The 70,106-nt window shown below is 49.6% G+C and overlaps 2 protein-coding genes across 2 annotated transcripts in view; one reads left to right on the top strand and one right to left on the bottom strand.

The window, feature by feature from the left end:
* The window catches only part of VWF (von Willebrand factor), a 161,496-nt gene extending 141,966 nt beyond the window's left edge, over positions 1-19,530 (bottom strand). The window contains exons 1-6 of the mRNA XM_054177869.1: positions 19,483-19,530; positions 16,681-16,735; positions 15,850-16,008; positions 14,787-14,889; positions 12,956-13,164; positions 3,477-3,601 (exon numbers count right to left, since the gene is read on the bottom strand). Of these exons, the coding sequence (XP_054033844.1) occupies positions 3,477-3,601; positions 12,956-13,164; positions 14,787-14,889; positions 15,850-16,008; positions 16,681-16,735 (651 nt within the window). The 5' untranslated portion in view covers positions 19,483-19,530. The remainder of the gene's footprint in view (positions 1-3,476; positions 3,602-12,955; positions 13,165-14,786; positions 14,890-15,849; positions 16,009-16,680; positions 16,736-19,482) is intronic.
* Positions 19,531-40,465: 20,935 nt separating this feature from the next.
* On the top strand, positions 40,466-69,900 carry CD9 (CD9 molecule). The gene is made up of 8 exons (XM_009907259.2): positions 40,466-40,626; positions 59,695-59,797; positions 63,293-63,390; positions 64,564-64,638; positions 65,671-65,763; positions 66,316-66,405; positions 68,196-68,279; positions 69,498-69,900. Exons 1-8 carry the CDS (start codon positions 40,561-40,563, stop codon positions 69,561-69,563), a joined length of 675 nt encoding a protein of 224 aa, XP_009905561.2. The 5' UTR covers positions 40,466-40,560; the 3' UTR covers positions 69,564-69,900.
* The last annotated feature ends 206 nt before the right edge of the window (positions 69,901-70,106 follow it).

Here is a 70,106-nt window from a genome sequence, read left to right as displayed (position 1 = left end):
CTGGGGCTTTTTAGTCTGGAAAAGAGAAGACTTAGAGGGGATTTAATAAATGTTTCTAAATATCTGAGGGCTGGGGGTCAGGAGGGAGGGGACAGGCTCTGCTCACTTGCTCCCTGTGATAGGACAAGGAGCAATGGATGTAAGCTGCAGCACAGCAGGTTCCACCTCAACACAAGGGGGAACTTCTTTACTGTAAGGCTCACAGAGCACTGGAACAGGCTCTCCAGAGAGGTTGTGGAGTCTCCTTCTCTGGAGACTTACAAGGCCTGACTGGGTGCATGCCTCTGTGACCTGAGCTAGATTGTATGGCCCTGCTCTGGGACCCTTCCACCCACTTGACATCCTGTGATCCTGTGAACTAAAAGTGGTCTTTGTTCTTTAGTTCATGGGATAATGCACACCCAGAGTGAGCAACAGGTATTGGCAGGCTCACCCACTGCTGTAACATTCCTGCTTACAGAACAACAGTCCTGGAAGCAGCTCTACACAGAGACCAAAATATCACAGAATCACAGAAACATTCAGGTTGGAAACGACCCTCAGGATCACCAAGTCCAACCAAGAACCCTGCTCTACAAGGGTCACCCCTAAACCAGATCCCCAAGCACCACATCCAAACCACCTTTAAACACATCCTTGCTTGGGGAATCAACCACCTCCCTGGGCAGCACATTCCAATGCCTGACCACTCTTGCTAGGAAAAATCTTTCCTAGTGTCCAGTCTAAACCTCCCCAGTCACAGCTTGAGGCCATTCCCTCTTGTTCTGTCAAAACTCAACAGACCAGGAAGCAAAGCCTCAAGCTGAAACAGTACTTAAGGTACAAGTGGCTGTAAGATTGAAAGTAGCAGACCTGACTGCAGCATCCAAAATGCAACTTCTCCCTTGAATTCTGCATGAGTCCTGTGTTGGTTCTTTAAATGGGTTGGCAATGTCCTGGCACTCACAGCCTGTAGCAACCACAAACTTGATGACCTCCTTTCTGCCTCAGTCCCAACACAGAGCTGTAGGTGGAATTTTCTGCATTCTTCCCATTTCTGTGGCATTGCTTTCTGCTGCTGCATGAACTGCATTTGTCTGTTGCTTAACATTTGCCATTAGGGAGGTACAACCTAAAAACTAACAGCTTCACAGGTTGCACTGGGTTGGAAGGGACCCTCAAAGGTCGTCCTGTCCATCCCCTCTGCAGTCAGCAGGCTGGACTTGATGATCTCAAAGATCTTTTCCAACCTGGTTAATTCTATTCTATTCTATTCTATTCTGTTCTATTCCATTCCATTCCATTCATCTCCAACCAGAGCAGGCTGCCCAGGGCTGCATCCAGTCTGATCTTGAATGTCATCACAGACAAGGCCTCAGCCACAACCCTGGGCAACCTGTTCCTGTGTTTCACCACCGTCATTGTGCAGAACTTCCCCCTGATATCCAACCTAAATCTCCCCTGCTCCTGTTTCAACCCATTGTCCCTCATCCTATGGCTACAAGCCCTTCTAAACAGTCCCTCTCCAGTCTTCCTGTAGGTCCCCTTCAGATATTGAAATGGAGCTCTAAGGTCTCCCCAGGGCCACCTTCTCCCCACATTAAACAGCCCCAACTCTCTCAGCCTATTTTCATAGAGGAGGTTCTGCAGCCCTTAGATCATTTTTGTGGCCTTCCTCTGGACCCTCTCCAGCAGTCCTATGTCCTTCTTATTCTGGGGCACCAGAACTGGAGGCAGTGCTGCAGGTGGGATCTCAGCAGAGCAGAGGGGCAGAATCCTCTCCCTTTTCTGCTGCTCTCCCTGCTTTGGCTGCAGCCCAGCACACAGCTGCCTGCTGGGTTGCCAGCAACCATTGCTGGTTCATGGGGAGTTTGTCACCAGCTGACACTCCCAAGTCCTCCTCCTCCAGACTGCTCTGGAGCCACTCCTCACCCAGCCTGGATTTGTGCTGGGGCTTGCCCGACCCAGGTGTAGGACCTTGCACTTGGCCTTTTTGAACTTCATGAGGTTGCACCTTGCAAAGAAGTCAGAAATCTTCTGTCCAAGGATGCAATTGTGGGATACAGAGAGGGCAAAGAAAACCACAGATCTACCCTGAGTGGGGGGGGAGAAAAGGGATGCACTGAACCAAAGCTGTTGTTTTCCTCACCTAGCAGCTGACTGCCCGGCAGGGAAGGAGGCTGAGAGATGGAGGAGATTTACATTCCTGAAGCTGAGGCAAACAAACAAAGCAGACCATTAAGAAGCCCTGCATTCTTCAGAGGGACTGGTTTGGCTGGATTTCTATTAATAGCACTGTGCTTACTCTTGCACAGTGAATACATTAAGCCAGCTTCAAATGCGGTGAGATCAGGAGCTCACATGAGGCAGAAGATAATTGCACCTAGTTTGTGAGAGAGCAAATGTTATCCCACAAACCCACCAATTTTAAACACTATCTGTATAAAACTCACAACTGATGCAGCCTGCCCATCAGACAGGCAGGGCTTCACCCTGCATGCCACTCCATGACCTCAGCTGCAGTGCTGACATTTTTTTAAGCCTTAAACTTGGATGAACATGATAAAATTCAGAGAAGAGAAGAGAAGAGAAGAGAAGAGAAGAGAAGAGAAGAGAAGAGAAGAGAAGAGAAGAGAAGAGAAGAGAAGAGAAGAGAAGAGAAGAGAAGAGAAGAGAAGAGAAGAGAAGAGAAGAGAAGAGAAGAGAAGAGAAGAGAAGAGAATCAATAAGGTTGGAAGAGACCTCAAAGATCATCAAGTCCAACCTGTCACCCAACACCTCATGACTACTAAACCAGGAAACCAAGTGCCACGTCCAATCCCCTCTTGAACACCTCCAGGGGTGGTGACTCCACCACCTCCCTGGGCAGCACATTCCAATGGCTAGCAACTCTCTCTGTGAAGAACTTCCTCCTAACATCCAGCCCAAACCTCCCCTGGCGCAGCTTGAGACTGTGTCTTCTTGTTCTGGTGCTGCTTGCCTGGGAGAAGAGACCAACCCCCACCTGCCTACAACCTCCCTTCAGGTAGTTGTAGAGAGCAAGAAGGTTCCCCTGGGCCTCCTCCTCTCCAGGCTAAGCAACCCCAGCTCCCTCAGCCTCTCCTTACAGGGCTGTGTTCCAAACCCCTCCCCAGTTTTGTTGCCCTTCTCTGGACACCTTCCAGCAACTCAACATCTTTCCTAAACTGAGGGGCCCAGAACTGGGCACAGGACTCAAGGTGTGGCCTAACCAGTGCTGAGTACATGGCACAATGACCTCCCTGCTCCTGCTGGCCACACTACCAATGCCCCATGTAGCCACCTTCAGAGCCACTGCACCTTAGAAACCCAAAATGGGTCCCTCCCAGGCCTCACAGCCTAAGCACTTGCTGAGGGAAGACCACATTAGCTACAGGCATAGACTCAAGGAAGCGTTTGTGCTCCTCTGCCAAAGGACAGGCAAAGTGCCTTCAGGTAGGGGAGGACCAAAAGCAGAAGGGTTATCTCATGGCACCAACCTTCTCTGCAATGTCAGATGAAATGTTGCAGGTGTTGCTTGGAGTCTGCACTCTCTTGCACCGCTTGTTTTCACTGTGCAAAGCCCAGGAGTTTGCAAAATCATAGCTGTTTGCCACAAGGCTCCCTGAGAAGGAAGAAGAGAAGCACAGAGGGGAGGTTTAGGGGGTTGAACAACAAGTGGGTTTCATTGGCTACTCTCAGTGCCATATCACAGTATCACAGTATCACCAAGGTTGGAAGAGACCTCAAAGATCATTGAGTCCAACCTGTCACCACAGAACTCATGACTAGACCATGGCACCAAGTGCCACGTCCAATCTCCTCTTCAACACCTCCAGGGATGGTGACTCCACCACCTCCCTGGGCAGCACATTCCAATTATGAATGACTTTCTCAATGAAGAACTTTCTCCTCACCTCGAGCCTAAACTTCCCCTGGTGCAGCTTGAGACTGTGTCCTCTTGTTCTGGTGCTGGTTGCCTGGGAGAAGAGACCAACCCCTTCCTGGCTACAACCACCCTTCAGGTAGTTGTAGAGAGCAATGAGGTCTCCCCTGAGCCTCCTCCAGGCTAAGCAACCCCAGCTCCCTCAGCCTCTCCTCACAGGGCTGTGCTCCAGACCCCTCCCCAGCCTTGTTGCCCTTCTCTGGACACGTTCAAGTGTCTCGATGTCCTTCCTAAACTAGGGGCCCAGAACTGGACACAGTACTCAAGGTGTGGCCTAACCAATGCAGAGTCCAGGGGCACAATGACCTCCCTGCTCCTGCTGGCCACACTGTTCCTGATGCAGGCCAGGATGCCTTTGGCCTTCTTGGCCACCTGGGCACACTGCTGGCTCATGTTTAGGCGGCTGTCAATCATCACCCCCAGGTCCCTCTCTGTTTGGCAGCTCTCCAGCCACTCTGCCCCCAGCCTGTAGCTCTGCATGGGGTTGCCATGGCCAAAGTGCAGCACCTGGCACTTGGGTTTGTTGAATGCCATCCCGTTGGACTCTGCCCATCTGTCCAGTCGGTCGAGGTCCCTCTGCAGAGCCCTTCTAGACCACAGTCTACTGAAAGATCCTTCTAAAAATTAAGACTGCTGTATCCAATTAATTTCTATCCCAGGTAGACTCACTCTAGAAAAGGCACTTCCAATCATCTGGACTGACTCTTGCAGAGGACTTCTCTGAGCTGAAGGACAGACTAAAGCCTGTAGAAGGCAGCTCCCAGCACTTTCCATGCATGCATGAGCACAGAAGTTATTTGCTGGTCAGCTTTAATCTGCAGAAGTCTAAGCATGCCTACACATTTTCCTACTGTTTAAAAGCTGTCAATAAAACATATGGAATCATGGAATCACAGAAAGGTTTAGGCTGGGAGGGACCTTAAAAGTCATCTAGTTCCAATCCCCCTGCCATGGGCAGGGACACTTCACACTAGACAGGGTTGTTCAAGGCTCTCTCCAGCCTGGCCTTGAACACCTTCAGGGAGAGAGCATCCACAGCCTCCCTAGACAACCTGTTCCAGAGTCTCACCAAGACATCAGAGAGGGAGAGCAAACAATAAAAAGAATAAATACATAGATAAATAAATAAAGCTGTTCTCCCTAACCAAAGTATGATCATTCCTGATCCCAATCAGCCTTGATTTTTCTCTTATCTGAAACTACATCTTGTGGGCAAAGAAATTTAGATACCATAATTGCTTGAGCCCATGCGATTTTTGTGTAAGATCACGGAACGGTTTGGGTTGGAAGGGAACTCCAAAGCTCATCTAGTCCAATCCCCTTCCATTCAGCAGGGATGTCCTCCACTAGATCAGGTTGCCCAGACCCCTGTCCAGCCTCACCTTGAATATCTCCAGGGATGGGACCTCAACTACGTCTCTGTTGCTGTGTTCCACCACACTCATGCTAAAGAACTTGTTCCTCACATCCAATCTAAATCTGCTCTTTTATTTCAAACCATTGTCCCTCATCCTGTCACTGCAGGCCTTTGCAAACAGTCCCTCTGCAGCCTTCTTGGAGCCCCCTTCAGCTACTGGAAGGTTGCTTGTAAGTCTCCTTGGAGCCTTCTCTTCTCCAGGCTGAACAACCCCAGCTCCTTCACCTTGTCCTTGTAGGGTGCCCTGAAGCATGCTTCTCTGTCCCAACACAAGCAGCTCCTGGCCCTTGCATGGGATGCTTTGCACCCACTTTGCATGAGAGCAAACCCAATGATGTGTATGGCTGCTTCTTGCTGGGAGGTGCAAACCAGCTCTCTGCTTCTCTTGCTCCATCCTTCTGAGAAAGGGGATCCTCCCAGAAAGGGAATGTTCCCTCCTCCCTCTCTCATCTCCCATGGCCTGGCTGATTCAAGGATTAGCTCTGCTACAACATAATTAATTTCATGACACCCTCAGTTCTGTAACCCTGCCTCTTAAAACCCTGCTGCATGTGAGAGGATCATTTCCCACCATTAACACCTTCCTAGGACTTTGTGCAGACAGAGACTGTTGAAATACGACCCTGACTGTGTCTGCAAAATAGAAATGCTTCCCAAACACATCTACATATCCCCAAAACATGATAAATCACTATGCATCTGTATGTATACATAACAAAAATTAATGTAGCTACCTGCTGCACACTGAGTAGAAACACAAAGAACGTAACTGAACAACAAAACAGGTCTGAAATAGAATAGAATGGAATGGAATGGAATGGAATGGAACAGAATAGAATTAACCAGGTTGGAAACGACCTTTGAGATCATCAATTCCAGCCTATCACCCAACACCATCTAATCAACTAAACCATGGCACCAAGTGCCACTGTCCTTGGCCACAGTGGAACATTGCTGTCCCATGGACAACTTGTTGTCCACCAGGACTCCAAGGTCTTTCTCCATGGAGCTGCTTTCCAACAGTCCAACCCCTAATCTGTGGGGTGCATAGCCTTCTTCCTCCCCAGGTGCAAGATGCAAATCTTTTATCTTACCTCTGACTGTACAGGTTAGAATCACAGAATCATAGAATCAATAAAGTTGGAAAAGACCTCAAAGATCATCAAGTCCAACCTGTCACCACAGACCTCATGACTACTAAACCATGGCACCAAGTGCCATGTCCAATCCCCTCTTGAACACCTCCAGGGACGGTGACTGCACCACCTCCCTGGGCAGCCCCTTCCAATGGCTAACAACTCTCTCTGTGAAGAACTTTCTCCTCAAAACTAGAAAAACAAGTGAAATTTAGTCTAGTAAGAATCAAGGTGCCAAATTAAATACATCTCCTTTTATTTGCACTAACAGGAGATGGGCTTCACTCTGAAGCAGTGTTTCTCTGGATCTGAATGCATGTCCCTGATGACCTTCCCACTGGCAAGGACCAGCAGATCCTCACTTACCCACAAGTCTTGAAGGTTGGGACAAGTTCTGGCCCTGTAATGTTGGTCACCTCTTTTTTCATTTAGAATAGTATAGAATAGACCAGAGCAGACCAGACCAGGTTGGAAGAGACCTTTGAGATCATCGAGTCCAACCTATCACCCAACACCATCTCATCAACTAAACCATGGCACCAAGTGCCTTATCCAGTTTCCTCTTTCTCTGAAGAACTTCCCAACATCCAGCCTAAACTTCCTCTGGCACAGCTTGAGACTGTGTCCTCTTGTTCTGGTTGTCTGGGAGAAGAGACAATCCCTTCAGTTCGTTGTAGACAGCAAGAAGGTCTCCTCTGAGCCTTCTCTTCTCCAGACTAAGCAACCCCAGCTCCCTCAGCCTCTCCTCACAGGGCTGTGCTCCAGACCTCTCCCCAGCTCATTGCCCTTCTCTGGACACGTTCTTTGCTCTTCTCTCTGCCATTCATGGACTATGGTTCAAGAGACTGAATGTCCTTCTTAAATTGAGGGGCCCAGGACTGGACACAGTACTCAAAGTGTGGCCCAACCAGTGCTGAGTACAGGGGCACAATTACTTCCCTGCTCCTGCTGGCCACACTATTCCTGATCCAGGCCAGGATGCCCCTGGCCTTCAATGTGCACTGATAGCCCAGAAGGCCTATTATATCCTGGGTTGCTTCTGGCCAGCAGAAGGAGAAAGGGAATTCTACCACTTTGCTCTGATGAGATCTCAGCTGCAGTGCTGTATGCAGCTCTGGAGCCCTCAACACAGGAAGGACCTGATGGAGCAGGTCCAGAGGAGGGCCATGAAAATGATCACTACCCTTTGTATGCCATCATCCAATCAATTCCTCATCCACTGCACAGCCCACCCAGCTGGAGCAGGCTCAGGACACATCAAGCATCTACCCCAAATTAGTCATGGGTATTGTTTTATCATTAATGTCCATGTAATTTTAGAGACAGATTCCCAGAACCTGCTTTCTGCCAGCGCCAAGAAAAGCAAAACGGGATGTTGGATTCATTTGGGTTGACCTTTCTTTGAGAAGAGAAACAGAGGGGAAACAGAGGAGAGACAGAAGGGAAACAGAGGAGAGACAGAGGGGAGGCAGAGGAGAGACAGAGGGGAAACAAAGGAGAAACACAGGAGAAACACAGGAGAAACAGAGGACGGTCAGGGTTGGAAGGGACCTCCAAAGGTCATCCAGTCCAACCGTGAGCATGTCACACACACAAATGACAAAAGGACAAATTAACCTCCCTGTGTTGGACTTGAAGGAGCTCTTTGGCACAAATAATCTGTAATGATGACCTAGACATCCAACCCCAACTCCCCCCATCACAGCAATTCCCCCTGTGAGGAAGTTCTCTCATATGAGTACTAAGCAAAGACTGAAGCCACGGGCACACAGTATCACAGTATAACTAAGGTTGGAAGAGACCCCAAGGATCATTGAGTCCAACCTGTCTCCACAGACCTCATGACTAAACCATGGCACCAAGTGCCATGTCCAATCCCCTCTTGAACACCTCCAGGGATGGTGACTCCACCACCTCCCTGGGCAGCACATTCCAATGATGAATGACTCTCTCCATGAAGAACTTTCTCCTCACCTCAAGCCTACACCTCCCCTGGTGCAGCTTGAGACTGTGTCCTCTTGTTCTGGTGCTGGTTGCCTGGGAGAAGAGACCAACCCCTACCTTCCTACAACCACCCTTCAGGTAGTTGTAGAGAGCAAGAAGGTCTCCCCTGAGCCTCCTTTTCTCCAGGCTAAACAACCCCAGCTCCCTCAGCCTCTCCACACAAATAAGCTCCATGAGCTTCTGCTGCAGGCTCTCTGGCTAGGGAGAAATCACCTTACAATTTCTGCAGGCTCAGAGCATGCCCTTTGATCATGGGCTACACTTCTTGATAACTTGCTCAAATGTTCATGCTCTGAGATTTGAGGACCCAGCTGCCCATGTTGTGCCAGATATCCTCTGTGGGATTATGTAAGTCATGGCTGCTGGCCTGTGCTGTGGATCTCCAGCTGTAAAATACTCATGACACTCAAGTGCCACAGGCTGAAGGCTGTCAAACAGGTACCTGAGCATCTAAAGAGGAGTCAGTTTCATGTTTCTGGTATGAGTATAGACTATCAACCAGTTAGAAGTGGGTGATGAGGAGGAGAGGCAAAACCTGTTCTATTACCAAGTCTTGGATGTATTCACAGGTTCGCTGTGAAGGCAAGAAAAGCAGAGGAGAAATTAACTCCTTCCTTAGGATCTAGGGGAGAATCAGACCCACAAACAAAAACCCCTGGAAAGCTTCCAGTAACTTCATTTTTTTAATGTTTTAGTTATGCTCAAAGTGTGAGAACAAGCTCTCCAGGGGCAGCTGGCTTGTTTTCAGTGCCCAGTCCAATGAACAACCAGACATGTACAATGTAATCAATCCTGTTTATAGGTCTGGACAGGACACAAACACTTCTCTGCAGGATAAAGCCGTTTAGAAAACAACTATGTCAATGGGAGTGACTCAGCACAACATCCTCTGGCTGAAGGACAGGCTGTCTGCAACTCTGAGACCTGCTGGGGAGAATTAATTAAGCCTAAAGATGCTACCTACAAAGCTGACTCCTACCAGTGTTAATTTGCTAGAATATCTCACCTTCAGTCATAACTTAGACCTCCAGGACCTCAATAACTAAGCTTCAAAACACATACAGGGCCAGTTCTGTTTAATATCTTAATATCCCTGGGCTGCCCAGGGAGGTGGTGGAGTCCCCATCCCTGGAGGTGTTCAAGAGGGGATTGGACGTGGCACTTGGTGCCATGGTTTAGTCATGAGGTCTGTGGTGACAGGTTGGACTTGATGATCTTTGAGATCTCTTCCAACCTTGGTGATTCTGTGATTCTGTGTGATTAATTATTTGGATAAGGGGATTGAAGGTACCATCAGTGACACTAAACTGAGAGGGATTGTTGAGCTGCTCAAGAGTAGGAAGGGGCTGCAGAGGGATCAGGACAGATTAAATCCATAGGCTGAGGTTAACACAACGGGGCTTAACAAACTCTTGTATAAACATAGAATACATAGAATAGAATACATAGAATAAACCAGGTTGGAAGAGACCTTCAAGATCATCGTGTCCAACCCATCAACCAATCCAACACCACCCAAACAACTAACCCACGGCACCAAGCACCCTGTCAAGTCTTCTCCTGAAAACCTCCAGTGATGGCGACTCCACCACCTCCCCAGGCAGCCCATTCCAATGGGCAATCACTCTTTCTGTATAGAACTTTTTCCTAACATCCAGCCTGAACCTCCCCTGGCGCAGCCTGAGACTGTGTCCTCTTGTTCTGGTACTGGCTGCCTGGGAGAAGAGACCAACATCTGTCTGTCTACAACCTCCCTTCAGGTAGTTGTAGAGAGTAATAAGGTCACCCCTGAGCCTCCTCCTCTCCAGGCTAAACAACCCCAGCTCCCTCAGCCTTGGCTGGAGAGCAGCCTGGTGGAAAAGGACCTGAGGGTGCTGGTGGACAGCTGAGCATGAGCCAGCAGTGTGCCCAGCTGGTCAAGAAGGCTAAGGGCATCCTGGCCTGTAATAAAAGCAGTTGTTCAGCCTGCAGAGGATAAAGGTTCAGGGAGATCTAAGAGCAGCCTGCCAGTACCTGAAGGGGACCTACAAGAAGAATGCAGAGGGACTGTTTGCAAAGGCCAGCTGTGGCAGGATGAGAGGCAGTGGTTTGAAATGAGAGAAGAGCAGACTTAGATTGGATGTGAGCAACAAGTTCTTTAGCATGAGGGTAGTGGAACACTGGAACAGGTTGCCCAGGGAGAGATTTGAGGCCCCATTCTTGGAGATATCCAAGGTTAGGCTGGATAAGGTTTTGAGCAACCTGATGTAGAGGAGGATGTCCCTGCTGACTGCAGGGGGGTTGGACTGGATGAGCTTTGGGGGTCCCTTCCAACCCAAACCATTCTATGATCTTTCTTCCTTTGTCTCTGACTCATCTCTGCATAGTGCTCCCCAGAGGTTTCCAGATAAGAGCCTACAATCTCAGCAGCATTAGGTCATTGTCTTTTTTATTTGCTCTCTGTGCTTCTATTCCACACTATTCTGAAGCCCAGAGATCTTGTTGTAGTTATTATCAATACAAACCCAGCCCAGAAATGTATCTAATGCATTAAAACTGAGGGCCCAATCTGGTAAATCAAAGCATGCCCAGAAGTGAACAGGAAACAGTGGAGACATCCACAGCAGAGCCCAGCCTGCAGCAAATTGAAGGTAAGCTTTTGGTACCCTCAGACTGCCAAGTCACTGCAGCAAGCTCACATCCTGGGTTGGGCTGACCTTTACAAGATCTAATCAGGCTAAAATGAGAGCAAATACACCACAGCTAGAAAAAAAAACAACTACCTGCTTCTTCATAAGCTACACAGAACTTTCATTTGAGGAACATTTACCTCTCCCAGCTGTTTTGTGTTGCTTCTCATCTGGAAGTTACTTTCAACAGTTTATAAATATATAAATAAAGGGTTTCTAAAGATCTGAATCAAATGAAAGCTGGAGTTGCTTAGCCTGGAGAAGAGGAAGCTCAGGGGAGACCTTCTTGCTCTATACAACTACCTGAAGTAAGGTTGTAGCCAGGAGGGGGTTGGTCTCTTCTCCCAGGCAACCACCAACAGAACAAGAGGACACAGTCTCAAGCTGCGCCAGGGAAGTTTAGGCTTGAAGTGAGGAGAAAGTTCTTCACAGAAAGAGTTGTTAGCCATTGCAATGTGCTGCCCAGGGAGGTGGTGGAGTCATATGGAGCCCATGAAGATGATCAGAGGGCTGCAGAACCTCCCCTCTGAGTTGGAGCTGTTCAGCCTGGAGAAGACTCCAGGGAGATCTTAAAGCACCTTTCCAGTACCTGAAGGGGTCTACAAGAAAGGCAGGAAGGGACTTTTGACAGGGGCTTGTAGTGACAGGACGACAGGAAATGGATTAAAGCTTGAGGGCAGATTTAGACTGAGGGTGGGGAGACAGTGGAACAGGTTGCCCAGGGAGACTGTGATTGCCTACTCCCTGGAGGTGTTCAAGGCCAGGTTGGATGAGGCCTTGAGCAGCCTGGGCGAGTGGAAGGTGTCCTTGCCTATGGCAGGGAGGCAGGAACTAGATGCTCTTGAAGGTCCCTTCCAACCTAAACCATTCTATGAATTTATGAATTAAAAGGTAACCAATTTATAGAACAGCATTCCATGCCAAATCCAAATACAAACCTGCCAGGAGCAACCCTTAGGGTTCAATATTCTGCTGTTGCAACACTATCTCACTCCCTCTTCTCTAACTCAGGAAAAACCTGATGCTGAATACATGAGTTCTCCTCACATCTCTTTTTGCTGGGTCTTCTCCTAGTCTGTCTCCCCACACACTGTATCATCCATTAGAATTGTCAGGGTTGGAAGGGACCTCAAGGATCAGCCAGTTCCAAATCCCTGCCATGGGCAGGGACACCTCACACTACAGCAGGTTGCTCACAGCCACATCCAGCCTGGCCTTCAAAACCTCCAGGGATGAGGCTTCTACCACCTCCCTGGGCAAGCTGTGCCAATGTCTCACCACCCTCATGGGGAAGAACTTCTTCCTAACACCCAATCTGCATCTACCCATTTCTACTTTTGCTCCATTCCCCCCAGTCCTATCACTCCCTGACACCCTCAAAAGTCCCTCCCCAGCTTTCTTGTAGCCCCCTTCAGATACTGGAAGGCCACAATACGGTCTCCTCAGAGCCTTCTCTTCTCCAGACTGAGCAGCCCCTGACCCCTCAGTCTGTCCTCACAGGAGAGGTCCTCATTGTTTAGCCTGGAGCTTTCTCTTTGTATTTCAAGATTCGAGGATGCTGAAACTGTTCAATTTTAGCTACTGCTTTTTGGCTCAGGAATGAGATGTGGCAGCAATTCCCCTTTCAGGAGAGAGGAAGATGAAAGAACTTAGCCAAACAGCTTTTTTCATTGTGCATCAAGAGAAGGGATCTGACAGGTTTTGTAGAGAGCTTCTGCTGAAGCAACAAAGTCTCTTGAATGACCCAGCAGGCAAAGCATGCTGAGTGTACCTTAAAATCCATCCCATCAGTGAGTTGCAGCCTTACCTTCCTGAGTTCTGAAGTCATCTTCAGCAAACTGATTGAAGTTGCCACACAAGCCACAGGTCTTATTGTAGTGCTTCTCTGGGAAGAGGATCTGAATATTGCCACTGGTGTCAATCTTCACCACAAAGCCATGCTCAGTGCTGGATATTTTATAATAACCTGCTTCCTTCTCTATAAATATGCCATTGGAGGCAAAAGGTATGGAAACCCTGGGGAGAGGGGAAAATAGGGAGAATTTCTCAGAATATGGCACAAACACACACAAAAAGTGAAAATTGTTGTCCTAGTTTGAGCTTCCAGGGCAAAAGCCTGCTGGACAGAGTGTGTATTACCCTCACTCCCACTCCTTCTTTCCCCCACAGGGCAAAAATAAGCAGGGGAAGGTAAAAGGAATAAATAAAAACTCTTGTACAGAACTGGAAGCTAATACAAGTCTCTCTTGAACTGGGGAGCCCAAAGCTGGACACAATATTCCAGGTGGGGACTCAGCAGGGCAGAGTAAAGGGAGAGAGGAACCTGCCTGGACCTGCTGGACACACTTTTCTTGATGCACCCCAGGATATCATTGGCTCTCTTGGCCACCAGGGCACATTGCTGTCCCATGCAGAACTCGCTGTCCACCAGGACTGCAAGGTCTTCCTCCATGGAGCTGATTTCCAGCAGGGCAACCCCTAACCTGTCCTGCCTCTTAAATAGAGGATATGCAGGAAAGGGAAGGGAGTAACATGCAACCAGCAACAGAACAAGAGGACACAGTCTCAAGCTGTGCCAGGGGAAGTTTAGGCTTGAGATGAGGAGAAAGTTCTTCTCAGAAAGAGAGACTGGCCATTGGAATGGGCTGCCCAGGGAGGTGGTGGAGTCATCATGACTGGAGGTGTTTAGGAAGAGACTGGATGAGGCACTTAGTGCCATGGTTTAGTTGTCCTGAAGTGTTAGGTATTAGGTAATAGGTTGGACTTGCTGATCTCTGAGGTCTTTTCCAACCTGGTTGATTCTATGATTCTATAATCCAGTTTTCCACCCTGTGATGGTTTTGAGGCTAGGTGTCTTTAAGAACCATGAAATTACAGACCTCCAGGAGGTCCAGAGTATTCAGGAGGTGAACAGGGAAGTGTATTTCATTCCAACAAGTCCTGCATCCCTACCAAACTGACTGCAGAGTCAGATTTCTGCCCTTTCCCCTCCCTCTCTGCTCCTGGGAGGACACACAGGCTGTTTTCTCTTGTGGGGGAGACCTGGTGTCAGCCTTGGCAATGATGGGTTGGACTCAATGATCTCAGAGGTCTCTTCCAACCTGGTTAATTCTATTCTATTCTAGTCTAGTCTAGTCTAGTCTAGTCTAGTCTACTCTATTCTATTCTATTCTACTCTACTCTACTCTACTCTACTCTATTCTAATGCTGCCAGCTAGGCCTGGAGCTGCCTAACTGGGACCTGGAGCTGCCAAGTCAAATTTTATCTGCATCACAATGCTTTGGTGTGCGGGGCAGAGAAGCTTGGTGGGGGGAGAGACATGAAGTCCTGGGTTTGTTGGCCTGGTTTAAAAGGAGGTTTGTGTGAAGTTTGGCTTAGTGAGCCCAGACTATGGATTTAGTGTATTTTACATGCTTTGTACTGCTTTATGTAGTTATGAATAGCATTTCCATTTAAACTTCCCAATTCTATTCAATCCTTTGTGTGAGCATTTTTCTTTTCCCCCTGTTGGAAGAGGCAAAAGAGCATCTGCCTTGCTTTAAGACACACCCTGGGATCCACCAGCTAACCCTCAAGCAGTAACAGTTGTGGTTTGGGGATTTCATTTGCCTGCTGGAATGCTGATTCCCACAGATACCTTTTGTCTTCCTGCATCACCTTTCCATCTAGAGAAAAGCGAAGGTTGAAATACTCTCCAAGGTACACAGAGAAGCCAATCTTCTCCCCATCCTGGTAGTCACCTGGAGAAATGAGACACAAGCAAATGGTGTTATTTCTGGGACTCAGGAGGACAACTGGCAAATGCACCTGGCAGGGTTGGGAGCACATCATCTACCATTTTCAAGAGGCATCTGTTTCATCACATCATAGTGGTTTAATGTGAAAGGGCCGGGTAGTCCCAGGAGGAGTGCTGGCATCAGCCACTGGCAGGTGCATGAACTGACACTTGAATGCATCCAGAGAAGGGCAACAGGCTGGGGAGAGGTCTTGAGCACAACTGGATGTTAGGAAGAAATTCTTCACAGAAAGAGTGATTGGTCATTGGAATGTGCTGCCCAGGGAGGTGGTGGAATCACCATCACTGGAGGTGTTTAAGAAGAGAAGGGATGGGGTGCTTGGTGCCATGATTTAGTTGATTAGATGGTGTTGGGTGATAGATTGGACTGGATGATCTCTAAGGTCTTTTCCAACCTGGTTAATTCTGTATTCTGTATGTAACAAGCCCTGTGAGGAGAGGCTGAGGGAGCTGGGGTTGCTTAGCCTGGAGAAGAGGAGGCTCAGGGGAGACCTTCTTGCTCTCTACAACTACCTGAAGGGAGGTTATATCCAGGTGGGGGTTGGTCTTTTCTCTCAGGCAACCAGCACCAGAACAAGAGGGCACAGTCTCAAGCTGCACCAGGGGAAGTTTAGGCTCGAGGTGAGGAGTAAGCTCTTCCCAGAAAGAGAGATTTGCCATTGGAATGTGCTGCCCAGGGAGATGGTAGAGTCACCATCCTTGGAGGTGTTCAAAAAAGGATTGGATGTGGCACTTGAAGCCATGGTTTAGTAGTCCTGAGGTGTTAGGTATTAGGTAATAGGTTGGACTTGCTGATCTCTGAGGTCCTTTCCAACCTGGTTGTTTCTGTGATTCTATGAAACCCAACCATGTCCCCACAACATTGGGCATCTGTGTTACTTCTTGGCACCCTGATCAGACTCACCTAAGAGGGTGAAGGAGCGCTTGTGACAGTCACCAGCAAGGAGGTAACTGCAGTCCCCAGCAAAGCTGTAGAAGGAGCCATCAAAAGTTTTGATGTGGTCAGTCCCAAAAAGGCTGCAACGGGAAGCTGCTGACTCCTGAAGCAAAGAACTCGATGACCCTGGATATCAAAACACAACATCACCGGCCATGTAAAACCCTTTTGTAATGCAGGAAAGTATCTGCTGGAGAGCAGAGCAGAGGAGAGGGACCTGGGGCTCCTGGTGGGTTGGAGTCACTGTCCCTGGAGGTGTTCAGAAAGGGACTGGATATGGCACTTGAAGCCATGCTTTAGTAGTCATGAGGTGTTGGGTGACAGGTTGGACTTGATGATCTCTGAGGTCTTTTCCAACCTTATTGATTTTATGATTCTATGATTCTAAGGATGACCATGAGCCAGCAGTGTGCTCTGGTGGCCAAGAAGGCCAATGGAATCCTGGGCTGTGTTAGAAGGGCTGTGGTTAGTAGGGCTAGAGAGGTTCTCCTCCCCCCTCTACTCTGCCCTGCTGAAGCCACATCTGGAATATTGTGTCCAGTTCTGGTCTCCTCAGTTCAAGAAGGACCTCGAGGAACTGCTTGAAATAGTGCAGCACAGAGCCACAAAGCTGCTGAAGGCAGTGGAACATCTACCTGCTGAAGACAGGCTGAGGGAGCTGGGGCTCTTTAGCTTGGAGCAGAGGAGCCTGAGGGGTGACCTCATTCCTGTTAATATGTGAAGGGTGGGAGGGAAACCTCAAAAGAAACAGTGAGAGTGCATTGTAATGTCTAGATAGCAGAAAACAACCATTCCTACCTGATACTCCTGTGGCCAGCAGCACATCTGTTAGCAGCACCACCAAGAAGAGCATCTGTCACGTATCAGAAAGGAAGAGATTAGAATATTCTCCATTTGCAGCATTCAGTCTGCTTCAAAACAACTATTTTCTGTTCTTTCTTTATAAAAAGTTGGGGGTTTATTTATCATAGAATCATAGAATCAATCAGGTTGGAAAAGACCTCAGAGATCAAGTCCAACCTGTCACCCAACACCTCATGACTACTAAACCATGGCTTCAAATGCCACATCCAATCCCTTTTTGAACACCTCCAGTGATGGTGACTCCACCACCTCCCTGGGCAGCACATTCCAATGGTAAATCTCTCTTTCTATGAAAAACTTCTTCCTAACATCCAGCCTAAACTTCCCCTGGCACAGCTCGAGACTGTGTCCTCTTGTTCTGGTGCTGGTTGCCTGGGAGAAGAGACCAACCCCCACCTGGCTACAACCTCCCTTCAGGGAGTTGCAGGCAGCAGTAAGGTCTCCCCTGAGCCTCCTCTTCTCCAGGCTAAGCAACCCCAGCTCCCTCAGCCTCTCCTCACAGGGCTGTGCCCCAAACCCCTCCCCAGCTCTGTTGCCCTTCTCTGGACACCTTCCAGCAACTCAACATCTTTCCTAAACTGAGGGGCCCAGAACTGGACACAGGACTCAAGGTGTGGCCTAACCAGTGCTGAGTACAGGGCACAATGACTTCCCTGCTCCTGCTGGCCACACTGTTCCTGATACAGGCCAGGATGCCATTGGCCTTCTTTGCCACCTGGGCAGACTGCTGCCTCATGTTCAGCCTACTATCATCTGGCCTGACAGGAAGAAGCACACAAGGCTGGATCAGCATCATCCTTATAATCCACTGTGATCAGGGATGCTGGCCCTTCTCATTTAAACTATATTCTTACCCTGAAAGGTTGGACTAGATGATCCTTGAGATCCCTTCCAACCTAGTGTGCTTTGAATCTATGATGACAAACTTGTGGCTCTGAGCAATCTGATCTATCATGAGGGGTCTCTGCCTATGGCAGAGGGGTTGGGACTAGATGATCCTTGAGGTCCCTCCCAACCTCAACAATTCTATGATTCTATAATACAAGTAGCAAGAAGGATTTAAACCAGTGCAGTTTGGAGACTTAGGGTGAAAATTTCCATTCACCAAAATCAGTTTCCTGCTTTCTGCCACTGAAACATCAGCCTCTGTTCTCCATACATCAATAAACCACCTCCTGTACTGCCAAGCCTTGACAAATAATAATAATAAGATATGAGTGTCATGCAGATGGTGAACAGATGAGTTCTGTGGAAAAATGCTGCCAGTAAATGGATGAAAGCTGTAGGGAGCTCCATCTAAGTGAGTGAGTCTCACACAGGCAACTAGAAAGGCTTAAATAGCATAGAATTGTCAGGGTTGGAAGGGACCTCAAGGATCAGCCAGTTCCAACCCCTGCCATGGGCAGGGACACCTCACACTAGAGCAGGTTGCTCAGAGCCACATCCAGCCAGGTCTTAAAAGCATCCAGGGATGAGGCTTCCACCACCTCCCTGGGCAGCCTGTGCCAGTGTCTCACCAGCCTCATGGGGAAGAACTTCCTCCTAACATCCAATCTCAATCTACCCATTTCTAGTTTGTTTCCATTCCCCTTAGTTCTATCATTACCTGACCATAAATATACCATACTTAAGCTACTAATGCCAGGAGACCTAGCACTATGCCCTCAAAGAAGCCTCCAACTAAAGCCCAGAATCCATTCTGCCAAGAAATTCAGGCACACACTCCTGATGGATGCCCGTTACCCAGGTCCCTTTCACAGCCACACAAATAAACATCAATTCCTGCCTCGTTTACAAAAGCTGCAGAGAGAAAGACCTGTTGTAAAGCTGTCCAGGCTGAAAATGATCATCTGACACAAAGCTAAGATAGGTAAGAAATGGCAAGGGATGGGGAGGCAACTGCAAAGTAATGGCAAAGAAAAGAGTAGGCATTATCCTCAGGTTGCACCCTTGCTAGAGTATTTTCAGTGCATGCCCTGTGGAACTACCTGAAGGGAGGTTGTAGCCAGGTGGGGGTTGGTCTCTGCTCCTAGGCAACCAGCACCAGAACAAGAGGACACAGTCTCAAGCTGCACCAGGGGAAGTTTAGGCTCGAGGTGAGGAGTAAGTTCTTCACAGAGAGAGTCCATTGGAATGTGCTGCCCAGCAGCACAATAACATCCTTCACACCCTTGCCCACACTTAACTCAGGTCACATCTAGCCTGCCATCAAAACTAAGCTTTTCTCCTCTGTCTTCTGTAGGAACAAAAGCTCCTACACCAGTCTGTGGGCTCTGAGATATGAGGCATCCCACTTCTCCTCTTGAACAACAGCATTGCAAATTGAATGTGCTGCCCAGGGAGGTGGTGGAGTCACCATCCCTGGAGGTGTTCAAGAGGGGATTGGACGTGGCACTTGGTGCCATGATTCAGCAGTCATGAAGTCTGTGGTGACAGGTGGGACTTGATGATCTCTGAGGTCTGTTCCAACCTTAATGGTTCTATGTGATCAAATCAGGTCTCACCTTTCTTTGTTGAGTCTTACAAAGCAGGCAAAGTCAAGACAAGGCATAAACACTCTTGGTTTTTAGTCCCCTTCCACCACCCAGTCCGTTCTAAGCTGCAGACTTGAAGTTGCCCCCCCTCCCCTCCAGTTCTGACAGAGCAGGTGCCACCAATAAATTAGATTACAACCAAATGAGACCTGCCAGTATATAAACCTCCATCATTTTATGGCTCAATTAGGAATGGCTGTACCTTCCTGTGTGCAGGACTCCTTCTGCATACGACCGAGAAGCTCCTCCAGCGGCCGCCTATAGCCTCCACCACACCATGATTCCTGGGTTCCTTCAGGAGACAGCACTGGACTGGCTCTGCTCTGAAATTCCTTGTTGTTCTGCAAGCCAGGAACTCTGGGTCATTCAAAAGGGAAGAGCAAGAGCAAACGTCACATCCCTCTGGCTCTCCAAGACAATAGATCAAATTGCTATCGTGGAAATCAGTGCCTTCAATTGCCAGAAAGTCACAATGAGGGGAAATAGTTTTTAGAGACTTCCACGACAGATAAGCCTTTGGAATACATTTTGCATGTGGATGTGTGACAGCTCTCACTGATTGAGCCACTGGGCAGCACATTCAATTTGCAATGCTATTGTTTCAAGAGGAGAAGTGGGATGCTTCGTATCTCAGCGGCCACAGACTGGTGTAGGAGCTTTTGTTCCTGCAGAAGAAAGAGGAGAAAAGCTGAGTTTTGATGGCAGGCTAGAGGTGACCCCAGTTAAGTGTGGGCAAGGGTGTGAAGGATGTTATTGTGCTGCTAAGGGCGTAGTTGACACTCTGGTCTCCAACTGCGCTTGTGGAAAGCAGCTTAGAGAAAGGAGAAGGAGATGCAGCCTGGGCTGCATCAAAAGCAGCGTGGCCAGAGATGGAGAGAGGGGATTTTGACACTTTGCTCTGGTGAGCCCTCACCTGCAGTGCTGTGTGCAGCTCTCTAGCCCTCAGCACAGGAAGGACATGGACCTGATGGAGAAGGGCCAGAGGAAGGCTACAAAAATGATTTTCTCTGCCTCCTTCCCAGCACTGCTGCAGGGAGATGGAGCATGAGGGTTCCAATTACAGTATCACAGTCTCACAGTATAACTAAGGTTGGAAGAGACCCCAAGGATCATCAAGTCCAACCTGTCCCAACAGACCTCACGACTAGACCATGGCACCAAGTGCCACGTCCAATCTCCCCTTGAACACCTCCAGGGACGGTGACTCCACCACCTCCCTGGGCAGCCCATTCCAATGACGAATGACTCGCTCAGTGAAGAACTTTCTCCTCACCTTGAGTCTAAACCTCCCCTGGTGCAGCTTGCGACTGTGTCCCCTTGTTCTGGTGCTGGTTGCCTGGGAGAAGAAACCAACCCCTTCCTGGCTACAACCTCCCTTCAGGTAGTTGTAGAGGGCAATGAGGTCACCCCTGAGCCTCCTCTTCTCCAGGCTAAGCAACCCCAGCTCCCTCAGCCTCTCCTCACAGGGCTGTGCTCAAGGCCTCTCCCCAGCCTTGTTGCCCTTCTCTGGACACGTTCAAGTGTCTCGATGTCCTTCTTAAACTGAGGGGCCCAGAACTGGACACAGTACTCAAGGTGTGGCCTAACCAATGCAGAGTACAGGGGCACAATGACCTCCCTGCTCCTGCTGGCCACACTATTCTCTGCTGCTCCTTCCCCTTCACTCTCTTTCCTTGTTCCACTGTGGGATCCCTCCCACAGCAGACAGCTCTCCATGAGCTTCTCCAGTGTGAGTCCTTCCCACCCACTGCTGCTCTTCTCAAACTGCTCCAATGTGGGTCCCCTCCCAGGATGGAGTTCTTCAGGAACAGATTGCTCCAGCATGGGCAGCCATGGGGTCACCAGTCCTGCCAGCAACCCTCTTCCAGTCTAAGTTACCCTCTCTACAGGTCCTGCCAGAAGTCTGCTCCAGCACAGACTTCCCACTAGGAATAGGTGTTCAAGAGGAGATTGGACATGGCACTTGGTGCCATGGTCTAGTCATGAGGTCTGTTGAGACAGGTTGGACTTGATGATCCTTGGGGTCTCTTCCAACCTTAGTTATACTGTGATACTGTGATACTGTGAATAGCAGTCCCCATGGTTAAAGGAATTGAGTTTCTGAAGGTCTCCACTAGGAAGAGGAGTCCCCAAGATTGAAGAAATGGAGATTCTGAGGGTCTCCACTAGGAAGAGGAGTCCCCAGGATTAAACAAAAGTGAGTTTCTGAAGGTCTCCACTAGGGAGAGGAGTCTCCAGCATTAAAGGAACTGAGTTTCTGAAGGTCTCCACTAGGAAGAGGAGTCCCCAAAATGAAAGAAATTGAGTTTCTGAAGGGCTCCACTAAGAGGAGCAGTCCCTAATGTTAAAGGAATTTAATTTCTCAATGTCCCCAATAGGAAGAGCAGTCCCCAGCAGTAAAGAAATGGAGTTTCTGCAGCTCTCTAGTAGGAAGAAGAGTCCCCAGGACTGAAGAAACTGAGTTTCTGGATGTCCCCAGTAGGAAGAGGAGCCCCCAAGATCAAAGTCTTGGCCCATGTAGGTTCATTCCCCTGTACTATGAGGAGCCAGGATTTCCCCCTAATTGTTTCTTCCCTTTTGTAAACCACTTTCTCAAAAGCAAGGTTGTGCATGGCTGTGACTTCCCTTCAACTCATGTTTCTAATGCTGAGCAAGAGGGGAGGAGGGGGGGGGGGACCAACTCTGACAAGCAGATCTTTAAGACAAAGTCCTGTGTTTGTGTCTGAAAGGCTGATTTACCCCAGTACAAAACAGAGCATGTTACTCATTGTGGAGGACAATTAAGTTGCAGAAACATCCACTGCTCCCTGGGAACAATTGGCACCATTATGTGATCAAGAAATCTGTCTTATGTGCATTCCCCACCAGCCTTCTCCTTTTTTTATTTCCCTGAAGGAGGAATGGAAAAAAAAATAAAACAGCTCAGACTGGGAAATTGTCCTCTAGCTTTCTGGGTTTCAACTCATCCCATTTTTAACTCCCAAGTTGGGAGCAGGTGTTGATCAGTTAGAGGGTAGAAAGGCTCTCCAGAGGGACCTTGACAGGCTGGACAGAAGGGCACAGTCCAACAGGATGGCATTCAACAAGTCCAAGTGCCAGGGGCTGCACATGGGCCACAACAACCCCAGGCAGTGCTACAGGCTGGGGGCAGAGTGGCTGAGAGCAACCAGGCAGAAAGGGACCTGGGGGTACTGGTTGACAACCAGCTGAACATGAGCCAGCAGTGTGCCCAGGTGGCCAAGAAGGCCAATGGCATCCTGGCCTGGATCAGAAATAGTGTGGCCAGCAGGAGCAGGGAGGTCATTGTGCCCCTGTACTCAGCACTGGTCAGGCCACACCTTGAGTCCTGTGTCCAGTTCTGGGCTCCTCAGTTTAAAAAGAACATTGAGATTCTTGAATGTGTCCAGAGAAGGGCAATGAGGCTGGGGAGGGGTTTAGAGCACAGCCCTGTGAGGAGAGGCTGAGGGAGCTGGGGCTGTTTAGCCTGGAGAAGAGGAGGCTCAGGGGAGACCTTCTTGCTCTCTACAACTCCCTGAAGGGAGGTGGCATCCAGGTGGGGGTTGGTCTTTTCTCCCAGGCAACCAGCACCAGAACAAGAGGACACAGTCTCAAGCTGTGCCAGGGCAAGTTTAGGCTGGAGGTGAGGAGAACATTCTTCACAGAGAGAGTAGTTAGCCATTGGAATGTGCTGCCCAGGGAGGTGGTGGAGTCACCATCCCTGGAGGAGTTTAGGAAGAGACTGGCTGGGGTGCTTGGTGCCATGGTTTAGTTGGTTAGATGGTGTTGGGTGATAGGTTGGACTTGATGATCTCAAAGGTCTTTTCCAACCTGGTTAATTCTATTCTATTCTGTTTTAAAGAGCAGAACAAAACCTTGGGTGCAGATTGGATGTAGAAGCCGCCAAGGACACAGCCAAGGATGCTGACAATTATTGATGCATTATTTTTCATAGAATCGTAGAGCATTAGGGGCTGGAAGAGGTCATGGAGTCCAACCCCCCTGTCAGAGCAGGTCACACAGGAATGCATCCAGGCAGGTTTGGAAAGTCTTCAGAGAATGAGACTCCACAACCTCTCTGGGCAGCCTATTCCAGTGCTCCATAACCCTCACAGTTTCTCCTCATGTTGAGGTGGAACTTCCTGTGTTCCAGTTTTCGCTTGTGGGTCCTTGTTCACAAAATGATACAACTGCTTTGGCTGAAAAACATGCCCAAGACCATTGAGCCCAATCATTATTTTACTCTAACAAGTCTGGTGCAAACCCACCTCCTTTAGCTTCACATCTCTGTGTCTAAGTTATCCTCTGCAGCCTCATAGGGTGGATTTGATAAGGACGATGAACTATTGATAAGGACGATGAACTATTTGATAAGGACAACGATGAACTATTCATTTTCAGCTTCAGGATCACAGGATGTTAGGGGTTGGAAGGGACCTCTGGAGCTCATCAAGTCCAACCCCCCTCCCCCCCCCCCCCCCCCCCGCCAGAGCAGGACTATAGAATCTAGCACAGGTCACACAGGAACACATCCAGATGGGGCTGGAAAGGCCCCAGAGGAGATTCCACAACCTTTCTGGGGAGCCTGTTCCAGTGCTCTGTCACCCTTACAGTAAAGAAGTTCTTCCTCATGTTTAGGTGGAACCTCCAGTGCTGTAGTTTATATGCATTGTGCTGTAGTTTATATCCATTGCCCCTTGTCCTATCCCAGGGCACAAGTGAACAGAGGCTGTTCCCTTCCTTCCTGATGCCCAGCCCTCAGATATTTAGAGACATTGATCAGATCCCTTCTCAGCCTTCTCCTCTCCAGACTGAACAACCCCAGGCCTCTTAGCCTCTCCTCATCAGTGCTCCAGTCCCTTCATCATCCCTGTTGCCCTCCATTAGACTCTCTTAAGCAGATCCCTGTCCCTCTTGGACTGGGGAGCCCAGAAATGGATGCAGTATTGCAGGTGGGGCCTCACTAGGGCAGAGCAGAGGGGAAGGAGAACCTCCCTTGATCTGCTGGACACCCTGAGACAGTAACTGATGAAGGTCTTACTGAGTGAAGGAAGTGTGCTCCTCCTGTCTACAGGCAACTTTTACACACACTGTGAAGTCTTTGGAGCTGGCCCTGTGCTGCTATTCTCAAGCTGCACAGCACTCAGCAAAGTGGGGACCAGGTCCACCACTCTGCATCACCAGAAAACAAAAGGAGCTAAACCAACTCTGCCACATGCACTGAGCTCCTCAAGTTTAATCCCATGGAATGGAGAGAAGGTAAAGCCTTTGCAAGTGATGAAAGACACATTCATGTTTAGGCTAGGGTTTCCAGCCATCAAGGAGCTAATCATACAAGTGACATAAATCCTGGTCTAGACAAAGCTTTATACACTGAAAGGGGGGGGAATACCTTGCAATGGCATGGAAGACAGCTTCACACACACCCTTCTGTAAGGAAGGGTGAAGTCATTTCATCTAAAGCTAGAGAAGATGTTAGGCACCAGAGATTCATGCTGACTTCCACTGCCTCAACATTTTACTGTGGCCTCTATGCAGAGTGTGAAGTTCAAAGCCCCTCAGATATGGATCTGACAGTCCTGCACCAATTATTTACACAGCTCATTTGGCATATTTGGATCCCATCTGCCCCCAGTGCTTTTTAGAAGAGAAGGCTCTGAGGAGAGCTTCTTGTGGCCTTCCAGTGTCTGAAGGGGGCTACAAGAAAGCTGGGGAGGGGCTTTTTAGGGTGTCAGGGAGTGATAGGACTAGGGGGGAATGGAGCAAAACTGGAAGTGGGTAGATTTAGATTGGATGTTAAGAAGAAATTCTAGAAGACACTGGGAGGTGGTGGAAGCCTCATCCCTGGAGGTTTTTAAGGCCAGGCTGGATGTGGCTCTGAGCAGCCTGATCTAGTGTGAGGTGTCCCTGCCCATGGCAGGGAGGTTGGAACTGGCTGATCCTTGAGGTCCCTTCCAACCCTGACAAATCTATGATTCTATGATAGTTATTTCATAACAGTGAAAACATGGTGGTCCTCAGCCCTGTTTTCTACCAGTCCTTCACAACTGCATGCCTCAGTTTGGCCAGTCCACTGATTCACACAGTGGCATAAGTTAGAAGGGACCTGGGTTTGTGCCTGGGATTGACCCAGCTGCAGGACCTTGCACTTTGCTTTGTTGAACCTCATGCAGTTGGCACTGGTCCATTTCTCAAGCCTGTTAGGATACTTCTGGATGGATTCCTGCCCTGAAATCAAGTCCAGCACACCACACAGCTTGGTGCCACCAGCAAACCTGCTGAAGGTGCCCTCCATGCCTCTGGCTATGCTGCTGACTTGTGGGAAGAGAAGCCAAGTGACATTGCTCTTACTCTGCAGATGTTTTCTATACATTTTTAAGCATTGGGAGTCAAAATGAGAACATAACCTGGATTCACATCCAGTAGGAATGTGCCTAGCAGCAGGCTGCTGTTACAAGTGCTGGGGAGCCCTTGAAATTAAACCAAGCCAGCCACAAATGACACCAATGGGAAGACTGTCACTTCTGGGTGCAACCACAGAAACAAAACATACTAGGGGAAAAATAAGCCTTGGCTTTATTCCCAGACAGAAAGTAAATCATCTGCAGAGAGAATGACATTCCTCTCCTCCCCTTGATAGAACAGAATAGAATTAACCAGGTTGGAAAAGACCTTTGAGATCATCAAGTCCAACCTATCATCCAACACCATCTAATCAACTAAGCCGTGGCACCAAGTGCCTCATCCAGTCTCTTCCTAAACACCTCCAGGGATGGTGATTCCACCACCTCCCTGGGCAGCACATGTCAGTGGCCAATCTCTCTGTGAAGAACTGCTGCTTAACATCCAGCCTAAACCTCCTCTGGTGCAGCTTGAGACTGTGTCCTCTTGTTCTGGTGCTGCTTGCCTGGGAGAAGAGACCAACCCATACCTGGCTACATCCTACGTTCTGGTAGTTATAGACAGCAGTAAGGTCTCCCCTGAGCCTCCTCTTCTCCAGGCTAAGCAACCCCAGCTCCCTCAGCCTCTCCTCACAGGGCTGTGCTCCAAACCCCTCCCCAGCTTTGTTGCCCTTCTCTGGACACCTTCCAGCATCTCAACCTCTTTCCTAAGCTGAGTGGCCCAGAACTGGACACAGGACTGATGGTGTGGCCTAACCAGTGCTGAGTACATGTTCAACTAGATAGCACATCTTTGGAAGGGACTTTCCCCCCTTTTGATAAGTCAACTTAAAGAGGAAAAGAAACTAAAATGAATCGCACTGAATAACCAAGCACAGAGCAGTCAAACAGGCTTCAGATACTATGCACAACTCTTAAATACATGATACATTTATCACAGGATGTTAGGGATTGGAAGGGACCTCCAAAGGTCATTGAAAGCATCTATCCAAAAATGCAACACTAGGTTGAGAGAGGTTCTCCTCCTCCTCTACTCTGCCCTGGTGAGGCTGAATCTGGAATATTGTCTCCAGTTCTGGGCCCCTCAGGTCAAGAAGGACCTAAGGGAATTGGTTGAAAGAGTCCAGTGCAGAGACAGAAAAGTGATTAGGGGAGTAGAACATCTTTCTTATGAGGACAGACTGAGGGAGCTGAGGGCTCTTTAGCTTGGAGAGGAGGAGACTGAGAGGTGACCTCATTCATGTTTATAAAGATGTGCAGGGTGAGTGCCAAGAGGATGGAGCCAGGCTCTGCTGGGTGATGCCCAATGACAGCACAAGGGGCAATGGGTGGAAGATGAGGCATAGGAAGTTCCATGAGAACATGAGGAAGAATTCTTTCACTGTGGGGGTGACAGAACACTGGAAGAGGCTGCCCAGGGGGGTTGTGGAGTCTCCCTCTCTGGACATACTCAAAAGCCACCTGGATGTGTTCCTGTGTGATCTGGTATAGGTGATCCTGATCTGGCAGAGGGGTTGGACTGGATGATCTTTAGAGATCACAGAATGTCAGGGGCTGGAAGGGACAAAATTATGGAATTAGAGTAATACCAGAAACTTCAACTGTATATTTCCAGAGGTTCCCTGGAGAAACTGAGAGGTCCACATAGAAGGTATTTTGTGATATGATATATGTACAAAAAGGTCTGAGGACTAAAATATTCTGTTCCCTGACCTGTTATCTCAAGCTGAGCACCTGAAAAATATATTCAGACTTATTACCCCTTAAGTCTCCCACCCTGCACTGAACAGCTTCTAAGGAACCAGTAGATGATTTCTAAGGTCCTTTCCAACCTAAGCCATTCTATGATGGGAAGGGAAGGGAAGGGAAGGGAAGGGAAGGGAAGGGAAGGGAAGGGAAGGGAAGGGAAGGGAAGGGAAGGGAAGGGAAGGGAAGGGAAGGGAAGGGAAGGGAAGGGAAGGGAAGGGAAGGGAAGGGAAGGGAAGGGAAGGGAAGGGAAGGGAAGGGAAGGGAAGGGAAGGGAAGGGAAGGGAAGGGAAGGGAAGGGAAGGGAAGGGAAGGGAAGGGAAGGGAAGGGAAGGGAAGGGAAGGGAAGGGAAGGGAAGAAACCAGGTTGGAAGAGACCTTCAAGATCATCTTGTCCAACCTATCATCCAACACCACCTAATCCCCTGACTGACCCAGCTCACAGCAGCCAAGGCAAGGCACAGTTGCTCCCTCCCAGTTGTGTGACCACAGATAGGCTGCTTCACACATGCATTTCTAATCCCAGTACTGAAGTGGGATGTGGGACTTCCTCAAAAGCTTTGCCTCCAAGTTGCAGCCAAGCAGGGGGAAACCCAACTTTCACACATTTGTTACCTCTGTGGTCAGAGAGGAATGGCTCTGTACTCAGCTCTCACAGCCTTCCGAAGAAGAATCTATTCCAGTCCTCCAGAGCTCTGGCATCTGGCAAATGCTCAGTGTTGCATACTTGCTGACTACCCCAGTGTGCACCAGGATAATGCTGAATTATGAACCCAGCCCACTGCACAAAGTGTTCCTGTCTCCTTTGCAAAAAGCCTTCCCTCCTCCACCCAGAAGGTTAAACGTGGAAACAGCACACTTGTGTTTGAGCTGAGAGGATTGCAATGCAAGGAGGAGGACAGAGGCTTGCACAGAAAGGAGGCACAGGCCAGCAGCCCTGAAGAGAATCATAGAATGAATAAGGTTGGAAAATACCTCAGAGATCATCAAGTCCAACCTGTCACCCAACACCTCATGACCACTAAACCATGGCACCAAGTGCCACATCCAATCCCTTTTTGAACACCTCCAGGGATGGTGACTCCACCACCTCCCTGGGCAGCACATTCCAATGGCCAATCTCTCTTTCTGGGAAGAACTTTCTCCTCACCTCAAGCCTAAACTTCCCCTGGCACAGCTTGAGACTGTGTCCTCTTGTTCTGGTGCTGGTTGCCTGGGAGAAGAGACCAACCCCTTCCTGGCTACAGCCTCCTTTCAGGTAGTTGTAGAGAGCAAGGTCTCCCCTGAGCCTCCTCTTCTCCAGGCTAAGCAACCCCAGCTCCCTCAGCCTCTCCTCACAGGGCTGTGCCCCAAACCCCTCCCAGGCTTATTGCCCTTCTCTGAACACCTTCCTGCAACTCAACATCTTTCCTAAACTGAGGGGCCCAGAACTGGACACAGGACTCAAGGTGTGGCCTAACCAGTGCTGAGTACAGGGCCACAATGACCTCCCTGCTCCTGCTGGCCACACTGTTCCTGATGCAGGCCAGGATGCCACTGGCCTTCTTGGCCAGCTGGGCACACTGCTGGCTCATGTTCAGCCAGCTGTCAATCAGCACCCCCAGGTCCCTTTCTGCCTGGCTGCTCTCCAGCCACTCTGACCCCAGCCTGTAGCACTGCATGGGGTTCCTGTGGCCCAAGTGCAGCACCTGGCACTTGGACTTGTTGAATGCTATCCCATTCGACTCTGCCCATCTGTCCAGCCTGTCAAAGTCCCTCTGGAGAGCAGAGCAAGTTAGAGCAAGGAAGGTGCTGATGCCACATGGAACAAAGCTGTGCCTCTCGACCTTTCTGTAGGAAGAACAGAGAGCTAAGTGATCAGGAAATGTGCCCTTGTGGCCAACAAGGCCAATGGCATCCCGAGGTGGGTTAGAAAGTGAGTGGTTGGGAGGTCCAGAGAGATTCTCCTCTCCCTCTACCCTGCTCTGGTGAGGCCACATCTGGAATATTGTGTACAGTTCTGGGGCCCTCAGTTCAGGAAGGACCTCAGGGAACTGCTTGGAAGAGTCCAACACAGAGCTACAAAGATGATGAAGGGAGTGGAACGTATCCCTGATTATCAGAGGGCTGGAGCACCTCCTCTACAGGGACAGGCTGGATCTGAGCAAAGCCTTCCACACTGTCCCACACAACATCCTGGTCTGCAAGCTGGTGCAGTATTGGTTTGATGGATGGATCATTCACTGGATAAAGAAATGGCTTGGTGGCTGCACCCAAAGGGTAGCTGTCAATGGATCCATGTCCAAGAGGAGTCCCTCAGGGATCAGTCCTGGGACCAGTCTTGTTTAACATCTTTGTTGGCAGCATGGACAGTGGCATTGAGCCACCCTCAGCAGGTTTGCTGATGACACCAAGCTGTGTGGTGCAGCAGTCACACTGGAGGGAAGGGATCCTTCCAGATGGACTTTTTCAGGTAGGAGAGGTGAGCCCATGACAACTTCATGAGGTTCAACAAGACCAAATGCAAGGTCCTGCATCTGGGCAAGGGCAATCCCAGCACCAATATAGGCTGGGCAGGGACTGGCTTGAGAGCAGCCCTGAAGAAGAGGATTTGAGGGTGCTGGTGGATAAGAAGCTCAACATGAGCCAGCACTGCACTTGCAGCCCAGAAAGCAAATCCCATCCTGGGCTGCATCAAGAGCAGCAGAGCCAGCAGGTCAAGGGAGGTGATTCTCCTCCTGTACTCCACTCTGGTGAGACCCCATCTGGAGTCCCTGTTACAGGAAGGATCTGGAGGTGCTGGAACATGTCCAGAGAAGGGCCATGAGGATGATCAGAGGGCTGCAGCTCCTCTCCTATGAGGACAGACTGAGAGAGTTGGGGTTGTTCAGTTTGAAGAGAAAGCTCCAAGGAGACCTTATTGTGGCCTTCCAGTATTTGAAGGCATCCTTCAGATTATCTTCTCTGCAGAGATGCTAGAGAAGAATCTTAAGGAGGTCTACAAGAAAGCTGAGGAGGGACTTCTAAGGGTGTCAGGGAGTTATAGGACTGGGACGAATGGAGCAAAAACAGAAATAGGTAGATTCAGATTGGATATCAGGAAGAAATTCTTCCCCATGAGGGTGTTGAGACACTGGCACAGGCTGCCCAGGGAGGTGGTGGAAGCCTCATCCCTGGAGGTGTTTGCAGCCAGGCTGGATGTGGCTGTGAGCAACCTGCTCTAGTGTGAGGTGCCCCTGCCCATGGCAGGGGGGTTGGAAGTGGCTGATCCTTGAGGTCCCTTCCAACCCTGACAATTCTGTGATTCTGTGATTCTATGGAATGGGTCAAGAGTGAGCAAGGAAAGGTTTTCCTAGGGAAGTTATTCAGCTGGAAGGGAGAGTGAGCAGGGCACTGGCAACCCCCCACCCAACCCTTGCAGGTCAGATGGTGCAAGGAAACAAGGCACCACACAGAACCAGGCTCAGACACCTACTGCCAGCATGTGATGGAACAGTGTCTTGCACAGCATCAGGCTATTCATGCAGGATAAAAGGGGGCATTCTGCAGAGGAAATGGAGAGGTGGCCTTCTCAGAGCTGAGCCACAGTAATTCCACCATGACTGCTCATACCGTGTGTGATTGATCAGAAGCCAATTTCCATTGCCATCTGGCACCTTTTAGGATTCCTGAAGGCAATTGTAAACAAAACAAAAGCCCCACAACAAAACACCCTACTCTGATTGCTTTCTGTGACGTGCCTTGTAGGAAAGGTTACTTGGCAAAATCTTTGAGCTCAGCAATTTAAGTCAATCACTTAACTCAAGGAGATATCTACACCCTTGCCTCACTGCTGAGCATTTACAAAACTCTTAAATCCAGCTGGCCACTGGTCATCAAGAAGGATATTGAGACACTTGAACATGTCCAGAGGAGGGCCACGAGGCTGGGGAGGGGTCTGGAGCACAGCCCTGTGAGGGGAGGCTGAGGGAGCTGGGGTTGCTTAGCCTGGAGAAGAGGAGGCTCAGGGGACACCTTATTGCTGTCTACAACTACCTGAAGGGAGGTTGTAGCCAGGTGGAGGTTGGTCTCTCCTCCCAGGCAACCAGCACCAGAACAAGAGGACACAGTCTCAAGCTGTGCCAGGGGAGGTTTAGGCTGGATGTTAGGAAGAAGTTCTTCACAGAAGGAGTAATTGGCCACTGGAATGTGCTGCCCAGGATGGTGGTGGAGTCACCATCACTGGAGGTGTTTAGGAAGAGACTGGATGGGGTGCTTGGTGCCATGGGTTAGTTGATTAGATGGTGTTGGATGATACGTTGGACTCAATGATCTCAAAGGTCTTTTCCAACCTGGTTAATTCTGTCCATTCCATTCCATTCCATTCCATTCCATTCCATTCCATTCTATTCTATTCCACAGAACAAAGAGGCAATGGAGTGGATGGCACCAGTTTATGCCAGCCACTCCCACCAGGGGAAGCTTTTTTGTTTAGACCAACAGCTTCATTTATTCTCAATGGCACCTTGTTAGCCTACTAGTCAAGGGTTACAATTTGGAGACAGCTGACCTAGGTGGACATTGGCACCTGCCCACCAGCACAGTGAAACAAAACACACGGTGGCCTTTGTTTTATCATAGAATCATAGAATTGTTAAGGTTGGAAGGCACCTCAAGGATCAGCCAGTTCCAAACCCCCTGCCATGGGCAGGGATACCTCATACTAGAGCAGGATGCTCAGAGCCACATCCAGCCTGGCCTTCAAAACCTCCAGGGATGAGGTTTCCACCACCTCCCTGGGCAATCTGTGCCAGTGTCTCCCCACCCTCATGGGGAAGAACTTCTTCCTAACATCCAATCTGAATCTACCCATTTCTAGTTTTGTTCCATTCCCCCCAGTCCTATCACTCCCTGACACCCTCAAAAGTCCCTCCCCAGCTTTCTTGCAGCCCCCTTCAGATACTGGAAGGCCACAATTAGGTCTCTTCAGAGCCTTCTCTTCTCCAGACTGAACAGCCCCAACTCCCTCAGTCTGCCCTCATAGGAGAGGAGCTCCAGCCCTCTGATCATCTTTGTGGCTCTTCTCTGGACACACTTTCTTGGCTGGGAGGCAGTGACCTCAAGCCATTTCATTCTTTCCTGATGCTACCTGTATTTATCTCTCATTAACTTGAAAAGCCAGGACATTTTTCCACTTTGTCCCACAAAATTCCTAGATGACTCCTGTTGGCCTGGTTTTTAACCTGGCACTTAGAAGGGCTTGCCCTAGTTCACCACCCACATCACAGTGCTATATTACAGCAAGGGAGGTGTGGCACAGCATGGGTCATAGAATCATAGAATCAATAAGGTTGGAAAAGACCTCAAAGGTCCCTGTGCTCGAGAATTGTAGAATCATAGACTGGTCTGGGATGGAAGGGACCTCCAAAGGTCATCCAGCCCAATCCCCCCTGCAGTGAGCAGGGACATCCTCCACTACATCACGTTGCCCAGTGCCCTGACAAGCCTCACTTTGAATATCTCCAGGGATGGAGCCCCAACTACCTCCCTGAGCACCCTGTTGCAGAGTTCCACCACCCTCATGCTAAAGAACTCGTTCCTAACATCCAATCTAAATCTGCTCTCCTCTCATTTCAAACCATTGTCCCTCATCCTGTCCCTGCAGGCCTTTGCAAACAGTCCCTCTGCAGCCTTCTTGCAGCCCCCTTCATCTACTAGCAGGCTGCTCTTAGGTCTACCTGGAGCCTTCTCTTCTCCAGGCTGAACAACCCCAGCTCTCTCAGCCTGTCCCCATAGCAGAAGTGTTCCAGCCCCCTGATCATTTTCATGGCCCTCCTCTGGCCCTGCTCCATCAGGTCCATGTCCTTCCTGTTTTGAGGGCTCCAGAGATGGATGCAACACTGCAGGTGAGGGCTCACTACAGCAGAGGGGCAGAATCCTCTCTCTCCATCCCTCACCACACTGCTTGATGCAGCCCAGGCTGCCATTGGCCTTCTGGGCTGCAAGCTCAGACTGCTGGCTCCTGTCCATCTTCTCATTCACCAGCACCCCCATGTCCTTTTCTTCAGGGCTGCTCTCATCCTCCCCCAGGCTCTCTTGATAACCATACACACCTCAATAGCAGCTCCAGCCCCTGGCCCCACTCTGCTCTAAAAATAGCCTCTCCTCTACCAAAAAGACTGAGACATGCAGACATCCAAGTAGTAGTTAGATGAATCACCCCTGGAGCTGAGCAAGTGTTTGAGTCATGATTTCCCAAATGGTCTTTTGCAAGCCTTCGTAGTCACAGCCTTTGTCGCTACCAACAGCTCACTGTTTATGACAGATGTGAGCTCCCATCCTGCTGACATGAGACTGCTCACATGTTGAAAGCCAGGCAGGAGTTCTGCTGCCTGCAGCATGATGCGTCTTACATGGTCATTTCACTGGAGAACAAGTGAACAACTGCAGATTCAATGGTGTCAAACTGCTGTGAAAAATGAAGGGGCATCAGGACTCTTTTTCTGTGAGAGCTTAAAACTCAGGTGTGTTTTCTCTGAGTAAAACTATGATATCTTCCATGGCCTTCCTTCCTCAAACAACCTGTCTTCATCACTGGTAGGAGTAAGAGTCTGAATTGTTTGGAACATAGAATAGAATACATAGAATACATAGAATAAACCAGGTTGGAAGAGACCTTCAAGATCATCGCGTCCAACCCATCAACTGATACTTTCAATGTGACTCCAAGTTTAAATGTAAACACAGAATCACAGAATGTTAGGGGCTGGAAGGGACCTACAAAGATCATCCAGTCCAAAAGGTCCTGCCAGAACAGGATCATCTAGAGCAGACTGCACAGGAGCACATCCAAGTGGGTTTGGAATGTCTCCAGAGAAGGAGACTCCACAACCCCCTTGGGCAGCCTGTGCCAGGGCTCTGGCACCCTCACAGGGAAAGTTTTCCCTTCTGCTCCTGTGGCACCTCCTCTGCTCCAACTTGCCCCCAGTGCCCCTTGTCCTGTGTTTGGACATCCCTGAGCAGAGCCTGGCTCCATCCTCCTGATACTGCCCTGCACATCTTTATCGACAGGAATGAGGTCACCCCTCAGGCTCCTCTGCTCCAAGCTAAAGAGCCCCAGCTCCCTCAGCCTGTCCTCAGCAGGGAGATGTTCCACTGCCTTCAGCAGCTTTGTGGCTCTGTGCTGGATTCTTCCAAGCAGTTCCCTGAGGTCCTTCTTGACCTGAGGGCCCAGAACTGGACACAATATTCCAGATGCAGCCTCACCAGGGCAAAGTAGAAGGGCAGCAGAACCTTTCTGGACCTACTAACCACAGCCCTTCTAATTCACCCCAGGATGCCCACAAGGGCACATTGCTGGCTCCTGGGCATCCTTTTGTCCACCAGGACCCCTAGGTCCTTTTCCCCAGAGCTGCTCTCCAACAGATCAAATTCTAACCCCTACAGGTCCATGGGATTGTTCTTTCCTAGACAGAAGACTCTACACTTGCCCTTGTAGGATTTCATTAAACAGCTAAGAACAAAATAATCAATCATTGGATTTGTTGCTTCTTTTGTTTCCATGCATTTTATCTCAGAGCATGGAAAATGATAACTGATTGTGAAACAGTTTTCAAAGGGTCCCTAAGTTCACACTGAGATTTTCCTGTTGGTCTCCTCACAATATCAGCACTAAAGTGTCATACACAAAGGTCTTATGCCAAATATTTGCAAGGAAGGGCCTAAATCTCTTCTAATCTTCCTCAAATCTCACTGACTTGAAAGCACAGAAAAAGGAGAGGTCTGGCTTCTTGCCTCTACTTTCCCCTGTACTCAGCACTGGTTAGGTCAGACCTTGAGTCCTGTGTCCAGTTCTGGGTCCTCAATTTAAGGAGGACATTGAGACACTTGAACATGTCCAGAGAAGGGCAATGAGGTCTGGAGCACAGCCCTGTGAGGAGAGGCTGAGGGAGCTGGGGTTGCTTAGCCTGGAGAAGAGGAGGCTCAGGGCAGACCTTATTGCTCTCTACAACTACCTGTAGGGAGGTTGTAGCCAGGTGGGGGGTGGCCTCTTCTCCCAGGCAAGCAGCACCAGAACAAGAGGACACAGTCTCAAGCTGTGCCAGGGCAAGTTTAGGCTCAAGGTGGGGAGAAAGTTCTGCCCAGGGAGGTGGTGGAGTCATTGCCCCTGGAGGTGTTCAAAAGAGGTTTGGATCTGGCACTTGGTGCCATGGTTTAGTTGTCATGAGGTGTTAAATATTAAGTAACAGGTTTGACTTGATGATCTCTGAGGTCTTTTCCAACCTGATTGATTCTATGATTCTACTCCAGCTGCACTTCCAGTTTTGAAGGAAGACCTGATTTCTAGTGAAATCCTGTGGGGCTTTGTGGATTCTTCCAAGTCCTGCTCATGGCAGAAGGCAGACAAACTTCCAGGATACACAGATGTACTCCCCAGCATAAGATCTTCCAGACTCTAGCTGTTATGGATACCAAACAGTGGGGAAAGGCCACAGCCTTTGACACAGTGCTAGCAGCGTGACTGATCCTATGAGTCACTTTTGCAGTGGAATGCAAATCTTGAATCCCCAGCTCCAAGAGGAGCCTCTCCCTTGCAGCCTCAGATGCTAAAGCCAGCAGGAACCACTAACCCACTTCACATCTCTCCTGCACATGAAGCCATTCCAAATTATTGCTGCATTTAAAACAATCCAAGGAAGAACCTAGAAAATTTGCTTGGAACAGTTAGGCCAGAAGAAACAAGGCACTTAACCTGAGGTTTCATGGATTGACTTGAAACACTGGAACAGGCTGCCCAGAGAAGTTGTGGAGCCTGCTTCCCTGGAGACATTCAAACCCCACCTGGATGTGTTCCTGTGTGATCTGGCAGGGGGGTTGGACTGGATGATCTTTTGAGATCCCTTCCAACCCCTAATGTTTTGTGACTCTGTGTGACTTGGGCATACATTTTGAGAAGCAAGAGGAAATAAGAAGCCACAGACTCTATTCCAGTGTCATCTGAGTCATTCTAAACTCTTAGGTCATTGACAGCACAGAATCACAGAACGGTCTGGGTTGGAAGGGGCTTCTGAAGGTCATCTAGTCCAAACCCTTCTGCAGTCAGCAGGGATATCTTCCTCTAGATATGCTCAGAGCCTTGCCAAGCCTTAACTTCAGTATCATCAGGGATGGGGCCCCAGCCACCTCCCTGGGCAGCCCATTCCAGTGTTCCACCACCCTCATGCTGAGGAACTTTTTCTAACATCCAGTCTAAATCTGGTCTTCTTTCATTTCCAACCATTGCCCCTTATCCTGTGTCTGCAGGCTTTGCAGCCTTCTTGTAGCCCCCTTCAGGTACTGGAAGGATGGAGTCTTCTCTTCTCCAGGCTGAACACCTCCAGCTCCCTCAGCCTGTCCTCATAGCAGAGATGCTCCACTCCCACAGTCATCTTCATGGCCTTCCTCTGGACCTGCTCCATCAGGTCCATGTCTTTCCTGTGTGGAGGGCTCCAGAGCTGGACACAGCATTGCAGGTGAGGTCTCACCAGAGCAGAGTAAAGTGGCAGAAGCCCTCTCTCCATCTCTGGCCATGCTGCTTTTGATGCAGCCCAGGCTGCCATTGGCCTTCTGGGCTGCATATTCAGACTGCTGGCAGCTTCTCATCCACCAGATAAGAAAATTGTTACTTTTTGTCCCCTTCAGTCCACACTCTGAAGAAATTCCATTAATCCCTGTCCTTCCCTGGGGAAAGCTTCATACTTTATCTTTCTGCAGCTCAAATCACTTATGCCTGGCCCTTTAAGGGAAAGAAACCTTTCCAGAGACCTGAAATTGTTTATGCAGAGAAGGCTAAAGGCATCAAGTTAGCTGGCAGTTGTCCTTCCACATGTATGTGAACACAGAGATATGGGGGAAATGGGCCAAGGAGGCTGCTGTGAACCTCAGTGCTTCTGCAGTGCTTAGCCATGGTTCCCACCATCCTTTAACACAGTTAGGAGATAGACTGCCTCTCCCCTTTCCCTCCCTGCATTCATCAAAAGATCAAGGCCTTTTGGATAAAGCAGTCTGAGTGGAAAACCTTTCCCCATGAGAAACAAACCCTTATCTTCTTTGCTGTGGGCCCAAATAAGACATTTGGGTTCCCATTAAAAACAGGAGAAACTAATTCAGCTTATCTGGACATGAAAACTAAGCCAGTGTTGTGTCTAGGTGATTAGCAAGGTAGTTTTAAGAGGCTCCTTGTAAGCTCTCCCTATCAGCAGCATCCCAGGTTTGCTCTTCTCTGTTGCAACAGGGTAAAAACAACACTTCAGCCATCCAGCAAAATCTAAGGGCAGGTAATGCACATCTCATGCAAAATACCAGGTTTAATAATAGTAATAGTAATAATAATAGTAAAAAATTTCACCAGGTGAACTAATAAATCATTCTGAAGTGCTTCTCACAAGGGTCACAGATTTCCATTACTGATTTCTATTATGCAGAAATGCAGCTGATTATTATCTCATTTCCACAGTCAGAAATTCAGCTATGTTCAGAGGGTGCAGCTTGAGACTGTGTTCTGGTGCTGGTTGCCTGACAGAAGAGACCAACCCCCAACTGGCTACAACCTCCCTTCAGGTAGTTGTGGATGGCAATAAGGGTCTCCCCTGAGCCTCCTTTTCTCCAGGCTAAGCAACCCCAGCTCCCTCAGCCTCTCCTCACAGGGCTGTGCTCCAAACCCCTCCCCAGCTTTGCTGCCCTTCTCTGGACACATTCCAGCAAGTCAACATCTGGAGATCTTCAAGTCTAACCCCCCTGCCAGAGCAGGACCATAGGATCTAGCACAGCTCACACAGGAATGCAGCCAGGGCTTGAAGGTCTCCAGGGAAGGAGATTCCACAACCCCTCTGGGGAGCCTGTTCCAGTGCTCTGTGACCGTCACAGTAAAGAAGTTCCTCCTAATGTTGAGGTGAAACCTCCTGTGCTGTAGTTTTCATCCACTTCCCCTTGTCCTGTCACAGGGTGCAATGGAGAAGAGCCTGTCCCTTCCTTCTTGACACCCAGCCCTCAGATATTTATCTACATTTATTAGATCCCCTCTCAGTCTTCTCCTCTCCAGACTGAACAGGCCCAGGTGTCTCAGCCTTCCCTCACAAGGCAGTGCTCCAGTCCCTCCATCATCCTTGTAGCCCTCCATTGGACTCTCTCCAGCAGATCCCTGTCCCTCTTGAACTGGGGAGCCCAGAACTGGATGCAATATTCCAGGTGGGGCCTCACTAGGGCAGAGCAGAGGGGGGGGGAACCTCCCTGGATCTGCTGGGCACACTCATCTTAAGGCACCCCGGGATACCAACACCCTTCCCAAATTCTCCTTTCCCATCCCTATCTGTGGTGCAGCAGCAGCTTAGACCTCTGACTTTTTTTTTCCTCGCTCTTTATTTTGCTGCCTTGCATTCTAGCAGAGACATATTCATGTTTTGCAACCTGCTCGGGGAATCAGCTACCCAATTCAATGTCTCCTCCACTGTATGAGCTCTGGAATGTGCCCTATCTTATCATTTGTTTTGGCAACGATAACCCCAACATGCTTTTGTTTGCTTTTCACTAAGTATTCTTCTGTTCTTCCTGTTCTGCTCCAGAGGTTGGGTTTGGTTTGGGGTTTTGTTATTTGGTTTGGTTGGGTGGGGGGTTTTTGTTGGTTTTTTTTTTTAGTTGTTTAGTTTGTTGGTTGGTTTTGTTGTGGTTTTTTTTTTTTAGAATAGAATAGAAAAGAAAATAGAATAGAAAAGAGAATAGAGAATAGAATAGAATAGAATAGAATAGAATAGAGAATAGAATAGAATAGAATAGAATAGAATAGAATAGAATAGAATAGAATAGAATAGAAAAGAGAATAGAATAGAATAGAATAGAATAGAGAATAGAAATGATAATAGAGAATAGAATAGAATAGAGAATAGAATAGAATAGAATAGAATAGAATAGAATAGAATAGAATAGAATAGAATAGAATAGAATAGAATAGAATAGATTTAACCAGGTTGGAAGAGAGCTTCAAGATCATTGAGTCCAACCTATCACCCCACACCATCTAATCAATTAAACCATGGCACCGAGCACCCCATCCAGTCTCTTCCTAAACACCTCCAGTGATGGCGACTCCACCACCTCCCTGGGCAGCACATTCCAATGGCCAATCTCTCTTTCTATGCAGAACTTCTTCCTAACATCTAGCCTAAACCTCCCCTGGCACAGCTTGAGACTGTGTCCTCTTGTTCTGGTGCTGTTCGTGGTTTTATTTGTTTGGCTTGGGGGTTTTTGTTTGTTTGATGTTTTGTTTGGCTTGATTTTGTCTGGTTTGGGGTTTTTTGTTTGGTTAGGGTTTGATTGCTTTTTGTTGTTGCTGTTTTGACTGTCTGAAAGTGCTGAATTTCTACTAACTCTGCACTAAAGACCAAGGGAGGCACAAGCTCTCAGTTTTCATGCCTGAGCTAACAGCAGCTGAGTGCTGAACTTGCCGTTAAAAAAAAATCAAAGGGAAGTTCTTTGCCCAAATTTAACAGGTTTTCTCTCACAACTGGGGTGACCTAAGGGCATGTGCGGGATGAAACTCATCCCACCCCGATGTTTCCAGATTGCATGCTTGTAACTTTGCACGGGCACGTTCGAAAGATTAAAGCACTTAACAGAACCCATTGAAAACCTGACTGAGGCATTGAAGTGGATAAAGCTCTGCTAGAGCAGGCTGGAACGCGGCTCCAAGCTGGCCGGGTTTTGCACATGTCGCTGTTACACCACCGAATTCTTTCCCCGGGACGACGGCAGCTGGGCGCCGGGACGCAGCATCCCTGCACCGGGAGCGACACCCCAGCCCGCGGCGCCCGAGGCCGTGGGTGGAAGAACAGCCTTCCCCCGCACCCTCGCCCCACCCGGGGTTCCCCAGCCCTCGGAGGCCCCGGCGGGGCGGGAATGGGAGAGGGGTGGAGGGCGGGAGGCCAGTCCCGGGGCGGGGCGGCCGCAGGTGCGGGGCGGTGGCGGGAGCTGGCAATTGGGCGGCCGGGCAAGGGGCGGGCAGAGGGCCGAGCAAGGGGCCGGGCACAACGGGGAGGGCGAGCCTGGGAGAGACCTGAGGAGAGCCGGATTTAAGGAGTGGTGCTGGGCAGAGGTGTCCTGCTGGTGACTGTCCGTACCACCACCACCGCCACCTTACCGCCGCCATGCCCGTCAAAGGAGGCACCAAGTGCATCAAGTACCTGCTCTTCGGCTTCAACTTCATTTTCTGGGTGAGGGGCACGGTCGCCGCGGAGCTCGGCGGGGCTGTGCCGCCGGAGCTGCTCGGGAGGGAGCTCCTGGGAACCGCGTGGGGAAGGGCAGCCTGCCGGGAGCGGTGGCTTTGGTTTCCCTTGTTGTGCTTTACCAGGTTTATTGCTTTTTCCTTCACTTTCACGCCACTCGGGAAGGGGCGGGTGAGGCGGGGGGGCTCCCGGCACTGCTTTCCTCCCCCTCGTTACGCTGCCGCCGTTTCCCCCACCGCTGCCGGGGCGGCCACGGTACCTGCGCCCGGGCGGGGCGGCTCCGGGCGCGGCGGCGACCGGCGGCACCTTCCCTGCGCGGCTCTCGGCGTAGCCGGGCGGGGCTCCTGGCGCTCTTCCCGCGTTGGGGCGCTCTGGGGTGGGTGCCTCTCGCTCCCTTATCCCCACCGGAGGGTTCTGAGTCGTCCTGCCCCGCGGGAGCTGGCGTCTTCCCGGGCGGGGGCCGCCGGTGGGGAGCGGCAGCCGGTTACCTGTTGCGACGCTGAACGTGCTGCGGTGCCGTGAAACGCCCGGCGAGGTGTTTTATTTCCCAACCTTTTTTGTGTGCGTTCGATAAAGCCGTGCTTAGCGTAGGGCTGCCTGCGTGTCCCGCCTGTTAACATTACGGGGGGATGCGGGGGGTGGAGGTGGCTTCCGCACCCCCAGCAGCTCGCCCAGAAACTCTCTTTGCGGGAGGTACTTCTCGGGAGGTTGTTTGGTTTCTTGTGGGTTTGTTTTTTTTCGGTGCGAAGGCTGTGACGGGCGGTGGTGAGCTGCTGCCTCCCGAAGTAGTGCTTGTGATCGTACGGACCCATCTTGTCGAGAGGCTCGGCCGAAGCTGTGGCTTCTGCCTTGTATCTTCTGGGCAGTGTCCTGTAAAGAAAACCCTCAGCAAGTTCAAGCTGTAGGAGCACCCCATCACCGTCGGTGGGAATCCTATCTCGGTTCCCTGGCTTGTGTTTACCAGGCAGTGTCAGAAAGCATGGCTTCACTTGAGAGGTTGTGGCTGCTTCTCAAGCACTCAGACCATGGACATCTGAATTTTGCACCATCTGCCTTGCAGCAAATGACAGAGGGCCATACAGCCCAACTGCCTGTGTGCCTGATGTATAGGTGTGAAGTGTGAGACTCCCCCAAAAATGAATTTTCTCTGGGCTATCTGCTACAGCTACAGTGGAGAAATCCTTTTGTGATTCCTTTTCACCTTCTGATGCAAGGAAATTAACTGGGAGCTGTGGGAAGAAACCATTTCTGGAGTCAGTTACAGTATTGCACATGGGATGACTGGAAGACACAATGCTAATGGATTAAGTTGTCATCATCTCTCGACTTAAAAATGAGTTTCAGCAAAGTAAGAGAGTGGAACCGGGCTGCCCTTGAGGGAAGCTGTGCAGAGAATTTGCAAGGGCCCAGGAAAATGCTAACTGCCCCTTGTGACTCATGGAGAGGCTGAGCAGAGGGGTCACAGAATGCCAGGCTGGGAGGGACCCTGAGGATCATCTGGTCCTGCTCTGGATGCTTTCCAGCCTGTCTGTGTCTTGTGTACAGCCGGGACCAAAACTGCACTCAGTGCTCCAGGTGTGGCCTGACACGCACTGAGTGGGACAATGGCTCCTTTATCTCTGCTGGTAATGCCCTGGTTGATGCAACCCAGTATCCTGTTGGCTTTCTTTGCTGCTGCTGCAGCACACTGTTCACTCATGCTGAGCTTGATGTGCACCAAGACCCCCCCAGGTCCCTTTTTATAGGGTTGCTCTTGAGCTAGGTGGACCCCAGTCTGAGCTGCATCCCTGGGTTATGTATTCCTAGGTGCAAGACCCTACATTTGTCCCCACTGAACTTCATTAGGTTCTTGCTAGCCTGCTCATTCAACCTGTCCAGGTCTTCCTGGAGGGTGGCTCTCCCTTCTGGAGTGTAAACCTCCCCACCCATTTTGGTGTTGTCTGCAAACTTCATCAGGGTGCTCTTGATCCCAACAGCCAGATCACTTATGAAGATATGAAACAGCCTTGGGCCCAATATCAATCCCTGGGGGACCCTGCTTGTGACTGGTTGGCAGGCTGAGAAAGAACTATTGATTACCATCTTCTGGGTACAGCCTGTCAGCCAGTTCCCCACCCACCCCACAGACCACCTATCTAGGCCAGTGTAATAATTACCTGGGTCCTATTTGGAGCCCTTCTTCTACCTGGAGGTGACATTACCCATCTTCAGGGATGTCTCCTGATCTCCATGACTGCTCATAGGTTACAGACAGAAGCCTCACAAGGACATGAGCCAGCTCTTAGCACCCTCAGGTGGAAGGCACCTGGGCCTGTTGAGCTGTACAGATCAAACACCTGCAATAGCTGACACAGCAGCTCTTGCTTCAGTGAAGGTGGATCTGTGTCTGCATCAACCTGTGTTGTTGTTCCCATGGCCTGGGTCCCCAAAACACTGGTAAAGACAGAGGTGAAGTTGAGGACCTCTGCCTTTTCAGTGTTGTTGGTTCACCTCTCTTGTTTAATAGTGGGCCTAGAGTGTCTTTCTGTTTCTGCTTGTTATTAATGCATGTGAATAACCTTTTCATAGAGGTTTTCAACCTCTTTGGCCAATTCCAGTTCAAGCTGGGCTTTTGCTTTCCTGACTGCATCTCTGCACACCCTGGTAATGCCCTTGTAATCTTCAGTCGGTAATGTTCCGCTTGTCCACCTCTGGTACATTTCTCTTTAGGTTCTGAGCATACCCAGAAGCTCAGGATTAAGCCAAGGGTCTCTCTTGTTCCACCTCCTTCCCCTGCCTTTAGAGGGGATGAACTGGTTTTATGTGTCTGGGAGATTGTTCTTGAGGGGAAAACTCCCAGCACTTGCTAGCTCCTTTGTCCTCCATGGGAGCTTTCTATGGTTCCTTTCCAGCTGAGCCCTGAGCACAGTGAAGTTTGCTCTTCTAGAAATCTAAACCCTTTGTTTTGGAACTAACCTTCAGTGTGCTCAGCAGTATCCCAAATTCCACAGTCCTGTGATCACTGCAGCCAAGGCTGTCACTTAACCAAGATACTCCAGAGCAGGTTTTCTTGGTTGGTGAGCAGCAAGTCCAGTAGGACCTCATTCCTGGCTGGCACATCTGTGTGAGGAAGGAGTCCTCTATGCAACCCAGAAACTTGATGGATGTCAGGTGAAACTGCTATGTTGTCTCTGTGTAAAGAGACAGGTATGTTGGGGTAGGCAGCACTAGAGGCAGGGAACAACATTGATAAAGGCTTGGATGTTTTTTATGGCACTGGGAGATGTGAAAAGCTGATGAAGTAATGGAAGTAAACTGAGCAGAAGTGATATGCCTGAGTGCCTAAAACTGAAGGCACAGTCAGTGACTGGCCCTTGGCCTTGGGAACCCCTCCTCAAGAAGAGGAAGAAGCCTTTGCTTGCTTCTGAATAGTTCATGGGTGTGGGGTGCTGTTGTTCAGGTGCTACTTGGGGATGATGCTGTAGTCAGGTTTAGTGCACCTCCTGAAGCAAGAGAAGGTGCAAGGTCCTGTGAAGCTGTGATCAAGTTTTACACACAGGACTCCTTTTTTAATATACAAGTTGCCTCAAAAGGACAGGTAAGGAACTTAAATGACCTGAAGGTATTTGTAGTTTGATGTTAGGTGGCTTTTTCTGACCCCCATCAGAGATTTGTGTGAGGGCAAGAGGAAGCAAAAAAATGAAACAGCTTGGTATGGGGGGGGAGGAATAAAACACAACCTGGGAAACTCAAAGCTGGAGCTATGCTGAGGGAAAGAGGTGAAGGTTGCTAAATGCTGGCAAGCCAAAGGCAGCAGTACAATAAGGCTAGCCAAAGAAAAAGCTTCAGGAACAGTTTGCAAGAGCAAACCCAACTAACATATCCCTCTCCAGACACATTAGGACCAGGGAGCTTCCTGGGGAGTCCTGCAATTGGTTCAGGCATGTAGGAGCATGTTGGGAGTGATGTGCTGTGAGACTAGCTCTTACTGCAGGTACTTGGGGAAAACATGGGGAGAGTTCTGTGCTCTAACCTGTCTCTGAATCCCTCACAGGCTTCATCACCTTTGATGAAAAGGTAGTGGAACAACAACAGTAAACGCTGTTCCAGGTTCATACAACATTTAGCTCATTGTGACTGGGTAGAGCCTCCTGCTCTCACCTCCCACCTCAGTGCTGGAAGGCTGGAATGTGGTGGATTTGAGCCTGGATGTTTTTTGGTTGATGCCATTCTGGGGTATGTAGAGTGGTACACACGATGCCTCTGGAAAAGGCAGAGAAGATTCTTTCCAACTAAAAAGCTGGTGTACAGGTGGAGGTGTGCTGCTGGAGAAGAGAGAATGCTGACTGCAAGGGGAAGCTGGACTTTGTGACACAAACTGTTCATCAGAAGCCTTGGATCTTGGAAAGAGGAAGGGGCCACTTGGTGTTTGTTCACTTGTTCAGGGTCTCCTGGATATCTCAGAGCTTTTAAGGAAACCAAGCAGCCTTGGAGTAAGATCCTGGGAGGATGAAATGGTTGGCTGAGCAGGGGCAGGGCTGAGTTGAGGTGGAGCTCTCTTGCAGGGGAGAGAACTGGCAGAACTGGCATGCAGGAGTCAACTGCATGGTAAGCAGTACAGTGCCAGCTAATCTGTAAATGCATGAGAAGTAACAACCTGGTGCTTGAGTAGCATCTTATTCCCAGCAATGCAGGTGGGTGCATGCTAACCTAGCAGGCTATGTGAGAAGTGGTGTGACACTTGCCAAAGACCAAGTAACAGCTGGGAGGTAGGGGCAAGAAGGAGCCTGGAGTTACGAACTCCTTGTTTCAGTGGCAGCAATGAAGTCTTGGGAGAAAAGGGTCTGTAATGGCTTCACAGGTGGATGCACAGAGGAAAACCAGCTTCAGAATTCAGTGACCTGAAGAAGAGAAAAAGATGGTCCCATTGTGTAAATCCATGGTGTGCTGTGGGCTGCTCTAGTGTTCTGCCCATGTTGAGAAGGAAAATAGTGGTAATGTTTGGGATAGGAAGAGGGTTTCTGCTACCAGCAACTGAATGAATTTGGATTCCTTGCCTTAAAAACAGGGAAATGTGCTTGAGGTCTGTAAGGTCATGACTGGCCAGGTAGTGGTTAGGGCCTGACTATACAGAGAGCAAGAACTGAGGGCTGAGTCTGAGAAGTGGAAGGTTTGGAAGACGAGGACATAGCTCTAGGGCTGGTGGTGTCTCTCCAGCAGGTGGTGTGGATTATGTAGTTCAAGGGGTACCTATCTAATGGTGTTCAGCAGCCTTTAGTTCATTCTCTAAAGGTTCTGTCTGTGTCTTTGCACAATCTGTAAGCCCTTGGCATACAAACTGGGAGGTTAGTCCTTGGAAATGCCACTGCCTGCCATGCTCTGATAACCCTTCTTGAGGACCCCCCTTGTAGGATGCTGTGCTAGACTGTGATAAGTGGCCTGATGGCAAGGCCAGGCTGGGTGTGCTGCTCACTAGCATGATGTTCTCTGAAACATTTGGAACTCCAGAGCTTTGGTCCAAATGTGCTTGTGGCCTGAAGGGAAAGTGGGGAGAGGAACCCATGGATGGCTGCTGCTAGTACTTTGTAAATCTGGTTCATCACAGAATTCTCAGGGTTGCAAGGCACCTCAAGAATCATCTAGTGCCAACCCCCCTGCTGTGGGCAGGGACACCTCACACTAGAGCAGGTTGCCTGAGTTACATCCAGCCTGGGGAATGGGGCTTCTGCCCCCTCCCTGGGCAACCTGTTTCAGTGCTTCACCACCCTCATGAAGAACTTCCTGACATCTGATCTCAATCTTCTCTCTAGCTTGGCTCCATTCCCCCCAGTCCTATCACTCCCTGACACCCTAAAAAGTCCTTCCCCAGCTTTCTTGTAGCCCCCTTCAGCTACTGGAAGGCCACAATAAGGTCACTCTGGAGCTTTCTCTTCTCCAAACTGAACAACCCTGCCTGTCCTCACAGGAGAGGAGCTGCAACCCGCTGATCATCCTCATGGCCCTTCTCTGGACACATTAAGCTTTGCATTTGTAGAGAAAGTTTTCACTGTTGTGCTTGAATAGATCAGGTTAGGTGATCCAGCCTCCTCTCCAAAGTGTGGGAATAAGTGGTGGCTGCATTTTTCCCCCTTTCAGTTCAAGTATTGCTCTATAAACCAGGCTCCTTGCTGCTGTTACATACATAGAACAAGTTACATACATAGAATAAACCAGGTTGGAAGAGACCTTCAAGATCATCGCATCCAACCCATCAACCAATCAAACACCACCCAAACAACTAAGCCACGGCACCAAGCACCCCATCAAGTCTCCTCCTAAAAACCTCCAGTGATGGCGACTCCACCACCTCCCCAGGCAGCCCATCCCAATGTGCAATCACTCTTGTGTTGCTGGTATCCTGCTACTCGAGTTTGCAGGCAGTGCTTCTCTCTCAGCACCTCCAGTACTGGCCCTAACCTCTTTGGGTCTGATCTGTAATGAAAGCTGTACCGGTTAAAGCCTTTGGAAGTTTGGGCTTTGATTTGGGGTGGGGAAGGGAGGTGTTGAGGCTGCCACAGAAGCTAATACAAAGGATTAATATTTTTTTCCTGTCAGGCTGGCTTGAGCTTGGCAAGAAGTCAATGGAAACTTCACATGATGTGCCTTAAAGCCAAGCGGTGGAGTGGGCTGGCCAGAGTTGGTGTTGAACAACATTAGCATGAGCACGTGTTTGATTACCTTGAGTTGTGTAACGAGTGGCTGCCCCTAGCTGAGCTCCCTGAACTCGGAGGGGGTTTGCTCAGGCTTGTTGGCCCTGGTGATTAAGTGTTTTCCTGGTGAAGCTGCTGGCTGTGCTGAGCAGCTCAGTGCACGCAGTGTGAGCACTTGGCACGCCAGCCCGCCTGTTATCTCGCTGGCTTGCTGCTGCTACTGAACAAAAGCAAGGGCCTTGCATCATTAAACTTAAACCTTGGGGTTTTTCCCTTGTGAGTTTTGTGGAATCTGAAGACATCTGCTGCTGCTACTTGATTTACTGTGCTGTTGGTTGAAGCAGTGCCGCAGCATATGCTCAGAGGTCCTCTTGAGCCTTTCAGAAGTTCACTTTCTTGCTCCTTCGCACTATAAAGCAGCCAGCTTGTCCTGGCTCTCTGCTCTTCAGACTGCTTTGTGTTGTAAACAAATGCAGTTGTCTGTGGGAGTGCCTGCTGGAGCAAGATGAGCAAGATTAGGCTTGGAGGGCTCTTTTCCTTCTGTCTGTAACTTGAAGATACCCGTGACTTTGTTCAGAGCTGTACTCTCATCTGCTGCAGGAGCAGCTAGGAGCAATTCGGTGCTCTGGCTTCGGTAGAGGGCCTTCGGGGTTCAGGTGAAGATTTGCAGGATGGATAGGGAAATATCACAGAATTGTCAGGGTTGGAAGGGCCCTCAAGGCTCATCCAGTTCCAACCCCCACTGCCATGGGCAGGGACGCCTCACACTACATCAGGTTGCTCACAGCCACATCCAGATTGGCCTTAAAAACCTCCAGGGATGAGGCTTCCACCACCTCCCTGAGCAACCTGTTGCAGTGTCTCACCTTATGGTGAGGAACTTCTTCCTAATATCTAATCTAAATCTCTCCTCTAGCTTGGATCTATTCCCCCTAGTCCTATCACTCCCTGACACCCTAAAAAGTCCTTCCCCAGCTTTCTTGTAGCCCCCTTCAGATACTGGAAGGCCACAAGAAGGTCTCCCTGGAGCCTTCTCTTCTCCAGAATGAACAACCCCAACTCTCAGTCCTCACAGGAGAGGAGCTCCAGCCCTCTGCTCATCCTCATAGCCCTCTCTGGACACTTTGAAACATGTATGTGTGTGTCTGCATGCACACACCAAAGGAGCAGCAGATAGCTACTTTTTTGCTTCCTGCTAGCAAAATACTTGGTTGCTGCCTGCAGAGCGAGAACCAAACTGTTGCCTGGGTTCAGCTGGATGTATTTTCACTTCTAGTCAGTGCTGTGAAGTCAGGAATGGAGTTGGAGGGTGTTGTCTTGAGAAACCTGATGGGAAGCTGCTTGTGCTTGGAGTTCTAGCAGCCCTAGCTGCTATTTGCAATGTAAATTGCAGATACAGTCAACTGGCCTCTGAATAGGAACTTGTATGAAATGGGCACCAGTCTTGGCAGTGCTTCAGGAGTTCTGTAATGCTGCTCCTACTGTACTGGAGCACCCTTTTATTGCAAGAAATTGTGACATTAACTTAGCCCACAACGTTCTTGAAGCCAGCCTAAGCAGCAAGAAAATACTGCCTTTGCAGTCTGCTGCTTTTCTCTCCCTGAAGGAGGAGTTTGGAAATAGCTGCAGTTTCTTATACAACTGCTAGCATTTGTTACACATCTGTTGGGAAAGTGGTTGGCTGGGTGTGTGTGTGTGTTTTTTTTCTCTCCAGAAGTTTGCCAACCTTTGCTGTTGTGGATGACACTAATCCTGTAATTGAGGGGTTTAGCTGGACGGTGAACCTCCTCTGTGCTTACTGTTCGTGGGGTTTTATTTATAGAGGGCCAGCAAGTAACAGAACAGAAACAGACAGTTTGTTACTGCTCCTAATGTTCTCAACCCCTTTGCCATGTGCAGAGTCTTGCACAGGCAGTTAGTTGTCTGCCTGATGCAGAGGAAGGTTTGAGTCAGATCTTCCCTGCTGTGGAAGTGGAGGAAGGGCTGGTAGTAACCTGGTGGGTGTTGGAGTGGGAGGGAGAGTTCCCCTGTGAAAGCTTGATCACAGAACGGTCAGGGTTGGAAGGGACCTGGCAAGGATCAGCCAGTTCCAACCCCCCTGCCGTGGGCAGGGACACTAGAGCAGGTTGCCCAGAGCCACATCCAGCCTGGCCTTAAAGACCTCCAGGGATGAGGCTTCTACCACCTCCCTGGGCAACCTGCGCCAGTGTCTCACCACCCTCATGGGGAAGAACTTCTTCCTAAGGCCTTATCTAAGTCTCCCCTCTTCCAGCTTGAATCCAATCCCCCCTAGTCCTATCACTACCTGACACCCCCAAAAGTCCCTCCCCAGCTTCCTTGTAGGCCCCCTATAGATACTGGAAAACCACAATAAGGTCTCCTCAGAGCCTTCTCTTTGCCAAACTGAACCACCCCAGCTCTCTCAGCTTGTCCTTGTAGGAGGGGAGCTCCAACCATCTGGTCATCCTCATGGCCCTTCTCTGGACATGTTCCATATTCTCCCAGACCCTCACCCACCTTCATGTCATCATCCTCCTGCCAGCAACAGGCTGGCAGTGAAAAATAATAGCAGGATGGGAAAAAAAGCCAAGGTCCTGTGGTACTTAGGGTGAGCCCCAGCACTGCTTGTACCAGTCTGTCCTCATAGGAGAGGAGCTCCAGCTAGCTCCAAGCTATCACTTGATAACTGCTTGGACCTTGAGCCCCTTGAGATGTTTCTGGATGTAGAAAGGCAAGATGCTGTAAGGTGCCTGTCTGCAGCAGATAGGTGCTAGTGTGGGGACTGTCCTTTGGGGTGGATCAAGGTAATGAGGTCAGAAGGGACTGAACAAAATGGCCTTTGCAAAACAGTGATTAAACCCAAAAGAAACTCTCCAGCTTCCCAATGCATGACACAGCAATACATATACTAAAACCTGGGCTTCCTAGTTTGAAAAGCTCAGGCTTTTAATACCTGGTCACACAAAGATCCTTACATCTACATCTTAAATCCCCTGTGCAAATCTTCTGCCAGGAGTCCCATATGTAAGAAACCTGAGATGACAAAGGGAAAATGCAGTGGGAACTGATTGGGAGCAGGCCTGAATGCTCCCAGTTCATGAAGGTAAGCCAAGTGCAGTCACAGGATGATAGGGGTTGGAAGGGACCTCTGGAGATAGAGTCCAACCCCCCTGCCAGAGCAGGACCATGGAATCCAGCACAGGTCACACAGGAACACATCCAGATGGGGCTGGAAAGTCTCCAGAGAAGGAGACTCCACAACCTCTCTGGGCAGCCTGTTCCAGTGCTCTGTGACCCTCACAGTGAAGAAGCTCCTCCTCATGTTGAGGTGGAAGCTCCTGTGCTGTAGTTTATACATAGAATACATAGAATAAACCAGGTTGGAAGAGACCTTCAAGATCATCGCGTCCAACCCATCAACCAATCCAACACCGCCCAAGCAACTAACCCACAGCACCAAGCACCCCGTCAAGTCTTCTAAAAACCTCCAGTGATGGCGACTCCACCACCTCCCCAGGCAGCCCATTCCAATGTGCAATCACTCTTTCTGTATAGAACTTTTTTCTAACATCCAGCCTGAATCTCCCCTGGTGCAGCCTGAGACTGTGTCCTCTTGTTCTGGTACTGCTTGCCTGGGAGAAGAGACCAACATCTGTCTGTCTACAACCTCCCTTCAGGTAGTTGTAGAGAGTAATAAGGTCACCCCTGAGTCTCCTCTTCTCCAGGCTAAGCAACCCCAGCTCCCTCAGCCTCTCCTCGTAGGGCTTATGTTCCAAACCCCTCACCAACTTTGTTGCTCTTCTCTGGACTCGTTCCAGCAAGTCAACATCCTTCCTAATATCCATATATCCTTCCTTATATCCATTGCCCCTTGAGGTGAGGAAAGCAGAGCTGGGATGTTGCTTTTAACCAGGTCAGGGCTGTGCTCTGCAATGGTAGAGATCCTTTGTCAGCTATTTCTTGGCACATGGAAGGCTAAAAAAGCAGGGTGTCAAACATCAACACTGGGACGCACCTTAAGATATGCCCAGAAGCAAAACTGTGTAGGGGGAGACCACAGCAATGGAAAGGGCTGAGTTTGGAGCAAACATTTGTTGAAGCATGGGGCTGGATGGGTGGGAAAAGGGAAGTCCTTAGCAGGAGGAGGTGCAGGGCTGTGTAAGAAAGGGAAACAGACCAAAAGAAAATGGGTTTAGTGTTGTAATAAGCAGAAAGATGTGTGTAGGAGTGGAGCTTTGGAGGCTTTGGGATGTATTTGCATGTGTTGGGAGGGGGGAAGCCTAAGAAATCTCCCTAAGGATTAGAGGAAGAATAACCAGATATTTTTATCCTTGCTTTGCATCTAGAGCCATAGAAGGCCTTGACTTTGGAAAGGACCTTAAAGATGACCTATTTCCACACACACCTCCCCTACTGCTGTGGGCAGGGATACCTTCCACTAGACCAGGTTGCTCAAAGCCTCATCCAGCCTGCTCTTAAACACAACTTCTCTGGGCCACCAGTGTCCAATCCAAACCTACCCTGCTCTAGTTCAAAACCATTGTCCTATCACCACAGGCCTATATAAAATGTCCCTCTCCAGTTCTCCTGTAGCCCCATTCAGGTACTGGAAGGCCTCCCTGGAGCCTTCTCTTCTCCAGGCTGAACAGACCCAACTCCCTCTGTCTGCTTCCAGCCCTCTGATCATCTTTGTGGGTCTCTTCTGGTCCTTTTCCATCAGGTTCATGTGCTGCTTGTGCTGGGGTCTCCAGAGCTGGCTGTAGGACTGCAAGGTGGGGGTCTGAAGTGTGAAGGAGAGAGGCAGAATCACCTCCATTGACTTGCTGTAAACTGCAGCTACAGAATAGGGCTGAGTCAAGCAGAATGAACTGGGAGGTGTCGGATGGTTAGGGGCAAAACAAGGACACCTCTTAGCTTGAGCAGGGCTGTGGGTAGCATGCTTGGACCAGTGCATGAGAATCACTGCCACAAGTTCTTCCAATGCACTGAGTGAGTAGCTTCACACTTTGGACAGATGGGTTAATAAACCCTTTATCCTGACTTCCCTTTCCTATCCTCTTTACCCCAGGCACATCCTACCCCCAGGCTTCCCAAATGCTGCTTTCCCCTTCTCCCCCTTAATTTTGCAGGGTTTTTGCACCCCAAATGGCTAACCTGAGGAAAACTGACAGTTTAAGTCTTTTCCTCAGCACAGGATAGACTTATTTAGAAATCTCATGTCTTGCTCAACTCCTGTGACAAAACAGAGTCTGTTAGATTGGGAAAACACTGGGATGAAAGAAAGCCAACCACCCTCAACAACCAGCTCTTTAAGGGCTCTGCTGCTATGCAGCCTGGGCACAGGGACCTGCACCCCTTTCCTGGGGAGGAAAAATACAGCTCCCAAACCCACCCAAAATACAGCTGCCAGCAAGCTTCTGGCACAGCATCTGTGAGCAGAGAGGTGGCCATGTAGCAGCCTGTGGCGTGCCAGGTTTGGTCTGAGAGGCTGCCAAGTGTCAGCGGGTGCCCATGGGGCTGGGCTTGCCTCTTCCTCTGGGGATAGTGGTGGTGGCCTCGTCTCACAGTGGTTTGATGGAAACCTACAGCCTCAAATTGCTTTCTTGCCTTCTGCTTTAAAACTGCCCTTTCCCCCCCTCAGTTCAGTAGCCTTTGTGGGTAGGAAGAGCACAAACTGAGAAGACACAAGGCTGCTTTCCTTAAAGCGAGACAAAAAGTCCCTTTCTTGCAAGAAGGAGCTGCTATTTTTCGTGTCCCTAGTCCATCATGGAGAGAATTACCTCCTGATTTCATCCTACCATTTTTCTAGTGATGTGGAGGCTTGAGTATTACCACTCTTCTGTGATCCCAGAATAAGTTCTATAGCTCTCTGTCATGAAAACCTTTTCCCAGGAGGACTTTCTGAAGTCATTTCATCATGCCCACCAGCACCCAGAGTTCACCTTTTGTTCTTTTGAAAGGACCCGTATTGGGTATGTCTGCCCTCCACTGTGTGTGAACCAACCAGGTTGGTTATGAATCATAGAATGGCTCTGGTTGGAAAAGAACCTCAGAGATCATCTCCTCCAACCTCCCCACCATGGGCAGGGACACTTCTCAACTACACTCAGCTGCTCAAGGCCTCATCCAACCTGGCCTTGAAGACCCTCAGGGAAGAGGCTTCTACAACCTCCCTGGGCAGCCTTTCCAGAGTCTCACCACCCTCCTACTGAGGAACTTCTTTCTAAGATCCAGTTTAACCCTGCTCTTCCTCAGCTTCAAACCATTCCTCTTTGTCCTGTTGTTAGACACCATCATAAAGAGTCCCTCTGCAGCCTTCCTGTAGGATCCCTTCATGTATTGGGAGGCAGTTGAGCCTTCTGAGTTGCTTGGACTTGGATTATCTACATGGCTGTAGGATGGTTTAGTTCCTTCACCATTTGAATAGTCATAGAATTGAATTGTCAGGGTTGGAAGTGACCTCAAGAATCATCCAGTTCCAACCCCCTGCCATGGGCAGGGACACCTCACACTAGATCAGGTTGCTCACAGCCACATCCAGCCTGGTCTTAACCTCCAGGGATGAGGCTTCCACCACCTCCCTGGGCAACCTGTGCCAGTCTCTCACCACCCTCATGGTGAAGAACTGCTTCCTGAAGTCTAATCTAAATCTCCCCTCTTTCAGCTTGAATCCATTCCCCCCAGTCCTATCACTACCTGACACCCTAAAAAGTCCTCCCCAGCTTTCTTGTAGCCCCCTTCAGATACTGGAAGGCCACAAGAAGGTCTCCCTGAAGCCTTCTCTTCTCCAAACTGAACATCCCCAACTCTCTCTGTCCTCATAGGAGAGGAGCTCCAGCCCTCTGCTCATCCTTATGGCCCTTCTCTGGAGAAATCCCAGCACCTCCAGATCCTTCCTGTAATAGGTGCTTCAGACCTGGATGCCTTAAAGGCCTGCAGGAGGATCAGCTCTGGGTCTGGAGCTTGCAGTTGTTTGCTGTGCCCTACTCCATTTGCAGCGTGCCCCTGAGCTCCTGAACACTGAGCTGTCAAACCACAGACACAGGTAGCTGCAGACAGCTGGGTGTGCTCAGGCTTGTGGCTTTGCAATTCATGGCTTGCTAGCAAAACAAGCAGAGGCTGGAGGGTTTCTCTTCTGGGTGCCTGCAAAAGCTGAGGACTGCTTGAGCTAGGGAACAGAGTCTGGGAGGATTATTAAGTACTGGGTGGCTTAAGTGTAAGTTAGAAGCAGTGCATGAGGACTTTCCATCCCTAAGCCCTCTTGGCTTTTGGAGTGAAGTGAGCTGGGATTGTAAAGGCTCTTTTCAGGTGATGCTGTAGCAGTGAGTATAGGTAAAGCAGCAACTTTTTGTGGGAGCTAGTCCCCCTCTCCTTTCCCCTGGGGTGCTGCTGAGGCACAATAAATGGGAGTAATGCTGTTGTCACACACTATACTGTCCAGGTCCTTCATGAAGCATGACTTAAACTTATTTGGTCAGCATAGCCCTAGCAAGGCAAGCAGCAGGGAAGTGCAGGCTTTGTTCTTGCTGAGTACTTTGTGAGTAAGCCTGCTCCTACACACCCCTGACACCACCAAAGTGCCTTTTACGTAGGTCTGGAGCCCTCTGTCTGGGTTTGGCTCTTTCTGCATTGTCTATCACTTCATCTCTTTCCCAGTAAACCCCCTGCAGCTCCTCTTCAAGGCAGGCTTGGGAGTCAGGTGCCTGCCATACCAGAAATGCTGGTTTTTCTACCATCTCTTTCTCACTCTTGACTGATACCTGAGCCCTTCAGCCCTGCACTTGGGATGCTTTCTGCTGTGAAGCTGCAAGGGATATGCCTTCCTTTAAACCCTTGTTTGGCTCCATTCTCCTCATCCTGAGTGAGGCTTCAGAGCTCTCCCTGTGTTTTATGTTTTTGGAAGAGCAAGCCAAAGAGGCTAGAGAAGAGAGCAAAACTAGAAATGGGTAGATTGAGATTGGATGTTAGGAAGAAGTTCTTCCCCATGAGGCTGGTGAGACACTGGCACAGGTTGCCCAGGGAGGTGGTGGAAGCCTCATCCCTGGAGGTTTTGAAGGCCAGGCAGATCTAAAGCAATCTGATCTAGTGTGAGGTGTCCCTGCCCATAGCAGGGGGGTTGGAACTGGCTGATTCTGGAGATCCCTTCCAACCCTGACAATTCTACAAAGAGAGCCATGAGCAGCAATCCTGTGCCTGCCTTTGAGTGCAAACACTCCTGTGGGGAGAAGGCTCTCAGGCTTCCCGTGGGGACAGCACAGGGAGACTGGCTTGCTGGTGAAGGACGTTAGGAACAAGCTCTTTAGCAGGAGGGTGGTGGACCCCTTCAACAGGTTGTCCAGGGAGGTGGTTGGGGCCCCATCCCTGGGGACATTCAAGGTGAGTCTTGACTGGGCACTGGCCAGTGTGATGTAGTGGAAGATGTCCCTGGTGACCTTTGGAGGTCCCTTCCAACCCATCCCATCCCTATGACTATACCCACAGGGGGTTTCTGTAGAAATACTTTCCACATTCTCACTGAAAAATAACATCAGTAAACACTTCCCAGTTCCTTGGCCACAAGTCAAGCATATTGCTCCCTTCTAGGAGGAACTCTGTATCAGAGATAAGGCTTTGTGTTTGGGGTTTTTTCTCATGCATGCTTTGCCTTATCAAAGCTTCAGAATGTCTAAGCTTGTTGCACATTCTTAAGTTGAAATGCTTTCTGTCTGCTGCAGTGTGAGATCTGTCCTGGAAAGCTTTTTTTGATAGTGAAATCTGGTCTAACCCTTCTCTCCCTCAGCTTCAAACCTTTCCTCTTTGTCCTGTTGTTAGATACCATCGTGAAGAGTCCCTTTGCAGCCTTCCTGTAGGATCCCTTCATGTATTGGAAGGTTGTTGAGCCTTCTGAGTTGCTTAGACTTGGTGGATTGGCTGTAGGATGGTTTAGTTCTTTCACCATTTGAATAGTCATAGAATTGAATTGTCAGGGTTGGAAGGGACCACAAGAATCAGCTAGTTCCACCCCCCTCCTATGGGCAGGGATACCTCACACTAGAGCAGGTTGCTCAGAGCCACATCCAGCCTGGCCTTCAAAACCTCCAGGGATGAGGCTTCCACCACCTCCCTGGGCAACCTGTGCCAGTGTCTCACCACCCTCATGGGGAAGAACTTCATTCTGAGGTCTTACCAAAATCTTCACTCCTCCAGCTTGCATTCATTCCCCCTAGTCCTATCACTGCCTGACACCCTCAAAAGTCCCTCACCAGGTTTCTTGATATTGGAAGGCCACAATAAGGTCTCCCTGGAGCCTTTCCTTCTCCAAATTGAACAACCCCAACTCTGTCAGCCTGACCTCATAGGAGGGGTGCTCCAGCATTCTGGTCCTCAAAGGAGAGGAGGAGCTGAGAAACACACTCTCCAGCTTGGTTTCTTTTTCTCCTCTTCCCTGCAAGATGACCTCAGGTTTCTGTGCTTTAAAGGAAAGAGTGTGCAGCCTGTTCAAAGCAAGCCTACCATTTGCAGTTGCCTCTCTTGCAGCACTTCTCTGATGCCTTCTGCAAGGTGTTTCACCCAGCAGCTGATTTAGGCACACAACAACTTGCCACAGACAGACACCAGTGTTAAGAGGATCCTGGAGGTGCACAGGCAGAGATGTTAACAATATAAAACCAACTATTATCTAAAACTTGTTTGCTTTGTTCCAGATCAGTGCACAGCAACACTGCTAGTTTAACAGCCTGTGTTTCCCCCTCTTCCTTTCAGCACTGTAGCTTTAGGGATTGTTTTGTTGTTGTTTTTTTTCCCCCATCCTTGGAGGTTTTTAAGGCCAGGCTGGATGTGGCTGTGAGCAACCTGATCTAGTGTGAGGTGTCCCTGCCCATGGCAGGAGGGTTGGAACTGGATGACCCTTGGGTTCTCTGCCAACCCAACAAAGGGACTTGGGGGTACTGGTTGATAGTAGGCTGAACATGAGCCAGCAGTGTGCCCAGGTGGCCAAGAGGGCCAATGGCATCCTGGCCTGCATCAGGAACAGTGTGGCCAGCAGGAGCAGGGAGGTCATTCTGCCCCTGTACACTGCACTGGTTAGGCCACACCTTGAGTCCTGTGTCCAGTTCTGGGCCCCTCAGTTTAGGAAGGAGGTTGAGTTGCTGGAAGGTGTCCAGAGAAGGGCAACAAAGTTGGTGAGGGGTTTGGAGCACAGCCCTGTGAGGAGAGGCTGAGGGAGCTGGGGTTGCTTAGCCTGGAGAAGAGGAGGCTCAGGGGAGACCTTCTTGCTTTCTACAACTCCCTGAAGGGAGGTTGTAGCCAGGTGGGGGTTGGTCTCTTCTCCCAGGCAACCAGCACCAGAACAAGAGGACACAGTCTCAAGCTGTGCCAGGGGAGGTTTAGGATGGATGTTAGGCAGCAGTTCCTCACAGAGAGATTGGCCACTGGAATGTGCTGCCCAGGGAGGTGGTGGAGTCACCATCACTGGAGGTGTTTAGGAAGAGACTGGATGAGGCCCTTTGTGCCACGGTTCGGTTGATTAGATGGTGTTGGGTGATAGGTTGGACTTGATCATCTCTGAGGCCTTTTCCAACTAATTCTATTAAGGAGGTTTCTATTCTGTTCTAAGTTTGTGATTCAGGGAAGAGCACACTCAAAACTCTCTCCTGGGGTGCACTGATGAGGGGTTTTTGAGTCTCTTTCATATGCTGAAACTTTTAGCATGGCCCTACTAGACTCTTTTCCTTCTGATGGACTTGCCCTTGGGTGTGAAGGTGTAAGATCCCTTAGCCTTGGGATGGCATTGCAGCCACCCAGAATCAAACAATGGGCAGGGAGGGGTCAGTGGAAAGGCTGAAACTTGGCACCTCAGGTATTGTGAGTGAAGAACAAGAATAGTTTGATGTGTAAACACATCTGTCAATGAGATGCCTCCTGTCAGGAAGTCTGTTTGTTCTGCTTTTGCTGTCCCCATCCTTTTTATGCTGGTACTTTGTCATCCCCTTCTTTAAACAACAGAGCTCCATGCTGTGTTTGCTTCTGATGTTGCTACTAATGCAAGGGTGAATGTAGTTGGGGTAGTTTCAGGCTATGCCTTGAAAATTTCTCATAGCTCTTGAGCAGAAAAGCAGCAAAATGTAACTAAAGTCACTACTGGGTGTGAAAATAAGGGAAAATAAAGGTTATTGTAAACAATAGCAGTGGAGAGATAAGGAACTTAAACTGGCTGTACCAAAACAGTTTCTCTTCTCCAGCCTGTCAAGGTCCCTCTGGATGGCAGAAGAGAGGTGGTCACAAGCCAGCCTCATGAGGTTCAACAAGACCAAGTGCAGGGTCCTGCAGCTGGGTCAAGGCAATCCCAGGCACAAATCCAGGCTGGGCAGGGACTGGCTGGAAAGCAGCCCTGAGGAGAGAGACTTGGGGGTGCTGGTGGAGGAGAAGCTCAACAGGAGCTCTCAGTGTACACTTGCAGCCTGGAAAGCCAATCAGATCCTGGGCTGCATCAAGAGAAGTGTGGCCAGCAGGGCAAGGGAGGGGATTCTCCCCCTCTACTCAGCTCTGGTGAGACCCCACCTGGAGTACTGCCTCCAGTGCTGGAGCCCCTATTACAAGAGGGATCTGGAGGTGCTGGAAGGTGTCCAGAGAAGGGCCAGGAGGATGATCAGAGGGCTGGAGCTGCTCTCCTGTGAGGACAGACTGAAGGAGTTGGGGCTGTTCAGTCTGGAGAAGAGAAGGCTCCAAGGTGACCTAATTGTGGCCTTCCAGTATCTGAAGGGGGCTACAAGAAGGCTGGGGAGGAACTTCTGAGGATCTCAGGTAGTGATAGGACTGGGGGGAATGGAATGAAGCTGGAGGTGGGGAGGAAGTTCTTCCCCATGAGAGTGGTGAAGCCCTGGAATGGGTTGTCCAGGGAGGTGGTTGGGGCGCTGTCCCTGGAGGTGTTTAAGCCCAGGCTGGATGAGGCTCTGGCCAGGCTGATCTAGTGTGGGGTGTCCCTGCCCATGGCAGGGGGGTTGGAACTAGCTGATCCTTGTGGTCCCTTCCAACCCTGACTGATTCTATGCTACTCTTCTTGCTGTTTTGCTCTGGAGTGCTATTAACTTGTTTCTGCTCGAGCTTGGCTGCAGTGTTTTGGTGAAGTCTAACAGCAGCTTTCTCTGCTCTTTTTCCCTCCCTTCTTCTGTCCAGGGGGCAAGGGGAGGACAGCAAAGGAGAAGCTGGTAGCTTCCCCTGGTCTCTGACCTGTATGTTTTGTCCGTATTCATTGTGTTCCTTTGTAGTTTTGCCTGTAAACACAGCTTTCATTTGCTTCTGGCTGGGCTGGGCTGGCAAAGTGAATGTTGGGGGTGGGGTGGGGGAAATTCCAGCCCACCTCAGGGGTTTTTGTGAAGTGTCCTTTAACGAGGCTTGCTGCTCCTTCCAGCTCGCAGGGACAGCAGTTCTTGCCATCGGACTATGGCTGCGGTTTGATTCGCAGACCAAAAGCATCTTTGAACTGGAATCCAACAACACAACCTTTTACACAGGTAAGCTAGGAGGGGGCTCAGGGTGGGAGATCACAGCTTTGCACCCTGGCTTTCAGGCTCCTTACAAACCTTTGTCTTCCTTGAAGGCTGGGGACAAAGGCAGGCTGGAGAACAGAAGGCTCCTGGGGGGGGGCACCTTATAACTGCCTTCCAGTACCTGAGGGGAACCTACAGGAAGGCTGCAAAGGGGCTTTTTACAAGAGCATCCACCAATAGGATGAGGGGAAATGGATTTAAATTGAAGGAGAATAGGTTTAGCTTGAGTCTTAGGAAGAAATTCTTCACTATGAGGGTGGCAAGGCTCTGGAATGGATTGTTCAGAGAGGTGGTGGATGCCCCCTCTCTGGAGATGTTCAAGGCCTTGAGCAGCTGAGTCTAGTTGAATGGGTATCCTTGCCCATGGCAGGGAGGTTGGATTAGATGATCTCTAAGGTCTCTTCCAGCCTTGGCCACACAATAAAAGCAGCCCTAAACTGCTCTGGGCAGAGAGGAGCTTCCCCTGGCTGGTGCAGGGGGCAGCTCTGTGTTGGGAGCTCCTGAGCAGACAGCAGCAGTCACGTTCAGGGTTTCTTGGCCCTCTATGCATTGTGTATCACTTCATCATTTTTCCCAGCTATAAACACTGCAGTTAAGCATTCTGTAATCCCAGACACTCCTGGTAGACACAGGGGGAGTCTCTGCCTGATACTTCTCACAGTATGAGTCAGCAAAGTTTCACACCCAGGAGAATAGAATAGAATTAACCAGGTTGGAAAGACCTCAGAGATCATCAAGTCCAACCTATCACCCAACACCATCTAATCAACTAAACCATGGCACCAAGCACCCCATCCAGTCTCCTCCTAAACACCTCCAGTGATGGTGACTCCACCACCTCCCTGGGCAGCACATTCCAATGGCCAATCTCTCTTTCTATGAAGATCTTCTTCCTAACATCCAGCCTAAACCTCCCCTGGCACAGCTTGAGACTGTGTCCTCTTGTTCTGGTGCTGATTGCCTGGGAGAAGAGACCAACCCCCACCTGCCTACAACCTCCCTTCAGGTGGTTGTAGAGAGCAACAAGGTCTCCCCTGAGCCTCCTCTTCTCCAGGCTAAGCAACCCCAGCTCCCTCAGCCTCTCCTCACAGGGCTGTGCTCCAAACCCCTCCCCAGCTTTGTTGCCCTTCTCTGTACACCTTCAGCAACTCAACATCCTTCCTAAACTGAGGGGCCCAGAACTGGACACAGGACTCAAGGTGTACCCTAACCAGTAGTCACAGATGACACTAATAACTGTTTTTCTTCTGAAGTGGCCAACTTAAGCTACCCACAACTCCAGCTCTGGCCTTATCTCTCTCAGAAGGAGCATTTACTCTTGCAGCCTTTACAGCCCAGTGCATGCTAATTGACTCTACATGCAATGGAAAGTGTGCACAGTTGTCTTGGTGAGCAACTATTAGAGGCAGGCTAGAGCAATTCAGCTTTAGTTAGGCCATGTGGAAGTTATTCAAAGAATCACAGAATGGTTTGGGTTGGAAAGGACCTCCAAAGGTCATCCAGTCCAACCCCCCCTACAGTCAGCAGAGACATCCTCCACTAGAGCAGGTTGCTCAGAGCCTTCTCAAGCCTGACCTTGAAGATGTCCAGGGGCAGGACCTCAACTACCTGCCTGGGCAACCTGTTGCAGAGTTCTGACACCCTCATGCTAAAGAAACCATTGCCCCTTGTTTTATCACTCCAGGCCCTTGCAAACAGTCCCTCTGCAGCCTTCTCATCAACCAACATCCCCAAATCTTTCTTCAGAGCTACTCTGAACCCCCTGTGCACCCAGTCTGGATTTGTGCCTGGCATTGGCCTGGCCCAATTTGCTGTATGGCTTTCTTGAAACAGTATTGATTTGCTCTCTGAAGGCCAGAACTAATTTTTTTATCTGTATTGATAGAAATTTCATCCAGATTCTACATGGTGTGTGCTTGTCTCATGTTTCACCATCTGAATGATGCCTTCTTTGCTCTCCATGGGGAGTTGGTTTCCTTGCTAGCTCCTGGTGCTCTCACCAGCTAGCAGCTGTAATGCTCAGGCTGTGACAGTTCCCAAGTGTAAAATGAGAGGATTTGGTGTAAATGGAGGCTTTTAGCCCAGAAATATCTGCTCTGTCTGCTCCACCATGCTTGCTGCCTCAATTCTGGGTGTAATGAGTCTCTCCAGGCCCTTGGATATGGTTTGAGAAAATGCTGAGTTCCTTGTTTTGAGAGAGGCTGCTGGGTTGGGTATCTGGAGTGTGGGCTTGCACTGCTGGGGAATAATTCACTCTTTCCTCATGCTAAACCAGTGTAGGAAAGCATCTAAAGCCTGGTGTCAGAGCCCTCAACACAGGAAGGACATGGACCTGATGGAGAGGGTCCAGAGGAGGGCCACAGAAATGATCAAGGGGCTGGAGCAGGACAGGCTGAGGGAGCTGGGATTGTTCAGCCTGGAGAAGAGAGAGGGTCCAGGTAGACCTAAGAGCAGCCTGCCAATAGCTGAAGAGGGCTCCAAGAAGGCTGCAGAGGGACTGTTTGCAAAGGCCTGCAGTGACAGGATGAGGGACAATGGTTTGAAATGAGAGAAGAGCAGATTGAGATTGGATGTGAGCAACAAGTTCTTTAGCATGAGGGTGGTGGAACATTGGAACAGGTTGCTCAGGGAGGTAGTTGAGGCTCCATCCCTGGAGATCTTCAAGGTGAGGCTGGACAGGGCTGTGAACAACCTGATCTAGTGGAGGATGTCCCTGCTGGCTACAGGAGGGTTGGACTGGATGAGCTTTGGAGGTCCTTTCCAACCCTAACCATTATGATGCCTTTTAACACCCATTCTCCTGGAGGCAGCATGCTTCAAGAATTCTCAGCTGGCAGTACATCACTAGCTGCAGCTGTTGAGCTGCAACACTCTCTTCATCTGTAGATAAGTTGGTAATTCTAGCCCTGTGCCAGTTTTAAAATGCCTCTTAGTTTGTCTTGGGTAGCTTTATCCTGCCCACTTTCTGAAACTGGGGCTGCAGTAGTGGTCCACATGAAACAAAACCTTCAACTTAATGATGACAGTAGTCAGAATAAGAACTCTCAATATTAGCTTCCCCATGAGGGTGGTGAGACCCTGGCACAGGTTGCCCAGGGAGGTGGTGGAAGCCTCATCCCTGGAGGTTTTGAAGGCCAGGCTGGATGTGGCTCTGAGCAGCCTGATGTAGTGTGAGGTGTCCCTGCCCATGGCAGGGGGGGTTGGAAGTGGGTGATCCTTGAGGTCCCTTCCAACCCTGACAATGTGGTGATTCTCTAATACATTTCTTCCCAAGCTCTGAGATGGTAGCTTTGAATTGCAATCACAGCCCTTTTGTTCTTGCTTGGAACATCTCACTCAAGAAGCTACAAAACTTGTCAGAAGCTACAAATGCTATTTGTGGGGCAACTGAATCCATACCCTGCTGCTGAGATCTCCCCTTACCTGTCTCCATGTCTCTGTTTCAATTCTCCTCCCTAGGAGTTTACATCCTGATTGGAGCTGGTGCACTTATGATGCTGGTTGGCTTCTTGGGATGCTGTGGTGCATTGCAGGAGTCTCAGTGCATGCTTGGCTTGGTAAGTGGTTAAACTTCTAGCAGCACAGTAAGTGAAGGGAGGAAAATGCTCCCATGCTGATTTGTTTAGGCTCCACAATGTTTGTTCCAACACATCTTTGCTTCCAGAATGCCCAAGTGTTACACAGAGCTTCCATTTTTGGCCCTGAATGTGCCTGTCCATGTTGTATTTGAACACAGGGTGACCTCAGGAGTTGGTGACAGGGTCAGATATTGAGGTATCAAGACTTGGGGAGTGTGTGTGAACACAGAGCTAAGACACTGACAAGATTGCTGTTTATTAAACACTGTGTCCTGGATGTTGAAGGCTGGGCAATCTTTAATCTTTGAGCCCAGAGCTGTAGTATTTGATCCTTGAAACAAGCCTCCACTGTTCCAAATCACAGGATGAGCTTTTTCTACTTGACAACTGCTCTGCAAGCCAATTATTGGAGAGCAACTTCATTGTTTGCAGAGTGGAGGGACCAGTGGAGCTCGCTGGGTTGCTTGCACATCTGTATACTTGTGGAACTACTCATCCACATAACCAGAAGATGTAGTTAATAAAAGACTATTGCTATAGCCAGGGCCAGAACAATTCCCCTTCTGTGTAATGGCAGAAGTTCATTTCATGTGTGTCTGGCAAAGTAATGCCTCTAGCCTTCTAATTCTGAGCATCCTTTAAAGTGCCTTCAGATGATAGTGGTGGCTTGGGACCTGGCAGTCAAGTGCCTGCAGAGATGACACTCTCATTGCTGTCTTATGTGATGCACAACAAAGGAGGGACCATTAGCTCTCTGGGAGTTGGTGCCAAGCTAGGTATTAAGTGATGACTCCTAAAGCAATAGATGTGACAAAGCAGAGGAGAGAATTGGTGTCAGCTGTTGTGATGGCCAAGTGACCTAGGCAGCTTCAAAGCCTGAGCTAAGAGGCGCTTGAGTTTTTAATTAGCACTGATCAAAAAGGAGGGCTTGGAAAAACACTGCCAGGCTTTCTGACTCTCCTGGGGAGAAGTGCTGAGCCAGTGCAGTGCCCTCTTTCCTCATCTTGCCACTGTTCCAGACCTCCCTTGAGCAACTCTTACCAGCAGGTTGACTGCTGGGGAGTGGACAAGCTTGCAGTGAACCTGTGTGATGCTGGTTTGTGGTCTTCCGATCTCAGTGAGCTGACCTTGTTTTTTCCCCTTCTTTTCCAGTTCTTCCTCTTCCTTTTTGTGATTTTTGCCCTTGAAATTGCTGCTGCAATCTGGGGATTTGCAAACAAAGACAAGGTAGGTTTCTTTTAAAAGCTGGAATGCTGCAACAGGTTGCCCAGTGGAGCTGTGGATGCTCCATCGCTGGAAGTATTCCAAGTGGCAGTGGATGGGGCTTGGAGCAACCTGCTCCAGTGAAAGATGTTGCTGCCCATGGCAGGGGGAAGGGACTACACCTTTAAAGGTCCTTCCTGACCCAAACCAGTCTCTGATTCTGTGATACTGCCCACAGAAAGGCAGCAGTCTGCTGAAGTCTATACCAGAATCACAGAGTTGGCAGGGTTGGAAGGGAGCTCAAGGATCATCTAGTTCCAACCCCCCTGCCATGGGCAGGGACACCTCACACTAGATCAGTCCTAGTCAAAACTTGATTACCTAAGCCATTTGGGGGAGAGGAATAATCAGTCATAGAATGGTCTGGGTCAGAAGGGACCTCCAGCAAAACAATGTAGGAGCTTAGACTTATTTTTAAACACTTTTAGACTTTATAGCAAAGAAGCCAGAATCCAGCATGCTAGAAATGCCCTCTGGGCATTACCTGGCTGAGCTGTGAAGCTTTCATCACTTCCAGATGTGAGCTGGCTCAGCTACAGGCTGAATGGTTGTGCATCTAGAAGGTGACTTACCTGGACTGTCCTCTCAAGCAGTCAAGATTGTCTCTTGTTTCCACATAAAGTGCTTGTAGATCAGGGTTGGTTTTCTGCTTGTCTTGTGGAGAAGGGGAATACAGCAACTTCTAGGGTACAGAAATGAGGAGGGGACATTTTTGTGTGTGTGCAGCCAGTGGGTGAAGACTTTGTCTTCTCTCCTCCTAGAAGCTCAGAGGTTTGGAAGGAAAAAGTGAACCTTATCTGCTCAGGTGTGGCTTTTAAAGTGAGTGTTGCAGTTAGGCTCACCTGTTCCTGTTGAGAAATGCTGTCCACCACCCTCTCTTTCTACATGCCAAGAGAATTAGTGTTGCAGGCTGCAGGATTTCTTAGGACCGACTCCAAACTATTCTGTCTGTGTAATTAAGGCAGTGATACAGCATAACTGATTGCTATCCTCTAGGTTATTGAAGAGCTGAAGGACTTCTACAAGGAAACCTACAACAAGAGATCTCAACCAGCTGCCAAGGAGACCCTGAAAGCATTTCAGTTGGCTGTAAGTATGGGGTGACACTTCAACTAGGCAGTAATGCAGCTTGTTGGCACTGCTCTGGGTCATTAGGCCCCTGTACAGATCTGGCACCTTATGAACCAGAAGAAACTCCAAGGATGGTGCAGAGAAGATCTTTTTGTGTAGCATCAGTGAGTTCAGGATGATTCTTTGTCCCTCTGAACTTGCAAAATGCTTACAACTAGTTCCTGTTTTCCTGAAACCCAGATCTGTGGGGGTTGGTCTGGAGGATCCTAATATATAGTGTTTGGCTATGTGAGATTTGGGCTTTGGGGGTCTGTAAGGGAGCACAAGCTGTCCCCACAATTCAGGTGTTGTATGGGATCCAGCCCTCCCTTTCAGAATCCTGTCCTTTTCAAGTAATAAAGGCTCCTTAAAATCAGGTTTAGAGCAGGATTTCTAAGCCAGTTGGCTTGTGGTCTGTACTACAACTTCATGTAATCCATTTCCCCTTATTTCCCAGGTAGGGAGCAAGAGTAAAGGATTATTTAACCTGACTCTGGTTTTCCCCCCCACCCTCTGTGTTTTCTCTTGTAGCTGGACTGCTGTGGTCTTACAGGATCTTTAGAGCAACTCCTAATGGACACCTGTCCCAAGAAGACCTTGATTGAGGCAGCTTCTGTGATGGTAAAGCATGACTGAACTCACCGATGGGTAGAATGAGAAACCTGCTTCTGAACAAAGCCTTCTAGTCCACGGGGGAATTCCCACGTCACACTCACTTAGCAACCTCTCTCTCCCTCTCTAATCAGTCCAGCTGTGGAAAATCAACAGGCTGCTGCTGTGGAAAGAACAAACAGGGTCAGCAGGAAGTCTGAGCCTGCACAGGAAATGTGGTGTGTGTGTCACCACCACTCACATGGACAGACAGCAAAGGCCAAGGCTTCATCTTCCTGGCCTGCATCAGGAACAGTGTGGCCAGCAGGAGCAGGGAGGATATTCTGCCCTGTGCTCAGCACTGGTTAGGCCACACCTTGAGTTCTGTGTCCAGTTCTGGGCCACTCAGTTTAGGAAGGATGTTGACTTGCTGGAAGGTGTCCAGAGAAGGGCAACAAAGCTGGGGAGGGGTCTGGAGCACAGCCCTGTGAGGAGAGGCTGAGGGAGCTGGGGTTGCTTAGCCTGGAGAAGAGGAGGCTCAGGGGAGACCTTCTTGCTGTCTACAACTACCTGAAGGGAGGTTGTAGCCAGGTGGTGGGTGGTCTCTTCTCCCAGGCAATCAGCACCAGAAGAAGAGGACACAGTCTCAAGCTGCACCAGGGGAGGTTTAGGCTGGATGTTAGGAGGAAGTTCTTCATAGAGTGACCATTGGAATGTGCTGCCCAGGGACGATGGTGGAGTCACCATCACTGGAAGTATTTAGGAAGAGAGTGGATGGGGTGCTTGGTGCCATGGTTTAGTTGATTAGATGGTGTTGGGTGATAGGTTGGACTCGATGATCTCAAAGGTCTTTTCCAACCTGGTTAATTCTATTCTATTTGAGCAGCTACCAGGCTCTCAAAGATTTATACCTTTAAAAATTCCTTTTTCTTGGCTACCATGAAGTCTCTCTGGGGAAAGGATTGTATTTAATTCTTTTTTTTTCCTGGGAGCTTCCAGCTGGCCAAGCTATAGCCTAGCATGCAGCTGAAGAAATCCTGGCATTCCCATGCACCTTGTGTTGATAAAGTGTCTGACAACATCAAGAGAGGCTTCAAATCATAGAATCAATAAGGTTGGAAAAGACCTCAAAGATCATCAAGTCCAACCTGTCACCCAACACCTCATGACCAGTAAACCATGGCTCCAAGTGCCACATCCAATCCCTTCTTGAACACCTCCAGGGATGGTGACTCCACCACCTCCCTGGGCAGCACATTCCAATGGCCAATCTCTCTTTCTGTATAGAACTTCTTCCTAACATCCAACCTAAACCTCCCCTGGCACAGCCTGAAACTGTGTCCTCTTGTTCTGGTGCTGGTTGCCTGGGAAGAAGAGACCAACTCCCTCCTGGCTATAACCTCCCTTCAGTTGTATCTGTGTTTTGAGAGGGGCTCAGCAACCTCCACCCTGATGCTGGCAGCCAGTAGTAACAAGCTAAGTCTGACCCAACTGCTGCTGGCCCTGATCTACCTCATCAGCTCTGCAGGGGTTGGGAATCCTGCTGTAGTGAAGGCACAGTTAAGAAGTTTAGATACTTGGAGGAGTATCAACCTCTTCTTCAGCAGCTGTTTTGTGTTGGAACATCCCTGGTTTTCTTTAAAGGTGGGGAAAATGAAGCCATTTCCAAGCAGTATTCCAAAGATGGAGTCTTCATCTCCACTTGCAGCAGACTTGGCCAAAGGTGCAGCAGGAATTGGCAGACTTGAGCACAGACAAGTAGGAACAAGCCCCTTGATTGTCTGTAGGAAACACTAATGAAGAGGTGGTTTTCTTTTCAGTCATGCCCTGCTGCCATTGATGATGTCTTCAATTCAAAACTGAATGTGATTGGAGCAGTTGGCCTTGGCATTGCTGTCATCATGGTGAGTTCCCAGATGATGTAGAAGGTAGCTGCATGGCCTGAAGGATGCTTGCAGCAGAAGACTGTGGACCTCTGCCTGGCATGGCAGTCCCCAAGCCCCATTCTGCTGGTGGCATGTACCAGCAGGATCAGGGTGTGTGTTGCAGGGCTTGAGGCAGCACAGAGGGTGGGGTGGCTTGGACCTCCCTGCCTTGGATTAGGATCTGCCTCCTTGTAGTGGAGCAGTGGGGAGGTTTTATCAGTAGAGTGTGTGTGTATATATACATAGGGTGGAGATGTATTGGTCATGTTGCCAGCTCATTCCTCAGTCTTAATATCTCTTAAGGATCCTTGCTTTTGTTTCCTCTGCCACAAAGAGTGCCAGAGAGCTGGATAAGAGTTGCTAGGAAGAACATTGGCACTTCTGGTTTGACTTCTCTGGAGGAATGTGTGTCATGGATGCAAATGTCTGCTAGGGTGGATCAATGACTTCTTAAGAGGCATGGCAGTGGTTTGTAGCAGAGTTGTCTGGAAGTGTTGAGGGTGAAGGAGATCTATGAAAATGGACTGAAATTTGGGGCTGGGGAAGAGGGGGGGAGGTGGGAACTTCAGGAAGTGTTGATATGGCTCCTGGGCTGGGAAGAGCAGCTACACTCCTTCCCATGTTGATGATAGAGGATTGTATCCAGTTTGGGCCCCTCTGTTCAAGGACCTCAGGAAACTGCTTAGAAAAGTCCAGGGCAGAGCCACAGAGATACTGAAGGCAGTGGAACATCTCCCTGCAGAGGACAGGCTAAGGGAGCTGGGGCTCTACAGCTTGGAGCAGAGGAGCCTGAGGGGTGACCTCATTCCTGTTGGTAAAGATGTGCAGGGCAGTGTTGGGAGGATGGAGCCAGGCTCTGCTCAGGGATGTCCAGTGATAGGACAAGGAGCAATGGGTGCAAGCTGGAGCAGAGGAGGTTCCACAGGAACAGAAAGGAAAACTTTTTCCCTATGAGGCTGCCAGAGCCCTGGAGCAGGCTGCCGAGGGGGGTTGTGGAGTCTTCTGCTCTGGAGATGTTCCAAACCCACCTGGATGTGTTCCTGTGTGACTTGCTGTAGGTGATCCTGCTCTGGCTGGGGGCGGGTGGGTGGACTGGATGACCTTATGAGTTCCCTTCCAAACCCTAGCAAGTGACTGTGTGACAGTCTGTGGTGGTGCCTTGTCCCCTGACTCCTCCTGCATCTGCTTTCTCCCCAGATCTTCGGCATGATCTTCAGCATGGTCCTGTGCTGCGCTATCCGCAGGAGCAGAGAGATGGTCTGAAGAGCTAATAAAAACCCCCAAACACATCCCACCCCTTCAAGACTGCTGCACTATAAAAACCTTTCTCATTAACTTTAGAGCTCTGAAAGCATTTCTTAAGAGAGGAAAAAAACACAAAGAAAAGAAAAAGTTATATATTTGTTACCTTTTTAATGCTTTATTTGGTACTGATGTAGGTTTGCTGTTTATGTTCCTAGGTATAAAAGTGACCAAGGTATATCTGACTTCAGACAAATACTGTATATAAAATGCCTGACTTTCTTGGAACTTACTTAATTTGGATGTAATTTATGTTGGAGACAATTTGATACTTTAATAAAGAGTAAGATGTATTGTATGCTTGTGGAGGAGAGTGGTGTGGTCAGTTTGGGGCACCTCAATGCAGGGGAGACGTGGAGGTGCTGGAGCCAGGGCAGAGGAGGGCAAGGAAGCTGGGGAAGGGCCTGGGGAATAAATCTGATGGAGAGCAACTGAAGGATGATCTGGATGAGGGCATTGAGTCCATCATCAGTAAATCTGCTGGGGGCAGGAGTTGATCTGCTG

Source organism: Dryobates pubescens, chromosome Z, assembly GCF_014839835.1.
Source record: "Dryobates pubescens isolate bDryPub1 chromosome Z, bDryPub1.pri, whole genome shotgun sequence".
NCBI lineage: Eukaryota > Metazoa > Chordata > Aves > Piciformes > Picidae > Dryobates > Dryobates pubescens.
The sequence above is the reverse complement of the archived record's forward strand: the minus strand, read 5'-3'. Positions and strand labels throughout refer to the sequence as shown.

Excerpts from the sequence above, each read along its gene's own strand:
- CD9 (XM_009907259.2), top strand. The coding sequence starts at position 40,561 with ATGCCCGTCAAAGGAGGCACCAAGTGCATCAAGTACCTGCTCTTCGGC. Across the intron at positions 59,798-63,292 it reads CAACACAACCTTTTACACAG|GAGTTTACATCCTGATTGGA; the intron begins GTAAGCTAGGAG and ends TCTCCTCCCTAG. Across the intron at positions 66,406-68,195 it reads TTGAGGCAGCTTCTGTGATG|TCATGCCCTGCTGCCATTGA; the intron begins GTAAAGCATGAC and ends TTTTCTTTTCAG.